This window comes from Hyposmocoma kahamanoa, unplaced genomic scaffold (genome assembly GCF_003589595.1).
Source record: "Hyposmocoma kahamanoa isolate Upper Pololo Valley unplaced genomic scaffold, ASM358959v1 87, whole genome shotgun sequence".
Classification (NCBI taxonomy): domain Eukaryota; kingdom Metazoa; phylum Arthropoda; class Insecta; order Lepidoptera; family Cosmopterigidae; genus Hyposmocoma; species Hyposmocoma kahamanoa.
Window position 1 is genome coordinate 11,702,239 of NW_020654422.1, and position 72,089 is coordinate 11,774,327.

General features: G+C 34.7%; 2 protein-coding genes and 4 non-coding genes across 8 annotated transcripts in view; 3 read left to right on the forward strand and 3 right to left on the reverse strand.

Annotated features, from left to right (window-relative positions):
• Positions 1 to 8,169: 8,169 nt before the first annotated feature.
• Trnay-gua lies at positions 8,170 to 8,257 on the forward strand. Its single transcript is given in 2 exon segments — positions 8,170 to 8,206; positions 8,222 to 8,257. It is a non-coding gene; the product is annotated as a tRNA-Tyr (tRNA).
• Positions 8,258 to 9,148: 891 nt separating this feature from the next.
• On the reverse strand, positions 9,149 to 9,236 carry Trnay-gua. The gene is given in 2 exon segments: positions 9,149 to 9,184; positions 9,200 to 9,236. It is a non-coding gene; the product is annotated as a tRNA-Tyr (tRNA).
• Positions 9,237 to 12,922: 3,686 nt separating this feature from the next.
• On the forward strand, positions 12,923 to 13,010 carry Trnay-gua. Its single transcript is given in 2 exon segments — positions 12,923 to 12,959; positions 12,975 to 13,010. It is a non-coding gene; the product is annotated as a tRNA-Tyr (tRNA).
• Positions 13,011 to 13,951: 941 nt separating this feature from the next.
• Positions 13,952 to 14,039, reverse strand: Trnay-gua. The gene is given in 2 exon segments: positions 13,952 to 13,987; positions 14,003 to 14,039. It is a non-coding gene; the product is annotated as a tRNA-Tyr (tRNA).
• Positions 14,040 to 44,318: 30,279 nt separating this feature from the next.
• Positions 44,319 to 60,518, reverse strand: LOC113235480 (histidine--tRNA ligase, cytoplasmic). Of its 3 annotated transcripts, XM_026471180.1 has the most exons (9): positions 60,397 to 60,518; positions 59,836 to 60,126; positions 58,680 to 58,892; positions 57,000 to 57,221; positions 55,405 to 55,611; positions 52,627 to 52,921; positions 52,092 to 52,192; positions 48,124 to 48,306; positions 44,319 to 46,832 (listed from the first exon to the last, which is right to left on the reverse strand). In XM_026471180.1, the coding sequence occupies exons 1-9, from the start codon at positions 60,487 to 60,489 to the stop codon at positions 46,599 to 46,601; spliced, it is 1,839 nt and encodes a 612-aa protein (XP_026326965.1). In that variant the 5' UTR covers positions 60,490 to 60,518; the 3' UTR covers positions 44,319 to 46,598. The 3 variants fall into 3 exon arrangements, with proteins under 3 accessions (XP_026326965.1, XP_026326967.1, XP_026326966.1); XM_026471182.1 differs by lacking the exon at positions 59,836 to 60,126; XM_026471181.1 differs by lacking the exons at positions 59,836 to 60,126; positions 60,397 to 60,518 and adding an exon at positions 59,332 to 59,415.
• An 8,705-nt stretch (positions 60,519 to 69,223) lies between these two features.
• LOC113235481 (vacuolar protein-sorting-associated protein 36) overlaps positions 69,224 to 72,089 on the forward strand; it is a 4,767-nt gene continuing 1,901 nt past the window's right edge. The window contains exons 1-5 of the mRNA XM_026471183.1: positions 69,224 to 69,343; positions 69,499 to 69,694; positions 70,377 to 70,738; positions 70,960 to 71,124; positions 71,785 to 71,885. Coding sequence (XP_026326968.1) covers positions 69,248 to 69,343; positions 69,499 to 69,694; positions 70,377 to 70,738; positions 70,960 to 71,124; positions 71,785 to 71,885 — 920 coding nt within the window. The 5' untranslated portion in view covers positions 69,224 to 69,247. The remainder of the gene's footprint in view (positions 69,344 to 69,498; positions 69,695 to 70,376; positions 70,739 to 70,959; positions 71,125 to 71,784; positions 71,886 to 72,089) is intronic.

The window sequence follows — 72,089 nt, forward strand, 5'->3', positions numbered from 1 at the left end:
AAAAAAATCACTTAAGATTATAATTATAGTATAGTATATTGGCATAATAATAATTAAGGTCAAAAAAAGTAAAAGAGAAAACAATACAAGTATAAGAATACAAACAAGACGACATTGTGCGTAGTGTGTAATTTAATTTGTTGTGTGTGTATACGTGTGCGTGAGTGTTAAGTCTTTTATTATTTCAATTGAATAGTTAATTATCTTAGGGATTTGTGTCAAAAAATATTTTACTATTTTCAAGATTTTACAGTAAGCATGCTTCAAGATTACATTTATTAGTAACTTGCTAACCTAAAGATACATACATAAATAAGTACTAGAAAGAAGCGTGCTGCGTCATACACCACACAAGTTATACATATATGACTTTATTATACCAAGGGTACAATTTATATTTAGATCTACCCATAAGAATTGCCGTATATTTAAAAAAATCCTTACTAAGCCTAAAAAGCCTTTTCCGCGTACGCATTACCAGGAAGTGGCAGAGCGCGTATTCGCTATTTAAACAATATTTATTCAAAATATTCACTATTAAACGCGTAATAACTTGTCCGGTTGCATCTCAAACAATCAGCGTGAGGTAAGCCGGCGGATCGGCGAGCTCTATTTCATTCTAGGAATCTACGCGCACACATTCGCAAAAATCCGCTTTGTAACATCTAAAGAATGACGGTTGAGAAGCCGAAATAATTCGAGTTATTGTCGAATACCGTTCATTTACATTTGAACCTTATTCCGACAAATTACAATTTAATTTGTTTTAATGTCAAACTCGTTGCCAGATGTAAAACTTTTCATAAAATAATGTAACAAAATTATTATATAGCAAATTAATAAAAAATATGGTTAATTTATATTTTATAAATCTTAACGATAAATAGTGTTACATAATATATCTACATATAATTGGGTGTTTCGTTTTAAGAAGACTATGTAAAGAATGTATGTAGAAGGTCAAGGTAATTCGTAGGTAATTAAAATAGCAAGGTCAAAATAATTCGTAGGTAATTAAAATAGCAACACTAATGAGTTTGTTTACAAATTCTCGTATCGCGACGGGCAGCTTAAAATGTAAAATTACTTTAAAAGCTATGGTTACCCATTTTATGTGAAGAATACGTGAACCTGTGAGATGAAGTGAACTTGTGCGCTAATAAGTGTTGAGTTTAAATGACGCCAAGGCGTTTTTTGTTTAGTCAAAAAGTTAAAGTTTCGGCTTTACACAGGAAATTTTTCACGCCTCGCCATTGATGTCTACTTCAAGTACTAAAAAATTATATAACTATCTTCTTTACCATAACTAACGTAATCAACATTTTTAGCCAAAATTGAGCTATTAACATATTTGGGATCAGCGAAACAAGATCTAGAACACCCTCAATTTTTTTTGTTTCTCTTATTTAGTTTCAATTTTATCATTTAACATCAGGGTAATCGTCATTTTTTTAGCAATAAATACTTTAGGTGCCAATATCTCGAAAGTTATAGAAATGCAAATGCGCTATTTCTGACAAAGACGGCAGACAAACATTTAATAGTTCTGAACTTATATATAAAATAATTTCAGAACTATTAAAATGTTTATTTGCCCTGACTAATAACTTCCACCAAACCTCGACATTAAAATTTGCATTTCCAAACTGGATTTAGTATAGACGTAATACAATAGGGGATAGCCTTGTATCCCGTTTGGTAACTGGATATATGAGGTTAGGATTAAAGTAGATGCCAAACGGCAAATCAATGAAGCCTGTCTAGCTGACTAGTAACCTGAGTTAATCAAATGTATCTACTGGGGTTTGCGAATATGAACTAGATACAGACATGCACGAAAAGCTTAACAACTAGGCAAGTATAGCAATAGTATTGTAATAGTTTAAATAGTAAACATAGGTAATAGTAACAATCAAGAAAGAACCTTATTCAAACTAGAAAATTACCTATAATTCATTCCGGGACACTACCCAGAACATCCACACTAGAACCAATGTACGTAAGATCTTTTTCCAAATTGAACCAACCGGTAATCGAACCAGGGACCTCTTCATTTATCGTCCACAGCACAAATAAAAAAAGAGTTTGTGAAACATGCCACGAGTAACAAAAACGCAACTAAATTTACTCCAGGGATCAGTACCAACTTCAAAAATTTCGCTTGCCATATCAGTCCTACTGGGAATCAAATCCGAAATATCTTCTGGCGCCCACATTGTTAGCCGCTGGGCCAACGAGGTCGTTAATAGGTAAGTATTATACATTAGTATTACACGAGTATCAGTAGCGCTCTTTATGAAAGAGTTCGTCCAGGAAAGTACTTCTACCTCACCTACTTCTGCCGCCAAGCAGTAATATGATCATTAATTGCGTCCCGGCCTGGAAGGGTAAGGGTGCTGGTGAAATTACAGGCACATGGAACTTGTGAACTTATGTCTCAGGGTGGCGGGCGCAGTGGCAGTGCCCCTCAGATCTTTGCGATTCAAAGCTCTGCGTAGCACTGCAACTGTCATGGATAGGTGTGTTGCTTACCACCAGGCGCTGGACTTGGTCATCCCGTCACTTGGTATTATAAAACTAATAACAATAAGTTATAATTGCATTAACTGCAATATTGGCCAGTTAACTCAAAATAATTAAATCTAATTCTTTGGCCGGTGGATTAAGTTAATGTAAACCATTCTGTAGGCGACTCTACATGGTGATACTTGCTCTTTATGAACACATTCCATGCATAGCGGCCCACGTTTCGGCGGGATAACGTTCAGGCTTAGTGAAACGAGCTTAATACGCCTACCATCAAACCAATGCTAACTATCTAGTAGTGTTTGGCATATTCGTAAAAAATATATACCCTAACCTAAACCCAACTTGAAAGCGCAAAAAAAAACGTTTTTCATGGTAACAATTTTGTTGATTAAATTAAATATGAGCATTTCCTCTTACTATGAAAAAAAAAGGGAACACTTTTGTACCCCAGGATCTCTGCGTTAAAAATTTTAAAGGTGTTTTCAAATAAAGAGAAAAACGCCGTCTTTTGTCATTCAAACACAATTACCCTATCTAAGCGCATTTCAACGACAGTGAAAAATGACAGTCATCATTTCAACACCTTTTTTAAGGGCACAATTTCTTTCGCATAAAAATAAAAATCGACGCGTCTTTATAAAAACATCTCTTCAATTGTCATTCATGGCAGCGAAGCGCGTATTTGTCACCCGCCATCGCCATGTCGGTCGCGGATCGCGTTCCAAATATAAAAATGCAATTTTAAACAAAAATCCCGCCACTGGATTCGAGTTTCGAACCCTCACAATAAAAAGTAAATGTGTGGAATACGCAGGGCCTTACAGCCATATTTTTATGCGGCCTAATATTTCCGATATTGCAATTTTGTGAAATGAATTTACACTTTACCACCTCAGTCAACCGTGACCGTGGGACCTGTAAAAAGACTGAAATGTTGGTTTATTTGAAAAAAACGAATATATAATTTAGATCCCAATAAAAATAGTTTCATTTTGAATGAATTTATAAATGCCAGGCACCCCACTTTTGTGACGTCAAGTAGCAGCTATAATACATAGCTAATAATTCGCGACTCAACGAAAATTCCAACAAACCTAACTTCAGACGTAGCCGTTCCAATTCTTACATGTATAAATAAACAACAGCAGACGTTAAATAGATTCTATGAACAAACAAAATTCGAAGATCCTAAATAGGCTCTATAAACAAAGAATCTAAGTCACGCCATCAAATAAAATTTTCCGATCGCACCAAGCGCCTGAATATCAAAAACAAATGCAATCCTCAATAAATATCCCAATGGGAATCGTCTCTGGGGTCTGCGTTTTGGTATTCACTGCGTCGTCGTCAAGAAAACATCAGGGTTGCGAAAGCCAAGTATTATAATAGCATAATGGTGTCAGGTGCCGTTGTTTTTGGCTCCCTACCTTTAGAGCACTAGAACTAAATAAAACCACATATCGATATCGATAGTTTAAAATGACAGGTACTAATGTTATCTTGAGTATTAACAAATAAAATATAAATTTTTGAACAATTTATTTAAGTAGCTTAACAAATATTTAAAATAATATTATAATATTTTATTTTATATACTTAGTCTGGTATATTGACCCATTCAATTACTTTACTGGGTATAGGCCTGCAGTAGTTTGTCTCATCTACCACAATCTTGGGCTCGCCTCCCTTCCGCAACTTAGACGATGTCGTCTACCCATCTAATCGCAGGATATCGCAATGTATTTACATGTAATATATTTATATCATTTATTAAAATTATTTTATTTTGATATATATGCATGCATCAAATGGTGATCCTCTACAATTTATCGATACGTCCATAGAGTCACCTCTACAATTATAAAACATGGCCTCCGGCGTCTCTTTGTCCGCCTACACTGAGCTTAAACTCGTGACGTGAAAGAAAAGTGACGTCACTTCTACTGAACCACTTTTATGACGCGGATTGTTGTGTGCTTAGTTTTATTACCGCTCGGTGCTTAGATACAGCCACGACGTGAATTTCAAACAAGGAATATTCATGTATGAAAATCAGTGCGACCGAAACTAACCCCGTTTTTATAACTGTATGCGGAACTACTAAACTTCTGGCTTTATATGATTTTCAAATATAGAACATAATAATATTGCCATTTCTCAAATTATAAATAAAGTTCGTTTTTAATTCACAACCGTATAACAAAATTGTACATTCACAAAAATACAACAGCAAACATGTCAACCGAATCCCGACAGAGAAAAGTGTTCTCTAATATAATGGTGATTAGCTAAAACGTATACCTGCCCGGGAATGACAATTAGGGATGAAAAATGATCATTACCATCGTTATAATTAAAAAACCCCACATATTCTGAGTCCTTCATTATACAAACGACTTTGATTAATATTTGCGTATGACAGTCCTGCTCAGTCAGGGCTCAACGATGTCCTCATTAATTTTTAGATAAGATTATTTTTACTTTTTTACTACATCATTTCACTGTAATTTTAAAAACTTAAAAGTAGTTTTAAAAACTTAAAATTGTATTTGCTTTAGAAAATCACTGCACCTACATTTATTTTATATATGACATGTACCTGTGGAACCTAATGAAAGTTTTACTTATCTATTTTTATTTATTTTTTTGTTTTATTTATCATCACCATCGTTAAATTTCTCCCTTTCAAATTTTAGTCTGTTTGGCAGTCACACATTATTGCCATACACTTCACAATATAATCTTGTTTAGCCGGCGCGGCGGCGGCGGCGTCGGCGCGAGCGGCATTTTGTAAACCTACCCTGACATTCACTTAATTACACAGATTACAAGTTGACATTTTCGTTTGCTGCCATTCTGGCTTGACTGATATGGATTAGTCATCATAAATGTTCTGTGAGAATTATGTATATGACATTGTTTTTGATAATCTTATTCGTTACTAATATTTTTGGTTTAAACTTATTCTATAACCGTAAAGTAAACGTAACGTATGCTTCTCTTAAACACAAACGTGGCGTAAACGTTGAACCTAATGCAAAGTTTCAAGAGGTATTAAACTGACAAAAACGTAGGTAGACTTTAAGAATTTAAATAAACAAAATGCGTCTTTTACTGCATTTTATTACATTTTGATAACGAATATGAAATGAACAACGACATTTTTTTACTTTTTTAAGGAATAAAGTGTCTCTGAAGTAAACGCGAGCATCGACACGCTAAAGAGAGCATCAGCGAAACACCCACAAGACACAGACTTCGCGAGTTAATTCGTACTAAATGAATTATTCCTTCCCTAGGTGCCGCTCCCTATTGACGGAGTAAACTCCGCTAAATAGTTTCGTTCCCGCTGCCATTATTGTTCAGAACTGTCGCCGAAGTTCACGTGAAGGTAGCAGTTTGATCAAATTGTTAAACGCTGAAAGGACAATATGTACAAAACCGTATTGTATAATTTGTACATATACAAACCGGATGCTATTTATACAAAATAGATGTTATAAGATTTCATGAGACAGGAGAATACTTCATGTAGCACAAACACTTTTTTATTTATCTATCTAGGTGTAAAGTTAGTAATAGCTTTCTACAAATACTATTTACACATACGCCCTTTGCCAACTATATATTATTTTTAATTTTTTCATCCATTTTATCATCCCAAGGTTACTTGGAAGAAATTGTTATATAACATTGTGACCGTCTGTGTACCCTTCCATTAGTTTTCATTGTTATTGTGAGCAATTAAAAGTGTTTTAATTTTTTCCGGAAAATTGTAACTCAAAGTCAAAGTATGTCTCTGAAAAGAGTTTTATTTAATTTTATTTTATTTTATTGCTACAGATACATGATACACAACATAAAAAAGAACTAACAAAATATTAAACTATGCCTAAAGACGATTCAACATCAAAAATAAATAGTAATTAGTAATTAATTAAAGTAATTAACTACAATCTTAGAATATGATACAATTATAAAACAGATTTTTTTGTCAACAGTCATACAAATGATTATAACTGTTTTTGTTAATTAATCGAAAGTTATAATTATATAAACACATTTTGACAATAACCTAAATCAAGACTATTGTAATTATAACCGGGGAACTTTCATATCTATACAACAAAGTGTTATTCATTTTGTATAAAAAAAGGTTTTTATTAAATTTGACCTACTTCTGCTGTCCCGATTTTTTTCGTTACATACAATGAAATGATCCCTTAACAAAATCCCTCTGTATATAGATGGACACAACTACGCAAATATTTCTAGCACTTTAGCAGTTACACATTTTTGATAGCTACACTTCTTCGTCTTTCTACATATACGTCTTTTTTTCTTATTCTATCGATGGCATATACCGTAATGCTTGTCGTTGTGGTGAAAGGATATGTCAATCGATAGCACAGGGTGCGAAAAACTTACATTTCGTTCACCCTAAATTTTGAAAAATTAAAAGGTAGATTTGCTATACCGCAATTATTAAATGTAATAGTAAAATAGGCCCTAAATTCTAAAAAAAGTTGTACATTAACAGCAGTTTACTTTAAAATAATAAAGAAATTTAAAGCAATGTGATTACATTTTTCTACCGCATTGTTAACACGATTAACTGTAATCAAATATAAAATAGGACAATAAAATTGTTCCTCGAAAACTAAATTAAAATATTACGCCCGTCTAAATTCAAAATACAAGTGAACCAAAGCTGCTTATGTGCGTCTACGGTGTCTCCTTAAATCCGTACTCAATTAATATGTTAATGTATATGAGGGTATGACAGTGCACGGTGCAGTGGAACCCGGCGGGTTAGAATTTGCTCGTGGCGTAATACTACAGAATCGGTGTGTGCATACACGAAAATCTTGGACGTTTTGAATTTTTACGCGCGTATTTGAAATTTATTACTACGTGGCGTTAGGACTTAACATAAACATTTGTACATAAAACCTATGCGGATATTAATTCGCAATAAACTTGTCCAGTAGCAATATATGCAGTAGAGTTCCTCGTAAAAGAGTTTATCCAAGGAAGTACTGCCACCTTACCTATTTCTGCCGCCAAACAGTAATGTCAGCATTACTGCGTTCGTTTGAAGGGTAAGGGTGCTGGTGAAATTACAGGCACATGGGGCTTGTCAACTTAAGTCTCAGGGTAACGGGCGCAGTCGGAGTGCCCCTAAGATTTTTGCGATTTAAAGCTCTGATTCACAATGCTACGGTTATAGATAGGTGTATCGCTTATCACTAGGCGTACGACTTGTTCGTCTATGGTTCGTCCTTCATCATAAAAAAATACATGTTCCCACATTTTTGGGACTCTATAGTGTGGTTACATTTGCTAATAAATGTGAATGTTATCTATCTGTAGTGTCTCTTTCCAACAGGCGCACGACTTATTCGTCCCGTAACTAGTTATCATTAAAGAAGTCCATAGTAAGTCCACTTAATATGTATGGCATCTCTATCACTTCAAACCAAGTTCATAAATTATCAATACGGCAAAAACGTAATAACATGACGTAATGGTGGAGGGGACGGTTGCTCAAGACTCGTGCCAGATTCGCCAACGCACCTTTCACCGAGACCTTGCACGTAATACACAAATACATACGCAAATATAATCAGTCTGAACAAGCCTTCGATAGCTCAGTTGGTAGAGCGGTGGACTGTAGCTGGTCTCAATTGACATCCATAGGTCGCTGGTTCAAATCCGGCTCGAAGGACTTTTTTTTTAACTTCTCGCCTGGAAATTCCATAAGTATTTGAAATACTTCTGATTTTATTGTTTTATCTCCTTCTACGTAATTTAAAGCAACCCAAAAATTAGATGCATTTTTTCATAAATAACTTTATTTTTATGTAGGTCTATTATACTCAGCACTAAAAATATGATGCATGGCAAATAAGTAATGAGTACGTATCAAATTTAATTGCAAAACTTCAAAAATCGCAGATATTATACTCAATTCAGTACATTAAAACGTTCCCCTAAAAGTTGTTAATTTGGGCTTACGATTCTTCACGTAAAAGGGATCCTGTCATTGAAATACTGTAAACTCTCCAGTCTAAGAGGCCATCCACAAAAATACGTCACCCGTCTATTCTGGACTAGAGAATCACGTGGCCTGTGACGAAATGAAGTGTTACAGATAAGTGCGGATGGTGTAGAAAACATGATATTTGAATACAGAACGAATATGATTATGCATTTAAGTTTTTAGGTTTTCGCCATTAACTTGTTTTCGCGATTGTTATGTATAGGAAGTGAAACTATTTTTAACTGACTTCAAAAAAAGGAGGAGGTTCTCAATTCGTCTGTATGTTTTTTTTTTGTATGTATGTTATGCAATAACTCCGCCGTTTGTGAACCAATTTTGATGATTCTTTTTCTGTTCGAAAGAAGGTACCTCAGATGTAGTGCCATTTAAATTTCAAGAAAATATTCCACCTCTAAGGGTGGCAAACTAGGGGATGAATGACTTTTGAGGTCGGTTTCAAATATAAATTGGCACCTATATTTTATCAATGATAACAGATTTGTTGCTCTGTCGTTCGACTATCTTTTGTACAGTGTTTTGTTTCTTAAGTTTGTAATTAGATACAAAAAAAAGGTCTCCTTCGAGCGGGATTTGAACCAGCGACCTATGGATTTCAATCAAATACAACTACAGTCCACCTCTCTACCAACTGAGCTATCGAAGGCATATAAGCGAACTTACAAAAATACAATCACTATCTTTGTTTGTTACATGACGTAATGAATTACATGTTTAATTTACTGTAATGATGTATGTAGAAATGAACTATTAAGACTTGATTATGTAAACATTCGTTAAGACGTTATTGTAGCAATCGAGTTTTGAATCGTAATTGGTAACAAAATCATGTTGATAAAGACATTCATAACACACTTTGTAAAGTCTATACTTCTTTAATTTACTCAAGACAATTATGTTTAACCGACTTCAAAAAGGCGGAGGTTCTCAATTCGACTGTGTTTATTTTAATATCTACATTACACGATTACTCCGGCTCCATCTTTGAACAGATTTTGATGATTCTTTTTTTATTGGAAAGAGGATACCACAGTATCGCACCCTTTTAACCTTAAATCCGGTTTCACGCACTTTCCGGTAGCCGATTTCAATAAAATTTGGCAAATATATGTAATTCCACGAACTTTTGAGGTCATTTTTTTTATAAAAACGTTGTAATTTATATTTATTCTTATTTGAATTAATGATTTTGTAAGTTAATCCAGTCGTGTAGTTAATCATTTTATTATTGCGCAAAGAATCGATATTTAAAACACATATTACAAGGACATATTTAGCTATGGACTTATCTCTAGATCTCTTCCAGCCAACCCTAGCCGTGATGAATAAAGAATATTGTAAACTCATTAATGTTTGAATGAGAATATAAATGATTATAAATAATATACATATGACTTGATATATACACTTACATTAACTTGTTATACATAAAAATACATATATAAACAGAAAATATCTTATAATGTGAAGAAATTACTAGTTTATATTTATGTTACTGATTAACTATTGTTTAATACTGTTTTAAAGATTTTTACGTTGTCTTAACACCGTTACAAGTTTAGTAACAGTAGAGCTCCTTGTAAAAGAGTTCGTCCAGGGAAGTACTGCCTTACCTATTTCTGTCGACAAGTAGTAATGTGAGCATTACTACGTTCCGTTTTTGAACGGTAAGGTGCTGATGAAATTACAGGCACATGAGGTCAACTTATATCTCAGGGTGACGGGTGGAGTGGCAGTGTCCGTCAGATCTTTGTGATTAAAATCTTGCCACCAGACGTATCGCTTACTACCAGGCGCTCGACTTCTTCGTCCCATCACATGGTATCATAAAAAAAACTATGGAAATAGTGGTACCAACACAGTCATAAGTAACAAACTCAAGAACTAAAAACTAATATTATTGATGTATTTATTTATTTATTTATACATTTTAGGAAAATTCACGGACAAATAATACTAAAATTATAGTATACTTAAATATGAGTAATCCAATGCCATTTCCGAATTTCCACCAACATGATACAATATAAAATGCTTAGCAAGCCAAAAAGAGATTATAGGATAATACAAAAAACACAGTCAATAAAATAAAAAGTAAAAAATACTATAAATATACAATTAAACCTTAGAGGATGGAAAAAAGTCTAAGAATTAAACGAACAAACCAGTGTATTCATCGCCAATCACGTAATGTGTCAAAGTGACTTTCGGTCATTTCTCGCCTGACTGTATCTATGCTTGAACAAAACAAATCAAACTCAGAATGATTTACTGTCGCATTGTTATAAAGTCACAAAGCACGGACCATGTACGTATTTTGCCTATAATTAGTGCTCGCAAACGGCACTTGCAGAGGTGGTCAACATCTGTAATGCAACAAGTTTGTGTGACAACAATTCTGGACAATCAATATTACCGTTGGCGATCCTCATCAGAAAACTGACGTCACTAATGTCTCGATGTACACAAAGCGGCAAAAAACTCTGCTGAATTGCCTCCAACCGCGACTTACAGGTTTCATAGCATGGATTCCAGACCTGTGAAGCGTACTCAAGGTGACTCCGTACAAAAGAGCAATAAAGAATCTTAATGCAATTGATATTTTTAAACGTCGCCGATGCCCGAATAATGAATCCAAGTGCCTTTGATGCCTTACTTATTACACAGTCAATTTAAGTCAAATTATCAAAAAGTAGTTTGTCGTCATGGAGTATCTTTAACACCTTCTTATCGCGAGGTCGCTCATTTCCAACATAAACACATTTTAAAACACAAGCAATTTTATATACACAGCTCTTTATTTTTATACAACCGACTTGGATACTGAACTTACCTTTGCACGCATTCAAACGGCCGACCGGAAGTAGTCTGACGTGTCGTCTAGTGCTTAGACAGTCCTTTTACTATTTACATCTGCATAAAACCTCAGAATTGCATTAAGCTTTATACATTACGTACTTTGCTTAAATTGCTTAAGACCATATTAAAGAAAAGCAGCAATGGAAGAAGTGCTGAGGAAAGTAAAATGTTTGAAATTTGTAATTTTAAATTTTGAATCGCGGTCGCTACGTTCCTAATTTGAATAGAAACTGTCGCGGCGGGCAGCGATAGTGGCGCCGTTTCCGACCCGTCCCGTATCTGACCCTCTTGTGCGGAACCCCTAACGACTTTCCAAAGAATTTAAATGGTGAGTTACATCGTTTGCTCACGTAAATGGCTACGTCGCGTACTTATAAAGTACTTACCACCGGGACCATAAAATTAGTAAGTTAACTTTGTCGGGTTTACCCGAATTTCCGTTTAAACAATGTTAACTTTAAAGAAAGTGTCCATTGTGTAAGTATTTATTTTCTTCGGAGATTTATTTTCACATGCAACACGTAACTTCAACGTGTAGTTAGACAGTTTTATATTGATCGGTAAAGGGAACGTTACCACCTATGATATTATTGTAATTAGTTATATATCGCACACGAAACAAAATATAGTCGTAACTGAAAGTTGTTGAATTGAGAAAACACGATGTGAAAATTATAAAAAATACTCAATGAAACCTATACAGTATATATTCTCGTTTATAAATGGATAATTAAGTATAATATATGAATAAAAATAATCAAATTATTGGCAATAAGATTCATTTAGTAATCTTTTTAATTTTCAAATTGCGTTTTCTCAATTCCACTTGTAACATGTGTTTCAAGTAGACACTTAAAACATAATTATTTTGCAATAAGACTATTGCAAAATAAAGAATGTCTTTACTATGTGAATAGATTAACTTACAAAATTATCAATTCAAATCATAAATATAAATTACAATATTTTATAAAAAAAACCGACCTCAAAAGCTCGTGGAAATATATGTATTTGCCAAGTTTTATTGGAATCAATTCCCGGAAAGTGCGTGAAACCTAATTTATCTCCGAATTTTTCTTCAAATTTATAATATCTATCTATCTATCTATCTATATTTATAATATCAAAATCGGTTCAAAAATCTAGCCGGAGTAATCGCGTAACATATATATAAAAAAATACAGTCGAAATGAGAACCGCCTCCTTTTTTGAATTCGGTTAAAAAGAATTGGCTTTAGTAAATTAAAGAAGTATAGACTTTAGAAAGTGTGTTAGGAATATATTTATTAGCATGTTTTTATTATCAATTACGTTTCAAAACTCGATTACTAGAATAACTTCTAACGAATGTTTACATAATCAAGTCTTAATAGTTCATTTCTACATACATCTTTACAGTCAATTAAATATGTAATTCATTACGTCATGCAGTCACGAAGATAGTGATTGTATTTTTGTAAGTTCGTTTATATACCTTCGATAGCTCAGTTGGTAGAGCGGTGGACTGTAGTTGTATTTGATTGAAATCCATAGGTCGCTGGTTCAAATCCGGCTCGCAGGACACTTTTTTATTTCTAATTGCGAATTTAAAAAACAAAACACTGTACAAAAGATAGTCGATCAACGGAGTAACAAATCTCTTATCATTGATTAAATGGGTGCCAATTCTTATTTGTATGTGTATTCTTGAATTGAGAAAACACGATGTGAAAATTATAAAAAATACTGAATGAAACCAATACAGTATAATACAGTATATTTTCTCGTTTATAAATGAATACTTCATTAAGTATAATGTATGATTAAAAATAATCAAACTGTTCGTAATAAGGTCCATTTAGTATTTCTAAAATTTTGAAATTGTTTACAATTTTGAGTTACGACAGTATTTGATTTCATATGCGATATATTGTACAAAGAAATCAAGCATTCAAATCACAAATTGACAGCAATCACACGAAAGGGCGGCTTTCAAAGATCAAACAGAGGTTCATGGAATAATTCAGGGGCGGCCCGACACTTAGCATAAGGTCAAACTGGCATTTCGTACAACATTTACGCCGACTACAATTCATAATGTCATAAGGAAGCAGACGTCACGCAACATAAGATATAGGGATGTACCGATTTAATACAGGTATACTGTCGACAAATTCCAAACCTGTAGGTATGTTTTAAAGATACATACATATTTACGCATTGAGTTTTTGTTTTACAACATAAAATACTGGGGTACGGCTAGTTGGATGTGAGACCCCTATCGATAAAATGCAAGCCTACCACATACCTACTTACAACGACAAATAATGCAACGAACCAGATAAAGTCGCTGTTTGTCCATAAACAATAGTAAGCTATCGAAAAATCGACGGTTTATGTAGTTACGATAAGAAGTACAAACATAAATTATAAATATTGTTTGACCTTTTCGAATTGCAAATCATCTATACCAACGTGGAGTATGAAACAAAAAAGCTTTCACTATATTCTCAAAAAGAAGTCTCCTTCGAGCCGGATTTGAACCAGCGACCTATGGATTTCGATCAAATACAACTACAGTCCACCGCTCTACCAACTGAGCTATCGAAGGTATGCACAATTGAGATATATTTACGATTGCAAACTCAACTAAAACCATTGCGTAACGTCTCATTGAATCGTGTCATTAGAGTAAATATATCAACAATACTTATCAATTAGTGTAACACTATAAAAACAGAATTTTAATTGTACATCTTGATTATATAACCCTATGAATTATTACACTACATTTCATTTTGCTTTAATTATATATTGTATTGTCCTCTTTTACATATGAACAATGTCTCATAATTGTTTGTTGCTTTACGTCATTTACATAACTTTCAAATTCGCAGATTCACAAAGTGAGTTTGAATAACGGTATCTGTAACTAAGCGAACAATCATTAAAATAGAACAACCCAGAGCACCACATTATTTTTTCCATTACTTTTATTATTATGTTCCTTTCGTAAATGTCGACATAAATTCAGTATAACGCGACTATCAGAGAGTTACTAGTGTTTAAAACAGGTAGCAATGCTATAATAAGGTCCGCTATGTTACACTGTCTGGCACTCTTCTAAAAATAGCCACCTAATTGAAGTACCTACGGCTCCGGGTCTCTGAGTCCTTAAAATATGATTTAGAGGTAGAGAGAGTGCGGAGGGCGCTGGCGGCGACAGGCAACATGTTGGTCCGGCTTCCCTGATGCGCAAATTTTTTTTTGTCACCAAGTGACGGGACGCCTAAGTCGTGGGCCTGGTGGTAAGCGACACGCCTGTCCATAACAGTTGCAGTGCCACCTAATGCTTTCATCCTGAGACATAATTTGACAAATCCCATGTGTCTGTAATTAGTGGCAGCGATAACCAGCAGTCTCCTGAGTGCTATATAGCATTCAGGATCCAGGGTTCTATTCATGAACACTAGATCCGAACGCTTATTAACGTACATAAAAAAGAATGATTTGTAATAGTAACTCTATTTTAATTTTGTGTTACTAACTGTTATGGATGAATGCCCGAAACATTTTTTAAAATATTATATCCTTATCGATATGGTTGTGTTAAATCACTATGATTTTCCCACCTTATAAAGGCACACGGGACGGAATCAGCGTGTCAAAGCCTCAACAAAATATTAATGCCAAACTCAAAAAGAACGCCTGATTTAATTATTACAGTAATTTTAACTACGACGTTACACGAAACTTGTTTCCACGAATTTTACGGAATTTTACGACTTAAGAAGTTATTACGAGTATATACTTATGTTAGTTATTGTGATTATCTTTTTAGGTTCTTGTTTATGTAACCACAGTACTATTTTCTGAAATCCAAGCTTCGGTTTCGGTGTTGTTCCAAACGGAAACAACCAAATATTCTTCATACAGGTAAAACATCATTTAATTTATTATTCTTGTTTTAAGTATTTAAGGTATGTACACAATTGATTCGTTAATGCTTATAAGAACATACAATAATTCAAATATAGAATGTCAAGGCGTACCTATAAATGAATATTAATGTTATGTTTTAAATAAGTACCTACGGTAAACTTTTATTTGCAGAAACGACTGACTAGAAAGTAATATTAACAAACGTAAAAAATTAAAATGGAATGTTAACAACGCAATGTTAATTCCCGTAACACTCGAATGTCTCCAACGATGTTTTAAATTTCGTAAATAGTTGTTGTATGACGATAGGTACGTACTGTCAACTGTGTAGATAAATATTTTTGAGGGAACTATAAGATTACATTATACGTTATTATTATTTAAGAACATTATTCTTAATATTAACGGCAGAAAAGATTCCTTTGCTACTTCTTTGACGTCTTGTGAGAAGAAATTACTACGTCACAATAAGGCGCATGTTGCGTATTCTAAACCACTTACAATACTTAATAAATGAAAGTATTTTTCTGGATTGTAGTCGCGTATATTTATTTTTTTCAAACAAAAAAAATCACGTTTGAAAAAACAAATATTCGCGATTTTAATCCGGAAAAATAGTTTCATTTCCTATGTGTAACAATCGCGAAAACCTAAAAACGATATTTACATTACTCTTGTTCATGTACATGTTCTGTGTTATAATTGTATGTTTTTATGCGGATGAAAGTTTTAAATCATTTATCCATTCATTATTCATTAAAAAAAATCTTACATGAGTGTCATGGAGACCCAAGCAATTGTTAATAACCTGCGTTTGTAAAACAAAATTAATCCTCAGATAAACGTCGAACAAATCTTTCAAACTCGTATCAATCAAAATACTTGCGCTAATTTACGAGTTTTACTAATTATCTCAATCTCCCGTTAAATCCTCTTTCTTAGGGACTCATCTCATTACAATAGTGACTAAATTAATAAACTAGGATATGACAATATATTATAACATATATTTCAACGAATAGATCGGTTAACGAGGTCAGCAAAGCTAAAAATACACGGACTATAAATCCAAAGCTATTCGCATAAACAGATTTGAATGAATGAAATGAAAGAAAAAGCATTTTCTGTTATTTGTCTTAGATTTTCTACCATAGATAAATTTTTTTATTTATTCCAAATTCAAACATTACACGTATCTAGTAATTTAATATAAAATCAAACACGTAGCCTATTTTGCATTATCTATAAACGTGCAACAACTTCTCGTCAATACATAAAATGCGCGAAAACCTAATGCCATTTCACGGCGGAGTAAACCTTTCTCTCGGAGTTAACGTCTATTTAAACTCGGCTTTAGTTAATCGATCGCGAAGGCCCTTAATTATGGCTTTATCTTAGCGCAACGAGGATCGAAGGAGGATTCGAGTTGACTCGAATGAGCACAGCCGCGTTTCTCGAAATTGAGTTATCCGGAATATCCGGAATCAGCGAATGACATTTACAACCATCTACAAGCGGTTTTTTTATACCTTATTTATTTTCTGTGTTATTTCCAATCAAAATCAGCAAATATTAACATTTTTCAAAGAAAAAAGCTTTAAGTGCCAATATTTCGAAAGTTACTAAAATGCAAGTGGGTTAGTTATAACAAGGAGGGCAGTACGTGTCATACTGAAAGTGATACTATGTCCATATTGTATCTCTGGTGTGATAAGACCACAAAAAAGACAAGAAAAAAACGTTAAAATTGCCTAATATCACATGAATAATAATACGAACAATAATTATGACAATAATAATACGAACTACATGAAACGAATTAAATATTAATATAAAAAAATATATAGAAAATAGTTTATTTTCTACCATCATAAACTACAAAAATCTTGTTACATACATTAATAAGCACTAGTTGTAGTAGTTGATTATAATTTGAGATGGAGCTGGAATTTAAACTAGGATAAAATCTGTGCTATAGCTTCCAGGCTCCCCACCACAGATATAATTATGACTATACATGAACTGTTATAATTTCGTTAGTAGAATCTTTAAACTTCTCTCTATAAAAGTTCTCATTTTGAAGATGTGTCCTTATTACGCCAAGGGTGTAATATGTAGGGTGTAGAAGTAGATAACCTGACTTAAAGTAGAAGGCAAAATATTAAAATATGAATAACTCCCTGCAATGAATTACCATTATATTAATGTCTATGTAATCGTTTCAATCACAGTCAGTTCACGTCTTGCTTTGTAGTTTTTGTTACATACATTACCGGGTCTCATTGGTCATTTCGTACACTTTGAAAATGAAGCTATTTTATCCGAATCTAAATGTTACATTTTTTTTACAAACTAACAATTCGGATTTGACTCGAACTTTTTTAAGCTTAAATAGGATAGATATATATATATATATATATATATATATATATATTTGAAATATATTTTTTTTTGTAGTTTTTTTTATTATACAAAGTGACAGGACGAACGAACGAACGTGCGCCTTGTGCTGGTGGTAAGCGACAAGGCTGTCCATAGCAGGTGCAATGCCACTCAGAGCTTTAAATGGCAAAAGTATCAAAGGCACTGCCAGTGCGCCCGTGACCCTGCGACATAAGTTGAAATGTCCCTTGTGCCTATAATTTCACCAAATTCTTATGACTCATCCTTTTCATGTGACAAACGCACTTTTGACGTATTACCACGTCGATACCTCCAATGAACACTATGCCAACTTTATTTTTTGGTTATTTTCTGTTATTTTTGTAAGCAGCCATATTTATTTACTAATATTTATGTTCCACGAATTTTGTGAAGAAAAAATAAAGAAAGAAATAAATAAAAAAGAAACAAAAAAGTATAGTACAAACTAATTCTAACTGTAAATGTGGTATTTTGTTTATAACTTGTATTACAGGGACAACAACTTGTAAGTATAAACAAAAGTATCATTCAGCATAGCTCTTAATAGAGTCCTCCTCTTTCTCTTCTCTTGTGAAAGAGTTCGTCCAGAAAAGTACTGCCACTTTACCTATTTCTGCCGCCAAGCAGTATTGTGAGCAGTAGTGTATTTCGGTTTTGAAGGGTTCCTTACCCATCTGGTGAAATTATAGGCACATAACACTTTTCAACTTTTGTCTCAGGATGATGGGCGCAGGGGTAGTAACCCACAGATCGTTGTGTTTTAAAGCTCTGAGTAGCACTGTTACGAACAGGCGTGTCGCTTACCATAGCATGATGCACGACTTCTACGTCCGGTCACTTGGTACCATAAAAAAAGCTTTATAGACTCAATTTTTGAATGAAACCTTCATTCATATTTAGGTAGACCAAAAGAGAGATGGGCAGATGAAATAAACAAAGCAGCTGGCAAAGACTGGATGAGCAAGGCGAAAGACAGAAAACAGTGGAGTGAAATGGAGGAGGCTAATACTCGAAGAGAGGTCCCTAATAGTGTGTTATAATTATTACTAATCGTAAAATTCAATTCGTTCAATTATTTTTTATTATTATTGTTATTATTATTATTTTATTTTGAATTATTATATTAGTTAATTTATGCGTAATATGAATCTATGTATTAAGGGCATAAATGAGGCTTAATTACTATTATTAAGGCTTAAATTAAAAGGTTTAACTTTAAATGCTTAACTTTAGACTTACTTTTAAAGTTAGGTAAATAACTAACATAAATACCTGTCAGAATTACTTGGCTAATAAGACTCGTCGCATAACTGCGGCGGCATTTACCCCTGAGAAGGTTTGTCTATGCAAGTTAGTGTTAAACCGCCAACCAGCCATCTTATTCTATACTATAATCGCACATAATTCCTTAGTCGATATTTAAAATGTTTCAACTACATTGCTGTTTTACTATAAAGGTTCGTATTCAAACGACTTTAAGATCCCGCAGTGTATGTTATATACAAAGGTTAAATATACCAGTCGTCGGTAATATCGCTTGGTGGAATAACTACGTGCGCTGTCTCCAACATATTAATATTCATAATCGACGCCACCTCGAGGACGTTATTATGGAACGTGGAACTGTAGACGTTAATTTAATTTCACAAATTATTAGCAAAAGATAATTTAGTACTATTCCTTGTAGTTATTGAGAACTTAAAACTGGATTAATATTTCTATTTTTGCATTCTGCCTGGTTTTACAAAATGTCAGATACCAATAATGTGCCAGACTATCACAACCATATCGTCTCAAACTAGAGAATTCCTCTTCCTACTAGAACTAAGATGTTATCTCTGGGTCTTTATTCTCTCTATTATAGAACCAATTTAGAAAAGCCAGTTCCCCGAATTAGTCCTATAGGAAATTGAACTCGGAATTCATCGCCCTCAGTGCTAATCGCTGAGCTACCGTCATTAACTGTGGCGAGGAGCAAATTCTATTTATTATTTATTTCAAGGACTTAGTTGCATAGCAAGAAAATTAATCAGTGTCGTACACGAAGGCGACCAAATATTTAACTTTTGTCACCTCACTATTGTCAGCGCAGAACCGCCTTAAGGCAATCATGATGTCGCATTTAAGCCATCATCGGCGACGCGGCCGTTTATGCAAGCGTCAACGTGGCGGTTCGGCCGTACACGTAGCCGTTTCGGTATTTTGATGTGACCGGTCGGGCGTCAAAGTAGCCGTTCAGGTATCGACGCCGATCGGCCGGTATCGGCTGCGTATGGAATTGATCGGCTTAATGCGATTCTGTGTGGATATGTGTGGTGACTCCCTTAGATATACTCGACAGGGCGAATCAATATGTTTGTTGTAAAAATGTGGATCGATTTGAAATAAAAACAATACAAGTAAACCCTTCCTAGTTTAGTTCAATAAGGCTAGTATGACTTGCTCTTCTTATTCCCGGTGGGACCACAAACCCTAATTATGTCTGAAACAAGACCCACCTCATTTTTATCCATTTTGCGCTCAATCATAATTACCCACCACCTCGGGGAGCATTGTTACGGAAAATCATCGCCTTCCACTCCGTTTGTGATACGGGAAATATTTACCGTTGAGGTTTTGCGGAATTAGATAAAAGATTATGGGAGGCTTTTGTTTTTGTTTAATATTCCGGTGTTATAATTTTTTTGTACCGCCACTGGCACAGTGTTATTGCCACATTGAAACATCCGAGACAGATTTAAATAAATACTTCGGCCGAAAATCTAAATATTTCAATCAATATTAATAAATACCACACTCCGACACAACCTCAGAAATCTCTGAAACAACCAGCCAATAAAGCACACAATTACCTGCGTCTCGCTTATTTATCTTTTTCCCCAATATAAATGCTTTGTGCGAGAACAATGGATGGAACAGTGATTCGGGGGGAGAGGAAGCTTTATAATTTTTTAATTAATGCTGCTGAAAATATCAAAGTCATTGGGCGTGCCACCTACTAGTGGGGAATGCTATTAAATTTTGATAGACCTTTTTTCATAAAGCGTTCCATGTTTTGAGGGCCCTCTGGGTATTAACGATAGGGTTGCCTATTAACTTTTTTGATTATTTCCACTGACCATTTTACCAATTTTACTGGACGAACTGCGGAAATTATATTTTCGAGCATAGAGCACACTTTTGGGAAAATGTTCCATTTCAATGTGTAGACATTCACTCATTGCGAAATGAAAACTGTTTAATTAAAAATTAAATACTTTCATATAATGATTAATTCCTGTTTGTGCTAAAGAGATCGTTTGAGTCGTGGGTAAAATTACAATAGAGTCGTTGAATTGGAAATTCGTGTCACATCACAGGGGTGCCTTTGAAATTGTGTAAAGTGGAAAATGATTAGGAAAACCCGAAACCCTTAGGAAAACACTGCAAAGGATTTACCACTCGACGTGTTCTGTTAATTGTTACATATTTTTCAAATGAGTAGACGTGTCGTTGTTTTATCAGAAATAATCATGCGGGTGTAAAATTTTGAGTCATGAAAACCTAGCTATTTATAGTATAGGCGTGTTATTATTTGTGAATTTTATAGCGCTGATGTCAAATTTTGGGATATTTCATTACTAAAGTCTATCTTTACTTCACATAATTAAAAAAACATTACGACTCCAATTATTGCTTGATTTTTGTATACAATATTTACAAAAACGTTCAAATGAGTCACGATTAGGCAATAAGAACGAACCGGACGTTGCGCGTATCGTTTCCTTTCGTACCGCCGCCCGACGCGAAACGCATGTCTTTTTCGCGCTTATTACAAAGACATAAAGATTTTTTGACCTGCTTATTACGATTCCGTGTCATAAATGTGTTGACTCCCCGAAGTGTATTGCTTCTACGTTCATTTTCTTTCTGTGGAACTCTTTGCAGTGTTCTGCATTTCAGAATGAACAGGTATCATCTAAGCGAGTATGCGCTATTCTCTTCTACATCTTCACTTACTTCAAATAAGATTGTGGACAAAATGTAAATACATATTTTTAAATCCATGCTATTTTTCAATATAAATACGCTAATTTCAAAGCCTTTTACTACAAACCCTATATAACCCTAATGGTATCCATAATCACGGTTCCTACAGATTCATTTGCACAATCAAAGGGGAAATCGGCGACCAGACAATGTTTGATAAAATTTTATTACGCGGCCGATGCCCGATGGAAATTAGCGTTATTAGCCTTTCAAACAATGCCTCTATGGAACCTTTATTCATTATAGCCAATTGATTTAATGCCCTTCTTTGTTTGGACACAAGTGGGTTGGATTTAGTGACGTTAAGTGCTTTTCGATTGACGTTCGAATTGAAATATAAACGGCGTTTTAGAGAATTAAACCTCAAAATAAGTTAGAATATAAAAAGACATTAATATTGTCATAAATATATTAGACGATATAACATAAAACTACAGAAAAACATATATTAATACCTGATCGACTTTATAACAGACTTTTGTGCTATAAACTGATAAATAAGCAACCGTTTTTTGTAGACCAATACTTAATTTAATATAGTTGGTATGCCCATGTGCGTGTTTCTGAAATACATTTTTTAAATATTTTGTAAATTATAAAGAAAAATTGAGTATAATTTCCGGTTAGCTCAAGAAATTACGGAAGGTGCAAGTCACCGTGTAATTACGGGTTTCCGTTGCCTGCCTCATTATTACCGGTCATGTGCTATGAAACTTTTGTCACACGATGTTTTACCAAAGATGTCGTGTCAAAAACTAGCTTCCATTGACTCTCTAACGTAAATTCCGACTAATTCAAAACTGAAATCTTTGAAAGTCATTATTTTTTTATTTAGTAAACTTATATTGCATTAGCTTTTGGTGAATAGCTAAACGTTATCGCTCACCTTTTAAGAAGCGAGGAGTCTATGTACTTACAACAAATTGTATACCCAGGTGCAAGTATTACGCGGACAATATGTGGCTACCTTTTTTTATGATGCCAAGTGACAGGACAAACAAGTCGGACGTCTGGTGATAAGCGACACACCTGTCCATAGCAGTTCCAGTGCCACTCAGAGCTTGAAATCACAAAGATCTGCGCCGTCACCGTGACGCATAAGTTGACAAGTCCCGTGTGTCTGTAACTTCATCAGCACTCTTAACCTTTAAAACTGGAACACAGTAATGCTCACGTTACTGCTTGGTGGCAAAAATACGTTGCAATATTTCCCTGGACGAACTCTTTCACGATGAGCTCTACTGCTGAACCTTTGAATTCCGAATAAATTTTTTGCACAGAATCTACATAGCAAAGTCAACGCTTGTATATATTTTCCGCAATCATTAACTTTTATATTACTTTATATAAATGTAACTATGCATTCGACCTCTATCTCCTCTCGTCCATTGTTATTAGTACATTGAATCCTTCTTCAATATAAAAGATTCTACCTGGTGTTGTGCTTTCTAATCTTTTGTTTCCTCTGTCTTCCAATATACATGGCGTAAGCCTATTTACCTAAAACTGACAAAAGAAAATATTGCCATGCCTTGGCTGTATGGCATAAGACTTTTGCCTTTTCCTTTAACGGTAACAATACAAAAAACGAATAACATCAACAAAAATGTGGACAGTAATTCTGTTTGGTTGACAGATAAATTACCTACACCACCTACTAGGATGTCTTTGGTTTTCGAAACAACATCTCAATTTGCAAAAACTTAAATAGCACACAAAGCGAAAGGAAGAGAATTTCTCTTTATCTTTACCCTTTAATTGTTGGCAGGAGTGCTATCTGGCGGTAGCGATTGCGGCCCATAAAATGTTACAGCCCTTTTGTTCTGTGAACGTCTCTTGTCGCCTTAGGGAAGCTATTTACTTGTTTGTGATGAGAATTTTCGTATTCGCGCGTCGTTGGCTTTATGTAGCTAAAGTTAATGTTTTTAGTTTATACTAATAACCTACCTAGCTTAGTGCAAGTTATTGAACATGAGAAGAACATTGCCGCCAAGCAGTAATGTGAGCATTACTGCGTAATGGGCGCAGAGGCGTGCACCTCAGATCGTTGCGATTGAAAGCTCTGAGTGGCACTGCAATTGTTATGGACAGGCGAGTCGCTTATTACCAGACGCACGACTTGTTCGTCCCATCACTGTATCATAAAAAAAAGATAATGACAGTGCTATTATTATAGTAGACAATTGCTAGAAAATATATATTAAAAACCTGTTTTTAATTGTTTGTGTGTGAAATTTACAGTATACCTAATGTTAGCCAAACCGCCACAAACGTTTATACTTAGAAATTTAGAAAATTCCATCTCGTAATAGAATTGTATTTTTGGTTGTAACTCTAGATGAACTTCGCTTTTCACGAAGCTTAAAAGCCTATTTGGATGATAAGAGTCCGTGAAAGTGATCCAATTAGTTTTTCCAGGCTGTTTCTGCGATATTTATAATGATAAATCTGAATAAATATGTATTTACACAGATTAACCATTAGAGTTTTTTACTGATATATATAAAGGGACTTTAGTTCACAAATGCGTAATTTGACTTTTATTTATGATAAAAAGAGACGGGAGGAATAAGTCGTGCGTCTGGTAATAAACGACACGTCATTTCATGACAGTCACAATGCTACTCAAGAGGCTTAAAGCGCAGAGATTTGAATGGTACTGCTGTTGCACCCTGAGACATAAGTTAAAAAGTCACATGTGCCAGTAATTTCAAGCACTCTCACCCTTCAATACCGAAACGTAGTCATGCTCACATTACTGCTTGGTGGCAGAAAAGATAAGGTGACCGTACTTCCCTGAACGAACTCTTTCACAAGGAACTCTACTGCTTTTAAGACTTTTGATGTGTAATTTGTTTGCCTAATTTAGGTGAAAATGATGTGGTGAAAAGTTTATGTACTAATCGTAACGTTTACTAGACATGGGGAATAGCGTTACATTTCTATCGCCGTGACTGTCGTTCCGGTTCCAAAAAAATCACAGTGATAAATCATCGTGATTTTGTCACGACTGTTACTTTCGTGACCTTGTCACGCCTATAACTCACATCGCGATATACGGTTTTAGCCAGCGGCTTCTTTCTAATACTTATAGTCGTTTTTTATAGAATGATTTAAGTTTTTACTCCCTTTGTAATGAGTTTCAATTCCATTCAAAAAATAGATTTTGTATTTAATGTAATTTTATTTGTTACTTATGTGCGTATCTTTGGATTGTTAAAAATAGCAATAAAGTGTAATGTAATTATATTTCTAGTAGAATACACAAAGTAGATTACATACATAAATATAATACGAATACATAAATACGAACGAAATACGAATACATAAATATAAAATACCAACTCTTCCTATAATAAAACAAATATACAAAAATATTTTACTTTGTTCATAAATAGGTTTAGAATAACTGCTGCTGGTGATTTTTTCATCCGCCCTTTCTAGTAGTAATAAGCACCTACGACCCTTTTGAGTGAGTAAAGAAAGTCATCCTATTTCATTCACGCCCATCGCCGAAATGGCCCGATTTGAAGAGAACTACAACGAGTAGCGCGCTCAGTTACCACGGAACGGAGATCGCGCATTGTTTCTAATACGTATGTCGTGATGTGAGTGACGGGGATAGCTATTGGAACGGAGGAACACCTATGTGACTTTGGAACGTGATGAACGAGTCACGGTGATGCTGTTTGACGGCGGATCATCGTGATTTTTTCATCGTGACGTTATTTATCACCCACCTCTAACGTTTACTACAAACTATGATACTTACAATTACTGTTTACTATAGAATTAACATGTCGTGGTATGAGTCCTCTATATTGTTAAATACAGCCATTACACTACATTAAACTAGCCATTTCAATAATATTGTACAATCTGTCTGTACAAATTTTAGGTCACGAGTCGTCTGCTCTTGTCACAGTTTTAATAAGGAGTGCCTTCATCATTTTTTACCCATAAGGAAGTTAGCTTAATTTTGGATTCCTGTCAGTCTAGTGGATCTGTCTTTGTGGCCAGTCAGTCCGCTGGTCATCTATGGAGGCTGAACGCGGCAAATATATTTTTTCGAAAATTTCTCACTATGAAATAGTTTTGCAATTAAATTTTTCATTTAGTCTTTTTTACCTGACTATCTTGATCAATGTTTATTTACCTATTCAATTTCTATCAGCAGGGAACTATTCGCTTACTATCGTTATTTTAATTTCCATAATGTAATATAAGCTATTTATACCCTGTAAGATAAAATAAATTAAATAATAGTTCTCGAGCCTCTATTTTCTTACCGTAATAGATGTAATAATATTTTTATGGAATTGAGGCATTTTTGTAGACTGATATATAACTAAGGGTGCAATATTTTTTACTCCATTCCATTACTTTTACTTCCCCTTTCATGCGTCCTCGCAACAATGCTCATAGTATAGTCATCATAAACACGTACACAGCCTACTTTGAATAATTTAGTTTGCCGCGAATCTCGTTTTATTTGCCAAATCCCAATGCAGTAAGGGTAAACTTTGATATGTGATTGAAACGTGATCTCACGGTTCATATTGCATGGAAACAACAATGATCTTAATAAATCGATATAATATTTCTTACAAGCGTTTGTACTGAAAATATTGTTCTGTATTGTATACCTTTCTGTTCAAAATTCATTTATTTATCCAAAATTATTGTATGTGCGACATAACATTATGTTCGTGTTACAATTCTAAAAATTGCTAACCTAAAATATAATTAACAACATACTAATATGACTTATCTCTAATATTCTCTTTCATTCGGTCATCAGAGTCGCTTCGAACATACCACACTGCGGCAGGTAATGCGGGTACAATATCGTGGGTAAGGACGCAATTGCTATGAGGGGCACATCAAAATATAATGTGTCACACCTTATTACCTGGTATTAAACTTGTACCCTGTATTATTATTACCGAAAATAACTCCGGGAGCTCTACCCATAACACTCAAAGCAAAACCAATTTAACAAAAAACAATCCTAAATTTTCGAAGAATCGAACCTGGGACACGTCAGTAATCGAGAGCAAACCGCTGGGTCACCGAGGTCGATAATGCTGGACTTCTGGTGTACCAAAGTTTACAGATCAGAACAGAACCGTTCTAATTACAAGCAAGTACAAGCCAAGATAAGACAAGTCACACATTTTAGTAAATTCTACATACTCGTAATGTTGTATCCTTATTCGCAGGGAACAGAAACCCAAAAATGTAATGGGAGCTTTAAATTTTCAACGTAACTATATTCTTAAATGCATTAGTAATCTACGTCACGTGAAAAATTCTCGCATGGGTGTCGGATTTGAAAGGTCTTTGTGAAAAATTCTCGCGCTCTATATATGAAACACACGCGCTAGCTGATCCGACGCGTGCCAACCGCGCAACACGACTAGTGATGTCATCGATGTCGATAAAATTTAATAATAAATAATTTTTTTTTCTAAAATTTTATTCAAGCACTTATTACGTTATGTAAATAATGTGCCAGACAACTACACCAATTATCTGGTATCAAACTAGGGAATCCCCTGTAGGTACTATAAATTCCAGATCAACGGAATTCGCTCTGGGGCACTTTCGAGACCACCTAGACCAGAACCAATTTAAAAAGTTCACTTTTCAAATTTCCCTACCGGAATCAAACCCGGGACCTCCGTATTCAGCGCCCACAGTGTAAACAGCCACCGAAATCGTCACATATAATATTAAAGTAGACAAATAAATAATCCTATATCATATAAACAAGTTGTAAAGCTATAAAGCAAATTAGGACTTTGTGTTTTGTGTACCATACTACCATACTACACTTGGAAATGAATAACACAGAATGAGTGTATATTCGTATCTTCCCAAAAAAGGTTATTTTTAATAATTGCCTCAATTGCAGGCGGATTGGCACTTATTTTGACTTTAGATACCTAACGGTCGAACTTGTAATCTTCCTTAGCAGATGAGAAGTGAAAATGTACACGAACGCCTGAGCTTGACGATATCTATGATAGGAAATACACACCCCGCAGAAAGCTCCATTCCTGCGCTTGGCTTAATGTACATAGAAGCACTCGTCGAAATTACCGATAACGGAAAGGAACGTGTGGAATGAAATCATATAGTGTCTTAAAATAGTTGCAAAAAATCTAAGTGCTAGATCCTGAGTCATCGCAAGAAATCACAGCAACACCACACGAAAGTTTGTGTGTAAGACGTATCAGTATTGTAACATAAAAAACATATCAATGATGTGTTGGAGCATGACAACACTAGTATAAAACCGAATAAAATCCGTCAATAGTACGGAATTTGCGGCAAACACGTCGCTTCTGGGCGAGCAACCCGCAGTGCCGACCGTGTCAACACGCTACATTTCGCAGTTTGCTGTTTCATACGTGAGCTAGATAGAAAATTCCGCTGCAGAGCGAAATTTTACCCAAGGATTTTATAGAATTATATCCATAAAATTTGTTGCCTACTTAGTAATGAAGATTTTGGAAAATTTAAACATAATTGAGGCACGAAAGTCATGTAACTCAAATTTTTTTTGTACAATATTACTTTAAACGATACTAAAGCTCATAATTATTTTATATTTGGATGCTACGGTCATGTATACAAAAATAATACATGGAAATATAGAAAATAATAATTTACAGAAATGATTTTTTTTATAGAATTTATAGAAATATTTACAGAAATTATTATCAAAAAATAAAATAAAATAAAATAAGAGAGTGTGTGACGGACACGATCTACGGGAAATAGTGAAATCAGTTTGCATTGATTTTAACCTATATTTTCTGCCCGACTATGCCGTAGCAGATCTACATGGTCGATCACACACACAAATCGTAAACAAACAACAAGTGAAGATAAAATTATTGACGAAAATCTAACACGTTGACGGTAACTCTAAACGTAGCTAATTCGTAACAAACCAGCCGCTATTTTTATTATTTGTGTTCAATTGAAACTCCTTTACTGTTTCATGGAAATTATAAATTCATGACAGCGAAACAAAGGCATGAAAGCAATCAGTTACACCTGCTGTGCCATACAGGCAATTACATAGCACATTAGTCTCACCGCGAAAACACCCACATTTCAGCAAAAACATACTTGAGGATTGCTCTGAGCGGTGATAATTTGTTAGAAACTGTTGATCAAAGATCATTCTGTTTCATTAAATACACAGATAGGGAACTTGGAACTGATCGAGTTGGTGTATTTAGTGAAGTTACTTTTCAGTTCTCTCCTGTTCTTTGTAATAAATATATTTAAAATAGATTTCTTTTTTGTCTCAAGTAGGTATTGTCCATTAATGCGACTGCAATGCTTACAGCATAATTAAAACTTTGTCAATTAATTCATTGCCTATACTTTGCCTCAGAGAGGAAACTGACGAAATAATACAGTAAGAACAAAAAATTATATATTTTTCTTTGTTCAAACCCGTGGGAACAATCGACACCGGTGCCTTCCCATTTGCCCCCGCTAACGTCTTCTTCAAGGGGGATGAAATATATAAACGCGAGTCTCTTAATGGCTCTCATTTATTTCTCCCGAATCTCACAGTGAGCACTCGTAATTATTGCGTTTCCAGTAGGGTTATTAAGTTTTGCTTCGGTTAAAATGAGAAATGGCCGCATTTATTCGATGTTCAACTTGATATCTTTGCGGAAACCCGAAAATTTAATTTTGGATGACGGTATTATGATGTTATTAATTTAATTGCGGAGTGCTCTGCATTTAAAACAATCGTTATATTAGTTGAATTTCAGAAATTTTACATTAATTACTTCGTTTCGTGCAGTCTTACAACATGTAAATAGAATGCCATGTTTTTCTATCTCTATAGAAATATAAGTTGCTCACGACTAGCTGGCCACGCTTTACAGGCTACTCCTGTAGCTTACTACCAAGTTGTGGTAGTGCATCATAGTACGTATACAAAATATAGTCTACAAAAATTCACAAATGCCATTGTGTCCCAACCATTACTGTCTAAATCATAGCTAAACCTTTCCCGGATACTTCTACGGTTCTACTTAATCTAACTGTATATTTTGTAAAGACAAAACTTCGCTAACTGAAAACAAGTTGAAAACTCCTAGATAAGCTGTCCAATCAATTATTGAACAAACTTACTATAGATTAGATCAGATAAATGGCGCATCTAATTGTCTGCCCTAATCCATACCGATAGAGATCTATCTATCAGTCATTCCCTTTCTTTGTTAAGTTGCTACTTATCCGATCGGGGGGAAAGACGTGGTGAATAATTAGTGTTGTTTGTTTTAGTCGAAAAGTTGTATTTCCGTTTCACGGATTTTTGGAATGGGTTGCGTTGATTTGTTTTAATAGAATATTTTCTACTCCAGTTTAATTGAATAGTTTTTGAAAATAAATGAGTCATCAGTGACCGCGTTCTCAATTTTTAAAACTATCTAAAATGAAATGTTTTATTTGTTCATTTTACATAAACTTGATTTAGGGGCAGACGTATGATTTTAGTATTGACACCCTCTTCTATTATATACATAGTTACAATTTGCTCTTATTTTGAATATTGCTTCTACTAGAACTAGTGTTAAAACTAACATAACATTAACTTATTATATTATATATTTTTCACAAACTAAATATAGATTGAAATAATGTTAGTGTATGTGAGATTTATGTATGTGTGATGATTTTGGTAGTACACATTTTAATAATCATGACCTACTGCTGTGTAATATTTTTTATTATGCTTTTTAAATTCCACATTATCTATTACATTAGGAAAACCATGTGTCGCGGGTGCCATGGACACGTACATAGACAACCACAAATTACACCCAAACTCACGAGAGATATAAATGTAGGCGATACAAATGTTTCTCCCGGCCCAGGAATCGAACCTGAGACCTCTGCGTGCCAGTCCGACATGGTAACCATTCGGCCACAGAGGCAGTTATCTACTATCTACTATAATCAATGATTTTTTTAAATTTGTTAAAAGTTGCTTGGTGTTTGGAAGTGGATCACAATACTAAAATGATTCATATACAGCACAAATATTCTAAAATAATAAGTAATAAACGCATACAACTTTTTTAAACAAAGTGTAACTATTATACTATGAATAATAAAGACGCTGTAATTTTTAAAATAAATTTCAAATTTATTCGTGTACGCAAAGATTCCACCATATCGCCTTTTCATATATTTAGTATCTTTCCTTGTTTTGATGGAAAAGGCGACAAGCGCTTGTTCTTTTAAAGATTTGACATACGCAATGTAAAACATTTTGGGTAGAGGCCTAAGACTATGGAAACTAAAGGACATGTTATGTTGACATATATAAATCAGACGTTATATGTATATGATGCATTTCGACATTGAAAACATAAACATGTTATTGTCCTTATTTAACTATTGCGTGCTTTTTACATTTTTTGCTAATTACATTGGTCTGTATCTAACACGGGAATCGAAAATACGTAACGTCATCTTAAATGCCAACCGTGTCCATTTCGCAGTACATGAGGTACATGATACGGTTGTCAAAGGAAGTATATGAAATGTCAAAAAAAAATGTTTTTCCAAGTGTTTTATTGAATTATTCGCATGTATTGTAATAAAATGGACAAAAATATTGACAGTGACAACAATTAAGTATTAATAAAAATTCCTCGCTGCAGCATTACGGGATGTGGCATTTGAAAAAGCGAAGATCGACCGAATGTAACATTGTACAGACACGTGTTATTTTTCTGTCTATAAATCACACAAAAGCCCAAATATCTCATTTAATTAGACATATTTAAGTAGAATATTCATAAATCTTGCCAAATTTTGCTTCGGTTTCTTCAGATTGCCTGTTTGTTTGTATATTTTGATGATTGTTGTTAACGATTATTTGGAGATAGTGTTGTTCTTGGAAGCATACATATTATCGATATTCTGTTGTTAAAATAATTCACTACGAGGTTTTTATTATTTTATTATTTTTACTATTTCAAGTTTACCTACAAATCAAAAAAGAAAAAAGAATGGTTGGAAATCATACCGCCGTATAATAGTGCCGAATATAAACATTGAATCAATGACCATCTTCATTTATTTTATTCGCTTCATATTGAAGAGTCAAATTTTAACATAACTTTGAATGTAACTAGATAGTGCAATGCAATAATGATAATGATAATGCAATTCCATCATTAGGTTTATTGGTAAATAATTTTATATTTAATTTAGATTAAACAAGACTCATTTACTAGGTATTTTCAGTTCCTGAAAACAAAATTATCCGATTTTTTCTCACTGACACTACTAAAAATTCTTATTTTATAAAGCCAGATATACAAAGACCATGTTGGTCTAACGTTCCCGGGTGAAGGCCAATAGCAACGTATAGACAGCCTATTTGCTTTGCCTTGCCTTGCCATCGTTCAATGTCTCTCGCCTAGCTGACCGAGTGAAGGCGAGCGCTAACGTGTATAGAGCTCGTTTGACGTGTCTTGTCACAACTCTCAGTCGCTCGTGACTACTTGTCTCACTTCGGAGAAGTGTCGATTTTTCTACACAAATCAAAGGTGCTCGGCCAATAGTAGTCAATTGACATTGTATAATCAGACATTTGCATGCTATTTAATATATGCGAATCATGTTTATACAACACTGTCTCTTGTTACATCTCCTGTTATACCATGTTTTAAGCAAATAAACGTATGATAATAATATTATTATTGATAATATTACTACTTTCATTTATTTCCAAAATTAAATGGAAGTATTAAAGATTCACTTAAATCAGTCACTGGTATTAATTCTGTACCAATACATAAATACAAAAAAGCTTACACTATTTCTCTGTCTATATTTAAAATCTAGTAATCTGTTTAAAAATTTCTTTTTATATTTCAAAGTTTTCTCTTTTTTATATACTCTCAAATTACAAATCTTATATTTTTCTGTGCAAATACTATATACACTTTTCGTAATATTTGAGTATTTGTAAACGCAAAACAATAAATTCAAAACTTCATGTGACATTCCCGGACAATTCCGGGAAGATATTCCCAAATGGAATATTGATCTACTTTAATTAAATGTTTGCATGTCGATAATGACTTATAGATAGATTATGGTACGACATTAAAGAAATCCGCCATTTGTTCGTTAAATTTTTGTTTAGGTATGCACGTTCATTTCGTAGTTAGGGCAGCTCCTTTCTTTTATTTTTTCCATTCTCTAAGTAAAGATCTAATAATTTCCCGCTAAAAAATTTTATGAAGAAAAAGTACTTTCTAAGATCTGGCAGTATGGCCAATTAGATACTTAGCCTGTCCAAAGACGAAAAAATGTTACTACTATACTTAATAGGATGGAATTCCATAGTCTAAGCTACTGCAACCAGAACTTGACGGTATTTTTTTTTATGTAAAGAAGGAGGCAAACGAGCAGACGAGCCCCTTGATGGCAGGTGGTCATCGTCGCCCATGGACATTTGCAACATCAAATGAGCTGCCAATGTATATTATTATTAAACAGAAAACAATTATTGAAGTTGGTAGTTATTAAGAAACTAAATTTGTGTTGTACCATTTAAATTAACCACAGTTTCTCTTATAAAGAAATAATTATTTCGTATGAGTATATATATAGCACAGCATTATTAAGGAATCCTATACAATTCTCCTTAGAGGGATCCCGTCTCATATTTAGCCTGAGGCGCTTTCAAAGTTTAAGAGATAACAACTTTAAGCCTACCAAGTTAGGAAGGCGGTTGTTTGTGTTACTAAGCACGTTATTTGTTGCGGTGTTAAGCTGTTGGGTAAAATTTATGTGCTTTGTCACGATTGTGTATTTTACTTTATGTTAATCAAATGTTTATAAAAAATGTCTATATAAAATAACACGGAATGAATTAATCCATTAATGCACATGGTGGAAGCGAAATAAGTTTGACAGGGTAGGGATCTCAATTATGCCAACGCCATTGGGATACAAGAGAAAAAAATGTACTTATGTATAAAAGGTATAATTTTTCTATCACTCAATATTTTAGGAGACGATTCTACCCATCAGTACGGACTACTTTTATAATGAGGGCCCTCGTTATATTACGAGAAAATGCTAAAAAAAAAGGTAGTATACCTATATCTTGTAAACGCTTATACCTACGTACTTGAACAAAACATGTTACAAGCCTAATTTATTACGCGATTTGAATTCTCAAAGATGTTCTTGTTGATAAAGAGCTGCTAGAATTTTGTTACAAGACCTCCTTGTGAAAAAGTTCGTCCAGGGAAGTACTGCCACCGTACCAATTTCTGCCGCCAAGCAGTAATGTGAACATTACTGAGTTTCGGTTTCGAAGGGTGCTGGTGAAATTACTGGCACATGGGACTTGTCATGTCTCAGTCAAGCGCAGTGGCAGTCCCCCTCAGATCTTTGTGATTTAAAGCTCTGAGTGGGACTGCAACTGTTATGGATAGGCACACGCGTGTCCATAACAGGTGCAGCAGCGACACCGCTTGCCACCAGACACACGACTTGGGGCGAAAGCACTAAAGAGCCATTTTTATCTATTGGAGGTTAGTAATTTCGCCTTTCCAATGACAATATGTACAGGAATTGACACTGGATTCCAAACTTAAAATAGTGGCTTTTAGCTACCTATTAATTAAGTAAATAGATTTTAGGTTACTCTTTACAAGCTCCAACTATTACCTATATAAACATTTATAGACCTTAGGCAGAATTTAGAAATACTACGACAAAATATTTGTCCCTTGAAAAAGTGGTGACTATTTAAACTTCTTTGCAACGTTTGCTTTGCTTTCTATTTAAAAGTGTAGAGTTTAGTTTTTACCTATATCCATAATAAGAAAAGATGTCGTAAAGCTTCCTAATAAACCACAAATTCAATTTAACCTGTTATTTCTCGTCTTAGTAAGAGTGCACACGTCGTACTTCATCTTAACAGTTCGCCCAGCGTACCAGTGGCCTTAATAGGAAATGCCTTCAGGGCGTCTCAAGGCACGAATAGCTGCCAAAACAAACTGAAACGTTATCAACAGCAACGGCGGCCATGTTGGTCTCGTTAATAAGCAAAACTACACACAAGGGCCGTAACTTACCTGAAGCTTGATGACAAAGTATAAACAATTAAGAGGATAGTCCTACCAGATCGCGCGATCACTTTACACATATAATTGTGTATTGAAATATAAGGAATTTATTTATTTATCAATAAATAAATATATAGTGCCCTTTTGGTTGAGAATTATACATTTTTGAGCCCGTGGAATAATATAATTTAATGGAAAATTGACAATCTTATATATTATTATACGTTGTAACGTTCTATATTGTGTCTACATATATGGTATTGAATTTGATTAATTAATATCCAAAAGAGGATCAAAGTTCGTTTATAAGAAGTGTGTCGCAGAACTGTCCTCTTCAAGACTTCCTCTTAACATCAACAAAGTTTGGAGAACAGTTGTCTCCCGTGTTGAGGTCTTGGTTCCTATACGTAAGGAACTGGCAGCAACCTGATCCATATCGAATCATGAACAGTTAAGTCACTAAATATCTTAGACGATGAAGTAAAAAATTATATGAAAAGGTACAGAAATTTTCGCTACTGATACATTTTTCGCAAACATTTGAGGTCTCCAACCCGCATTGAGCTAGGGTGGTAGACTACAGCCAACTTCCTAGGAGAAGATTTATAAAACAGGAGAACTAAAGAAACATACATATCAATTTATGTATGTTTCTTTAGTTCTCTTGCTGTGGGTTGATCATGATGACAAAAAAAAACATAAACGAAATTTGCATCAACAAAATAGGTATATCGGGGGAGCTAAATCCTCTAATTAGAAGTAACAATAGTACGCGATTAAAATCCGGAAAAATAGTTTCATTTTCTATGTGTAACAATCGCGAAAACCTAAGAACTCGATATAGAAGTAACAATTTATTGTACCCACAAATACGATCATTAGGTTTTGAAATTGTACGCCGAAATTGTGTTTACCAAAAAATGACATCAAGGTAACTAATACAATATGTACATATCTCACCTAATTCCATCACATGGTACACTTACCGGTTTTCCTCTTCTACGTTGAGTTACTACTTATAATCTTGATACTAAGATACCCGAAGGCTGTTTGTGGAACGTATTGCGCCGCACCATAAGCAAACAGAGTACACAAAGCTCCAATAACTTATGGGCGTCTTGGACGTTTACGGTTCTTATGATAAATGCCATAACTGTTATTGATTAAAGTGTATTTAGTTACAAGTGCGTTTAAAGGGAATACGTAGCACCAATGGCGAAAGGGTGTAAATAACATGATTCATATCGTTTGGCCTTAGAAATTATTCTTAAACTTAGTCCTGCCTTTGCTAGATATTTTCCATATTGGCTTACCTTTTTACTGACTTACCTTACTATTCCACTCAGAATTATTTAAATAAAATAAAAAATACTATACTCTAAACGGTCTGCCGTCCGTAATTTTCTAAAAAGCCCATATTAAAATATAATCGTTGAAGAAAAAATGTAATCACTTTAATTTTTTAGGTTTCCTTTTGAAAACCTTTCTTTGTTCCTTAAAATAGCAAAGAGCTCATTAAACAAATACAAATTATCTTACTTGTATTGAAAAAGTAATTACCTTACTCAGAAGGTAAGCGAAGATTTTTCTTTCAATGGTTTTTGGTTCCAACTTAATTGTGATCGAGACAATAAACTCCCGAATGCAATTCTAAAACAAAATCAGAGCCGATTCCCTCGGGAGCGGTTCATTTCATAGCAATTAGTTGCTACAAGCGTAGATTCGTCACGACTCAACGACTACCCCTTTAGGATCACGCTTTACACGTTTCGGGAATGATACGATACCGCTACGATCCTACGGTATCTAATAAAAGCCAAAGTAAATGAAACCTTGTATATACTGGATCGGACGTTATATTGACCATATCTTTATTGCGGGATTTAAAAAAAACTAGTATCTTCTACTGATAACACGGACAGTGACGTAAAAACTTGGAAACACAATTTTAAGACACAAAAGAATTTGTACGTACTTATTATTAAAAATCTTACAACTTTTTAGTATTCTAGAACTTTTTTCTCTGAATATTTACTGCAGCTGAAATTTTAAATAGGTATTCTCTATTGTATTTGATTTCTATTCGGTTAATAAACAGGAAATATTTATTTATATTTAAAGGATAATAAGCAAGCAAGACTCGTATTTAAATAATCGAATTCTTACTTGAAACCATCTTGAAACTCTATCACTCAAATTGCACAATTTTCGGGTTGAATTTTTTGAGTGGTCGTTCCTCAACCGATGTAGGTAAAATTTAAACTAGCATAGAAATACAATTCTATATGTGGTGACGACAATTTTGAATTTGGACCTGTGGTCTAACATAATTGAAATCAATGGTTACTATGTTAAATTTATAGGAAAAATCTTCAATTGTAAAATTTTACGCCAGTAAACGTGCAGAACTGTGAAAAAAAAATCCGCATTGTTCTGTTGATTAAGAATTAAATAATATAACAAAACGAACAATGAAATACAATTAAGTACAAAAATTATGTATCTACTTACAAATAAATTGAAAAGAACAGAAAGGCTCCCTTGGCTTGTCGGCTTAAAGAGATAATCACAGCGTTTGACACAAAGACTTGCAATACATAGATATCGTTGGTATGACACAAAAAAAGTGTAACTCTCAGTTGTATTCTGCGCCATTTGACAATTTGCAGTCTTTGTTAACTGAAATAAAATAGTAGAACGCCTTGAGAAAGAGTTCGTCTGAGGAAGTACTGCCACCTTACTTATTTCTGCCGTCCAGCAGTAATAGGAGCATTATACTGCGTTCCGGTTTTGAAAGAGGGTGCTGGTGAAATTACAGGCACATGGGACTTGTTTACTTGTGTCTTAGGGTGTCAGGCGCAGTGGCAGTGCCCCTCAGATCTAAGATTTAAAGCTCTAAGTCGCCAATGCAACTGTCATGGGCAGGCGTATCGCTTACCACCAGGCTCACGACTTGTTCGCCTTATCGTTTGAAATTTATTTTGAAAAATCACATCCAAAATCGTACAGTGTAAACAACAGCTGTCGAGAAACAAACGACAAACTTGCTCATCTAAACCGACTTGTTGGGGAATCAGCGACAAAACGAGCATCGCCATTTCACCAACTGCACACAATAACGGACGAGATAAGAGTTTGAGCGACTTCATTGTTACAACAACCTGAGGCGGACTTTACTAGGCTTTATGAGTTGATTAGATAGTATATTATATTGTGGTATAGCAAGGGAATGTGTTAAGTTTAACGTAACAAAATGTGCGTACATGCACAACACAATTTTGCTATTATACTTTTTGCGTATTTAATTGCAACAGGCATTATATTACGCGTAAATCAGTACCATTTTCAGTATATAACAATATATTCTTAGCAAGTCAATGGCATATTATTATAAATAATTAATAAAAGAAAAGTGGAAAAATGTGGAGTTTATATATCATAATTAGACGTAGTTAGGCAAAAAGAATCCACAAAACTATTAAATAATGATTTATGTACCAAACGGTTCCTAAAGTCTAACCTCTTAGATCAGCAAAAAAATCCTACATATAAACATAAATAAATATCTCTGGAGTTGCATGACATTATAAGTTTTAAAAATAAAACCATAGTGAGAAACACTTTTAAACTTCAAACTGCCATATCTCGAAAGTGACTGGATGTGCATTGGATCCTTTTTGTTTAACTACGTCCAATTATGACTGAGAATCCATTGCGTACATTAACGTAACTAGTAGGTCAATGTACCTAAATACCTATCTGCTTATCTATGAAATAGAACTTAAATTTAGTTTCACTTAGACTTTCTGCCTACTAATGATTTTTTACACGTGGTTAGTATATTTTAGTTTTTCATCCAAATTACTTGTCTTCTACATTGATTACGATTAAAGAGCACACATGATTCAGCATTACATATAAAACAGCAATATAAACTTCAAACTAAGCCGCTAATATAACAAAAAGTTCACAAAGCAAAAGAATCGCAATCCCATCAGAAAGTCCTTGGAACCCCATCCCATCGACACGGACCATCGAAAGTTCGTTAAAGTAATGTCACTCTATCTTTACCATTCCCTCTCGAGACAAAAGAGACAACCGTACAACTTACTATTAGTTAGAAAGAGGCAGATTGTTGACGATAATACCCTATAATCACAGTTTTGTTTTCCAATCGCTGCTAACGATTATTGGCGTGTTATTCGGGGCCATTTTGAAATTGCTTTAGTGCAAGACAAGTCGTTAGTAAGTACAATAAAAACAGGGCACGGTGATTAACACGAATGTAAGATAATTGAGAATTTTATTTTCTTTGATTTTATGAGCGTTCTTACTAGATACATACAAACGAAATCTTTTGTTCGGAAAAGATACAATCATGGTCTTGTAAACAAATATTAATAATTTAATACGCTCGCGCAATGTTTTCAAATTAGTACGAAATATAAATATTGTAAGAGTTGCAAGTGAGAATTCACAGATTTATAAATTTATGCAAACTACTTACCTTTTCATTTATTCATCGCCCTGTAAACACAGCAGACTATTTACACCTCAAAGTAAGTGGATACAAGTATTTTAAAATTGCAGATTGGCTGGCAATATGAATGTCTTTAAATAAACTTTTGTCTGACTTCACTCATGCATATTCAAAAGTTCACAAAAATAACTGCCCACAAAATATATAACAACAATATTTCCGTAAAGAATTTGTCGAAAAAAGTGAATTAAAAAAGCTCCAGAATTTAAATGTTTCAAAAAAACATCTTTTTAAATGGACGTTAGCCTAATCCAATTTTAAAATGTTGCCCAGACCATACATATTATAAAACGAGACATTGTCGGAAGCTTAGCGTTTAAATTAGTTTATCCCCCTAAAGCGGCACCGCAACGAAGGGTTGCAAAATTTAAATTACAAATAAAACCACTGAAAAATATCTACGAGTGGGTAGTGCCTCAATAACGATGTCTTTTAATTAAAACGGAAGGGGTAATAAAGCGAGTTAATTCGGAAACTCGTCAGGAATTATCGTGAAAGACACCCAAGAGTTTTGTGAATTTTGCAGGAAGGCTGCACGCCTTAGTGAGCAAATTACGATACCGTCAATATTTAGGGAACTGCTCAAATAGGTAAGTAAAATGTGAATTAAACGGATAAATATCCGCGAAATTATATTTTCCTACTTGCTCAGTTACCAAACAAATTATAGCACAGGAAAAGATATCTCTTGACAAGCGAAAAAGCTCCAAAATGGATTGGAATCTTTAGAAGTAACATCCCGGACCAATGACACCGATTTAGTACGCTCCCATCCGTCACGGTCGAGAGCGCAACTCGCTCGAGTGTGACAGATGTAGCATATTGAAACATGCCGCCCGACTGACCGTCTGTCCGTCACGTAGCAACTGCCCCTGGCATCTTCCCTTTAAAGCACCTATATTTGACTTGCGTGCCTCACTGAATACTGGCAAATATGAAATTGAAACTACGCATCAATATCTGCATACCAGGAATTTGTAACGGAAATGGAGCTAAATAAAATTCACTTGTATGATTTGGAACATTATGTACAGTCCACATGATTTCATTCTTAAACAGATAACAATCCTAGAGTCAAACTCTAATCTATTATAAATAAGTTAGTACCCGACACCAACCCCAAGTCTTCGTTGATGACTCAATTAATCTGACTTTTAAAATAACACTTCAATATTTAATGAGTATCTCTAGAAAGCATTAATTTATGCAAACAACTCAATAGTCTTTATATTTTTCACTGTCGTCTATAGTTGTAAACTAATCTGTTGACTTTACTAGCCTCCATACCTCGGGCTTCGGAAGATTCCGCTGGGACGTTGTAGTAGGTGTCATCTCGTGTGTCATAACTGGCGTACCTATGATCGCTAGGTTTGAATTCTAATTGAAGGTAATCACCTTCCTCCTTTCTCAGATTTCCCTTATTTGTGCCATCGTACCTTGGATCTTCGTAAATAGTTATCGTCTGTTTTCTATGAGCCACTATTGGGGCGTTCTTCGGAATATCTCTTGGAATTTCGGCGACTACCGCAGGCCGTGATTCTCCGTAACCATAGCCATAACCGTGATGAGGTCCAAGGCCATATCCACCATCGTGACGGAAACCACGGTCATCGTAATAGCCAGGACCGCCGTAGTCTCTCTCCCATCCTATACCTCTATCCCACCCTGATGGTTCCCAACCTTTTCTACTATCATCCCATCTCTGCCAATCCCAACCCGGAGCAGGATGATGATGATGAATAGGCGGAGCTGGGGGTGGTAGCGGCGGTGGTGGAGCTCTAAATTCATGACGATCATGTGCTCTATTTCTATCATACCTGTTACGATCATCATGGAATTTATTATAGTTGTAACGATCGTCCGCATAATAATTCTTCCCATGATCTTGATGGCCAGAGTGTCTGTTTCCATTCTCACCGTTCCGAGTATACCCTCCACCTTGGTAGTTATCTCGTACATACTCTTGTCCGTTATTATGAGATCCGTGGTACGATCTTCCTCCTTGATTGTCATGGTTATTCAATCTGCTATTGTACTGCGCTTGGTCACCTTCATCATTGAAGTCATCGAAGAAAGTACTTTTATTAGAGGATTCGTCTTTGTGATAAGAGTTCTGAAAACCTTGCTTATGGTGCCCTTTTTTGTGTCCTCTTTTAAAACCACTGGCTTCAGAGTTTTCAGCTTTGTCTTTTTTTGAGTTATATCCTTCATAAGAGTCTCCTTCCGCAGATGACTTCGTATCATGATCCTTACTTAAATATTTGCCTTCATCGTTTGCTTTGGAATAATGATTTTTGTTGCTATCGCTTGTAACACTTTCAATCTGATGAACTTTTTCACCCTTAGTCTTGTCATGTTTAATAGATTCCGCTCCTTCATTGTGAGCTGCATCTTTCAGATGTTCTTCTAACGCTTCCTTGTAAACAGGAGCAGGCGCACTTAACGCCGACGCACGGGCTCCAGGCGTCAACAAAACCACACAAATCGTTAGACTAAAGTAAAATTTGAGTCGTGGAATCATCTCATCACAATTTGGTCACAACGGCACTTAGGTCTTGCTGCTGCAGCGTCCTCACGGGTAATAAGTGGGAGGCGTATTGCATAAACAGTTTTATATTGTTAAAAATCGATTGGACTTCATGGTGATTTAGGGTACAATGACAGGAACCGCGGCGGTGGTGGGAACAATGAGTGGATACCGGCGACATCGTAGCGGGCAGTCCATGACATGACATTATTGATTTGGAAGCACTCGAACGTGCTGTAGGACAAGCTGATCGAGGTCAATAAAACTATCGGGGGCGTTGACTATGAGCCTATTGTCTGCATCAAGGAAATTTCAACGTTTTGGTTAGACACCAGTGAACTGAGTTAGTAGTTTAAAATAAAACATACATACATACGCGTTTGGAGAACTATGTGACTATAATGTGTAAGTTATAAGTTATTCTTTAGGTGTGCATGTTCCATCGTCGACCTCATCGTCATTCCATCAGGTGAGATGGAGGTCAAATACGCACTTGTTTGTTAATAAAGAAAAGACTAGATGCCGACTTCTTTTATCTCGGCAGTTGACGCTTGGCAAACCTGAAATTTTCAACATTCAAACTCAAAATATACTTATTTTCTTTAATAACATTACAATAAGTTCTGTCTCGTCGACTCATAGAGGACTAAAACCCTACAAAACTAATAAACAGTGGAGTGTATGAAGCATGAAATACCGTTCTAAATTTGGAGTACCAAAGTAGACCACTTCCTGATCACTTTGAAACAAAGGTCATGACATTGCAATTGTTGATTTACTGGACAACGTAGCAATTGTCCTGGTTTGTTTCCTATGATTGTCTCTATTTGTTTGTTTGAACTTTATATCAAGGTCTTACGTACTCGGTTGTTCCAAAACAAAATACTTATACAAGGTTATTTCTAATTTACTCAAACTTAGTTACAAAAACATTTCAATTATATAAAACAAACAAAATAAGTACCAAAAAAATCAAACAAAAAATTTTCAACCTCGCCTCCAAAGGTAAGTGAAAGAAAAAATCAAAAACAAATGAAGTGTATGTTATGATTATGAATACAAAGATAGAACACAGAAAAACCTCGTAGACCTGGTGGGACTTGAACCCACGTCCATGCTGCACCGTATGTCCATGCTGCACCGTAGCATTGCTCTTTCTTCAGTACAAAGATCTACAAAAACACATAGGAAAATTTCGAGCTCGGTAACTGGATCTGTAGCTCTGTTGGTTATATATTTATTTAATGTTTTTTTTAAACTGAGACAGTAGTATGGAAAAACCCGAAACCATGGGAGACACGGGGAAACTGTCATACAAACGATAGGGTCTTGTTTTATAAAAACAATATTTGGAAATCAATCAATCAAATCAAGCGTGAGTTGTTCATAAAAACAAAACATATTTTAAATTTTTTGAATGCTGATCGACTCGGATTCTTGTAAGAATCATAATAATATCTTTGTGTCGGAAGGAAAAATCGGGACAGTAGAAGTTGGTCAAAATGTTTTTGAAAAGTTAGGGCTGCGATCTGTGCCTTATATTGTCGACATAGGCTTACAAACGTTTCGCTTCTTCTTTCTTAGCGCGGACAACTAGAATGTGGGATTCTCTTCCTGCTGATCTATTCGACGACAGTATCCTATGGCGACAATACCCTCACCTACACTTTACACTTTCATGGCAACCACATCGGTCATACACAGTCAAATGACTAGCCTAGACACCACAAGTATGAAAAGGTGTGTTAAAATTACGTTTAGGGAATTAAAACCAAAATAACAATATTAAAGAGGTAAAACAAATTTATTGCAAACACTGATACGAATATGTACAAGTAGTAAAACTAACCCATAGTTTAAACGAAAACTTGAACGTAGCCTTCAATAAATTAAGACATTTTAACCTTTTTAACTAAAAATCTTTTTAACTACGCCTATAATGAAAAATCACATAATACCTCAAAAGTTTGGACATTATTATTTTAATACAAAATTATGACAACTGTCTTATATAACACTGTTATTGAAATTGGTTATGCGTCACATAGTATAGATAAATGCGTTGCTATTTGAAGAAACATTATTTTGCGTATGAAACCAAATACTGTCGTAACTCAAAATGGTGGAATTGAGAAGAGCACCTGCAGTAGAGCTCCTTGTGAAAGTGTTTGTCCAGGGAAGTACTGCCACCTTACCTATTCCTGCCGCCAAGCAGTAATGTAAACATTACTGCGTTCCAGTTTTGAAGGGTAAGGGTGCTGGTGAAGTTACAGGCACATAGGACTTATGTCTCAGGGTGACAAGCGCAGTGGCATTGCCCCTCAGAACTTTAGGATTTAAAAATCTTAGTGGCACTGCATCTGTTGTGAACAGGCGTATCGCTTTGTATCAGGCACACGACTTATTCTTCACTTTGAAGTGAAAAGACAAAAATTACTGAATGGAACAAAATATTTATATTCTTGTTTATACGATTAAATGCTATGCAAAAACAAAGGTAATGATATTCGCAATAAGATTCATTCAGTATTTTTTTCAAACTTATTTCCTCAATTCCACCATTTTTTAGTTACCGACAGTTTTAGTTTACATGGTAATATTTAAATCTAAGCAAACTTCATCACTTTTCAAAGTTCTTATTTGGTCGAGCTCGAAATTAACAAACTAAGTAAATATTGATGTAAATGAAGCATAACCTATACATTTTACTTTACTATTTTAGATAAATTTTACACTAACAATACTAGTAATATTTCAATGAAAAACTCTGAAAAACAAACGAAAAAAGCATAAAATAAAGTGACCATATAAGTCTACTAGGATCTCTTACCAAAGGGGGAAATTGAAAATTTTTAATAGAGAGTACCTAATAGGAAATAAAACTATTTCAGCAATAAATCGCGTATATTTACTTTTTCAAACAAACCAACGTTTCGGACCCTTTACAGGTAGTACGCTGCATATTGAGATAAATTATATATTTTTGCTTCATTCTTCAAAATATTTTAAAATTTTCCCACTAAAATATCTGAAAAAAATGCTTTATTATTATTGATGTAAGAACCGTGAACTCGAACCAGTGCCTGTTGCCATGCCGGGTTCACCGCTCTAAACCATCTGAGTATAAAAAATAAATAATAATAAGTGGAGTAATTTCACAAAAAAATATATGGAAGTAAAAAATCGTGGCATGCGATAAATAAATATTGTAATAGTTTTATTTCGAAAAATATAAGTACTCGATATTAAAAAAATCATGAGTGTTTCTTATTTTCAGACCTTCTTACATAAATATCTTAATTATTTTCGTACAACAAACATGAAACATTTGCTTAAATTTGAAGTAACAAATCGATGCCTTACTTTCTCAAACTCATATCTTATAAAGAATGATTATTCAGGAGATGGCAAAACTTTCTATTTATTTTAAATTTCTTATCAAGGGTGTTAATTTGGATGCATTACTTTAAGAATAGGTAAAACCCAGTGTGTGAATGTGAAGGAAATGTGATGTGAAATTAACCTGTAAAATTTGTATATACAATCCATTTTTTGCATTTCAGTAACTATGTGCTTTAAGATATCTCAAACTTGAGAAAGTACGGCGACGAAATTGAGATTGCCATACGAAATTCATTCATACTTTTTATCATCGTGTAGTAAGGTACTGGTAGACTTATACTTACCACACAAAAACTAGTGATAAAAGCTTTGTACACACATTTTAAAAGGAACTTCCAAACATCATCACGAATCAATATAATCGAACAAAATCTCAAAAAACCCTTCTAAAACTAACTGGTAGTTCAACTTGGAGCCACGTCATTTTGCTAAATATTAATGTACGCTATGGGTGCACCCGATAACAAGTGAAGTGATGAATACAGTACAGTGTTCAATCGTTTTGTTAACATATATAATGTGTAAATAAAGTGACACGATATTTTACATTACAATTGTTACTTAAGGTTTTTCTGCATATTTTGTGTACATAAAGAATGAGCGGGGTGAGGTGGGTGGAGACGGCGGGAGGGGGCGCTCGCTCACTAAAGAAAGTGGTACTTGGGCGCGCCGCACGCGCTTACAATGTGGTGCTTCTCACCACTATAGAATGTAGTCCAAGCTAATACTTTATCAAGACAACTCTCAAACAAAAGCAAGCCCTTCACCCCCGACTCCACTTCCGTCGTAGAAAATTGGTATTTCTCTCATCTTCAACCAGTCATTAGCGCGTTTACATTTACATAACTTATTTATTACGCTGACAATACTGGAAAAAAGGCCCAGTGCTATTTCCTGCTCCAGTAGTACATTATCAGTCAGTAGCAGCGTTTCCATGAAATTCTGATCGATTAAAACAAATCTTACAATTCAACAACTCAATTGGGAAGAAGTTTTGGACTGCAAAAACAAAAATTTTTGTCGTGTCCAGTTTTACTGTTATGATGTGCGACCGCAATGGTTGTTTCGGTCACACTTAAAATCATTTATATGCATATGAGCGAGATCGAGATAAATAGCTTTATGTTGATGTATATGGGACTCGTAATCATCTCACTTACACTACGCGGCATGACCATTCACGTTAACATTCAAGGCGGCTAATCTAGTTCGCAATTCATCTACTAATTTGTCCCTCGATACTTCGTCCTCTTTTCTAGTTGAGATATTCCTAACTTTAACCATACCCCGTTTAAGTTCAGATTCGCCTAACACGACCGCAAGAGGAATGCCATTCTCCTCGCAGTGCTGGAGTTGGGTGAGCATTTTTGGGTTCTTCTTGTAGGAATGTTCTGTCTGTAAACCAAACCAAAGCATTATTGACAAAATATGAAATTAAATATCAATAAAAATTAACAGCCATGGCAGTCTAATGGTTTCACCTATCGCCTCTCAAGCAGAGGCCGTGGGATGGAATCCCAACTCGCACTCTCACTTACACACTCTGACTTTTTCGGAATTTATATGCGAAATTTAATTTAAAATTTACCATGAGCTTTTTTCGGTGAAGGAAAACACCGTGATGAGACCTGCACGTCGAAAAAGGTTCAACCCTCAGAAAACGTGTAAAGTTCCCAACCCGCATTGGGCCAGCGTGACGGACTATGACCTAAACTAAACCCTCGCCTGAGAAAGACCCGTGCCCAGTAGTTGGACGCGTAAATAGGTTGATGATAATGAATGAAAATGACGATTAATAAAAAACACAAGTTATTTCAATTGGGAAAGTAAGATTTAGAGGTGAGAACCAAACAAATGTTTTTTGCAAATGGAGTTAAATGAAAAATTCTTTTTAGCCGACTTCAAAAAAGGAGGAAGTTCTCAATTCGACTATTTTTTCGTATGTATGTTACGCGATAACTCTGTGTGATATGTGATGCGATTTTGATAATTTATTTTTTGTTGGAAATTCCCATTTAAATTTAAAGAAAATATTCCACCTCTAAGGGTGGCTAACTAGGGGATGAATGATTACTGTGTACACAACAATTTTATTTACGAATGCTAAAAAAATAAGGTATAAGCTCAACGTCAACAAAAATTCTGCTCTTTAAAGTCTGTTTCTTGGCCCGTTGAACTCATTGAACATGTTTTCTGTAAAATGTATAAATGTTTTGGGCCTCTTATACAAGGGAGAGCCTACGCTCTAACTCTACAGTTACTAATAACAACTAAGGTACACGTAGTAGTACTTGCTGGTAGCTTTTGCTGCAGCTTGGAATGGAAAGTTCAGTTAGTGCATGGCTTCGGCTTAGACAAGGCCTTAGTATAACGAATGAATGTATAAGACCACACATTAAGCCCTTTGAAGGAAAAAAAAATTGCCAATTGGTAAGTTAAATTTTAGTTTTATTCGTTTACTTGTAAAAATCTTCTGTCGCTCTCAAAATTAAGCCAAGGTCATTTCGTGATTATTAGTGAAACTTTAGACGACTGTACCCGTCACTTTGAACAACTATTACTTTAGTAACCTCCCAGTAATTGAGAAAAAACATTCATAATAATTTATTCATTCATTATAACATATATATGCATTAAAATGTCACTATGTATGTTCTTATAATAAATATATAAACGAACAACTTACCTTAATCCCAGCGTTCCACAGTTCGGTACAGATCTTCATCCGTTCCTCGAGGAAGTTCTTCTGCGCAGACGCAACGTACACTTCCACCTCGTTCGTGCGGACTTTCATCTCACCGGCTTCTAGCTTAGCTTCGAGTACGGAGAATATGCGTTCCACACCGACACTGACGCCGACACAGGGGACCTGAAATTATGAGGGTAGATTTATTATACTCATTATGTTGTATAATGCGTAAAGTATACCATCAAGCCTATCTCGCAGTGACGTGGACAAACGGATCATGTGGAGGTACAGTTCCAGCGCCACTTGGAGCTTTAAACCGCAAAGTTCTATAGGGTACTCCCACTGCGCCCGTCATCCTGAGACATAAGTTGACAAGTCGCATTTGCCTGTAATTTAATCAGCACCCTTACCCTTCAAAACCGGAACGCAATAATTCTCACGTTACTGACTGGCGGCAGAAATAGGTAAGATGGCAGTACTTCCTTGGACGAACTCTTTCACAAGAAGCTCTAGTACTAATAAAATAAAAATAAATTAAAAATTTATATTCTTATTTATATTCTTATTTATATTTATATTCTACTTGAATTCGCCCCGTCAGGCGGAAATAAATTCAGCATTTCTAAACGGCAGACATGCAGACATTGCTTGGATAGTACCTTGGAAGCAAATACTTGTACACCGACACGTCACGCAGCCGTGACGGATGCGACGAAGTTTTAGTGCTTTTAAAGTGTAATTACTTACTTTCCACTTCAATAAAATACGAAAAATAAATAAAGTAGTATTTAATAACTGCCTTAGTGGCAGAACGGTGACCATGCCAGACTGCCACGCAGAGGTCCCAAGTTCGATTTCCGGGCCGGGAGGAATATTTGCATGGCCTACATTTATTTCTCTCGTAAGTTTGGGTGTAATTTGTGGTTGTCTGTGTGGGTGTCCATGGCACCCGCGACAAAGGGTTTCCCTAGTGCGTGGCTATGTTGAGTGTGTGTGTGCGTTATTTACATCAACAATAACATTTTATTTTAAAATCAAATTTATCCATCTGTACCTTAGACTATGGAAACTTAAGGACATGTTATGTTGACATATATAAATTAGACGTTATATGTATATGATGCATTTCGACGTTGAAAACATAAACATGTTTTTGTCTTTGTTTAACTATTGCGTGCCGTTTTAATCCAAAAGAAATAGTATTACATTGGTCTGTGTCAAACACGGGAATCGAAAATACGTAACGTCATCTTAAATACCAACTATGTCCATTTCGCAGTACATGAGGTACATGATACGGTTGTCAAAGAGAACTACATTAAATGTCAAAACAAATGCTTTACCAAGTGTTTTATTGAATTAACGCATGTATTGTAATAAAATGGACAACAATATTGACAGTGAGAACAATTGAGTATTAATAATAATTAGTCGCTGTACCATTACGGGATGTGGCGTTAAAAAAAGCGAAAATCGACCGAAGTAACATTGTACAGGCACGTGTTATTTTTCTGTCTATAACTCGCACAAAAGCCCAAATATCTCATGTAATTAGATATATTTAAGTAGTTTATTCATAAATCTTGCCAAATTTTGTTTTGGTTTCTTCAGATTGCTTGTTTGTTTCATTTTGATGATTATTGTTAACGATTATTTTGAGATAGTGTTGTTCTAGGAAGCGTACGTATTATCGATATTCTGTTATTAAAATAATTCATTACGAGGTTGTTATTATTTAATTATTATTATTTTTACGAATTCAAGTTTACCTACAAATCAAAAAAGAAAGGTTGGAAATCATAAGAGTGCCGAATATAAACATTGAATCAAAGACCATCTTCATTTATTTGCTTCATTTTGAAGAGTCAAATTTTAACATAACTTTTAATGTAACTAGATTACATGATAATGCAATTCCATCACTAGGTTTATTGGCAAATAATTTTATATTTAATTTAGATTAAACAAGACACATTTACTAGGCATTCACAGTTCCTGAAAACAAAATAATCCACTCGTTTCTGATTTTTTTCCCACTGACAACTCTAACTACTAAAAATTCTTATTTTATAAGGCCAGCAATACAATGACAACGTTGCCGGGTGAAGGCCAATACCAACTTATAGACAGTCTATTTGCCTTGCCATCGTTCGGTGTCACTCGCCTAGCTGACTGAGTTAAGGAGAGCACTAACGTGTATAGAGCTCGTTTGACGTGGCTTGTCACAACTCGCAGTCGCTCGTGACTATTTGTCTCACTTCTGAGAAGTGTCGATTTTTCCGCACAAATCAAAGGGGCTCGCGCTCAGCCAATAGTAGTCAATTGACATTGTATAATCAGACATTTGCATACTATTTAATTTATGTTAATGTGTATTTATGTGTGTATTATGTGTATAATTGCATAATATATGCGAAATATGAAATACTAACTATATGTTTATACTAACACTGTCTCTTGTTACATCTCCTGTTATACCATGTTTTAAGCAAAGAAACGTATGATAATAATATTATTATTGATAATATTACTACTTTCATTTATTTCCAAAATTAAATGGAAGTATTAAATATTCATTTAAATCAGTAACTGATATTAACTCTATACCAATGCATAAATACAAAAAAGCTTACACTATTTGGAAACTGTTTAAAAATTTCTCTATGAAAATATGAACCTTGAGGTTGGAAATGTATAGATCTCCAGATTTATATTTCAAAGTTTTCTCTTTTTTTATATACTCTCAAATTACATTTTTTCTGTGCAAATTCACTCTTCGTAATATTCTAGTATTTTTTAACGCAAAACAATAAATTCAAAATTTCGTGTGACATTTCCGGATATTCCCATATAACCTAAAATATTCCCAAATGGAATATTTATCTACTTTAATTAAATGTTTGCATGTCGACAATGACTTATCGATAGATTATGGGCACTAAAGAAATCCGCCATTTGTTCGTTCAATTTTTGTTTAGCTATGCACGTTCATTCCGTAGCTAGGGCAGCTCCTTTCTATTATTTTTTTTCCATCCTCTAAGATCTGTGCGAATAAATTGGTGACGCTATTGTATTGTTTACAGTATGCCACTCGGTATTCATTACCAGTTACGCATTCTGTTTTTGTTATAATTATTATCAATCAATACTTGTAGGTTAGTAACTTTGAACTGTAATTATTGTACCTGTGCTCAGTTTTATGCATATAATTATATTTGAGTAAAAAAAAGATATGCCAGATTAGGAGTACGTATACTAATCATATCAGTACAGAGTACTAAAAAAACTGACCTCAAAAGATCATGGAATTGCATCTATTTGCCAAGTTTTATTGAAATCAGTTACCCGATTCATCCCCTTAGAGCTGGAATATTTTCTTCAAATTGAAATGGGACCACTACTGAGGTATCCTCTTTCCAACAAAAAAAAATTTAAATCGGTTCACAAAGAGTTATCGCGTAACATACAAAAAAAACATACAGTCGAACTGAGAACCTCCTCCTTTATTGAAGTCGGTTAAAAAGTAGTAGTTTCGCATACCGCCGTGGACAGGGAGAGCCGCTTAAAAGCTAACTTACATCGGAAACTATGTTGGTGCAGTTCTGTGAAGCGGAGATTCGTGACAGGCGTCTGATTGATTATTCTTAAAAGTCTCCGACTTTACAGTGCTAATTTGGCAGTATTTAATGTAATTTTCAAATCTTAATTCCTTGATTGTATTTTAATTATATTTTACGATTTTATATATTTCTTATTATATCTTATTTTATTTTTATTTTAATATTTCAATTGTAGTATACTAACCTTACTCCTAAGTTCTGTACTAACAAACTATGGATAATTGTTTTTATCCGAAATAAAGTAATTATTATTAAAAAGGAAATACAGGAGAAAATTAAATGATGTCTAAGCGCAAAGCCCTATTGTACAGCTTGTTACATATTAGGTCTTAAAAAAATACATACCTGCTTGTTCTTAGAGTCGAACATGCCGACAAGGTTATCGTATCTACCACCGCCAGCTATCGAGCCGACTGTCTGGAATTCGTTGCCAATTTTAATAGGTTCTGAAAGGAAGTGTTCATCATCTATCACATTAAGTATTAGAAATCCGATACTTACAGAATGTTGTCGATTTTTATCATAGATAAAAAATATTGTGTAGCTATATACTCAGAGGTATAATTGAAAGTTGTGTAATTAATTTCATAAAATATATTCTTTAGGAGGAATAACATAGAAAAGTTATTGTAAAAATATCGTAAATGTATCGAGTTCTTAGGTTTTCGCGATTGTTACACATAGGAAATGAAACTATTTTTCCGGAAACTGTCAACCGTGACCATGCGACCTGTAAAGGGCCCGAAACGTCGGTTTGTTTGAAAAAACAAATATACGCGATTGAAATCCGGAAAAATAGTTACTTTTCTTATCATAAATGTCTCATAAAATCTATAACTTTTTATAATATTAGGTAGGAAAAGAATAAGGTTTTGCTCACCACTTAAAACAGCCTCATAAATAACTCCTGTATAGTAGTCCAGTCCTCTCGCTAAGCTTAAATCGAAAAGTATTTTATCTTCAATGCCAAACAATTCGCAATAATTGAGGAGCAACTTGATTCCTTCAAGGCCTTCAATTGCAGCCTTGATTTTTGATAGCTGTTCGTCTTTCAACAGTTTGTCAGCGAGTTCAGAACCACCGTTGAGGCGTACGTATTTCCCGATACGGTCTGCCGCTTCTGGTGATATGCCTTTCTCGTTAATCATTTCTGTCCGCACTTCTTCCCAGGTTAACTGCAATATTACGTTTAAGTTGTTTGTTTTATTACTTCACATTTGATTTTTTCCTCCGATAGTAATAAAAAAAAATTTAAATAAAACATTTTGCGTACAATTTGTGGCTATTTAAGGCTAGAGTGAATAGGCATTTTTTAGACAAACGCGTCCCATCGTCGCTTGACGCTGACAATCGTCGATGACCTTGAGCTTGATAACGCGCCTACTATAATTTCTCCAATAAGGTGGCGCCATACGCCCCGATGCGGTAAGAGTGTGGTAGTTGGACCTTCCGCTTGATTTAACATAATATTGATTGTCGCTAACAGATGGCGTTGTACTTAAAATACACACATGCTATTAAACCAAAAAATATCAAAGCATATAAGAACTGGACATGTTATGCAAACAAGAAACCCGCTCCGCTACCTGCTACCCGCTCACAAAAGATCCTGGCAACATACCAAGCCAAAACGGAGAAAATAAAAGTCCTTCAGGGTCCCAACCCTAAATAAGTAACTTTTTAATAGCTAAAAAAAACCTTGCTGCTTAACTTCATACAATATCTTTTTTTAAATATGCTAAACGGATCCATGTCACATGTACTGAAGTACTGTAGATCTTTGGCGTTTTCATTACGAAAACTAGAACATGGTTCTCGTTAACTAAATAAAAAGATACATAATGTTTTCTATTTATTGCTACATAATATAATAGTTTCTCAATATCGTTCTCACTGCTACAGTACATCGTTTGTCTCAAATAGCGATGCGCCGAGTACAAGTTTTACCGAGTAACCGAGTACCGAATATTACTCGATTTAACATTTGGCGAACCGAGTACTCGGCGGAGTTACTCGGTTCATTACAACCGGAACGCGATGATCCTAAAAGCCCCCGTTGCTCTAGAATTAGGCCGATATGTCAATGAAAGTTTATTGTCGCGAGAGCAGAATCCTTTCCAATGGTGGGCAGAGCATAAAACAAAATATCCAAAACTGGCACAGGTAGCACGAGTGTTTTTAAGTGCACCTGCAAGCACTGTGTATAGCGAGCGGTTAATTGCCGAAGCGAGTAATGTGTATGAAGAAAAAAGGAACAGACTTATTACCTGAACGCGCAGAAATCCTTGTAAATATTCCTACATCATAACTTGCCTTTGTTAAATTTTAAATATTAATAATGGAAACTTTCTTTTTAAATTACTAAATTGGTAGAAATTGTTACAATTGTCTACAATTTCTAGTAATAAATGTCTTTTGAATATTTTAAATATATTGTGGATTTTACTTTATTATGTCTAAGCTGTGATGCTTTATTTTAACCGAGTACTCTTCTCATGAACTGAGTTATTCGGCCGAGTAGACCGAGTACCGAGTAGCAAACGAGTACTCGGCGCATCTCTAGTCTCAAATAACTTGCCTATACATTTCTTCACACTGTTTTCACAAAAATCTAATTATCTCGAAAGTGACATTTTGTGGGTTGGTTATAGTTTGCATAACTATGTCCAACTACATATCTCGTAAGTATCGTGCTCGACGGCGAAATAGACAGCCGATTACAATACAATATAAATTAATTTGTCAAAACTATGTCAAAACAGAGGTCTGGCAAAGTATCCCACGAACGCAAGCTAAGCAGCAGAAGTTTTCAACGTTGAAATTTTACTAAATAATCAAGGACGCAAACAATCATTTCATTTTTATTTTGAATACTTTGTGTTTTAGGTTCTAATCCAACCAAAAATATATTTCTTTTATTCTCACCTAATGGTTTAATTTAACTTTTTTTAAATATTTTGTTTTGATTTCAAGGAATTGGTGCATTATATTTGCTTTATTTACGGATTTTATGTGTATGACATTTTTTTACACTGTTAAGTCCCTGTCCATAATTTGCAAGCAAATATTTAGCTCGTACTTTAGTAGGCGAAAGTTACTTTTTACTCCTAAATTTGTTATTTGTCTTTTATTTAAAACAAATAAAGTGTTAGGTTCAAGATAAGTACCATTTAAATAACCACACCAAATTTGGTAGTAAGCAAGTTTGGTTTGCCCGAGAAAATCAAATCAGGTGAGATTGTGGCCAAGCGTGTGTCTATTATATGTATATTTAAAAAAATTATACTAAGTTTATAATTATTATACATATCAATACTATTTACATGTAAAAAAATGTAATATATTTTTATACATGCAAAATAGCATCCATAATAATTATTGTACTATAATTTAATTTGAAGTAATATAGTAGAAAAAATTAAATGTTGTTTTCACAAACACCATTATTGCGTCCATAGCTTAAATTTCCTCATTCCTTTTACAATTACTTTGTTATATATTTCGACAATGTACCGTCATGATGGATGATTGAGACAACAAAATTACTTATATCATAATGATTATTTATCCTTGTACAAATTTTTTGGTCTGATAACATTATGGTGACACAGGAAACGTCACCCTAGTTGAAGAACGAAGTCGTGTAGTAACTACTCACTTTATCCAGCTTATCAACTGTGGAGCATGTAGCTCTAAAATTCGCAGCCGATACGCCGCATGCCTCAAACATGCCATCTAGAAGTCTCCTATGGTTCACTTTTAACACATAAGGGCCAATTTCAATAGCGTCCAATATCTCCGTGACTACTTTCAGGCACTCTGCATCAGGCACCATTAGGTCGTATTGGCCTGCGATGTCGAAATCCTGGAAAGTATAAATTACAATAACAATAATATAACTCTTGGGAACTAATTTTCATTATCTACATGTTCCTATTTCTTAATGACAACTTGGTTGATAAACTTTTACAAATACTAGCGCAAGGAATGGTGTAACTAATGAAAACTGAAGTGTGAGTTCTACTTACAATATCAAATTAAAAACTTGGATTTTCTTGCACAGAAATATATACAATTCTCAGTCATTAATCAAATCTACTGTCTTAATGATACACCTGTTTGTGCCATTACGCAAATGAAAAATGTTCTGTATAACCAGTCAGCTATTATTGTTTTAAAACACTATGACATGGTAAACACATATTCATAAAATATCAAGGTCATCAAGCAAAATATAAGGCCAGTCCCATATCTTTCTACGTAAGTTTTATTATACGTAATATTTATTACGTAGTTTTGTTTATAGTGTCCCTCCCTATCAACCTCTTGATTATGCGGGAAGGTCACTATGACCTGAGCGAGCGAGCCCACACAGGGACCATCTAAGTCAGGTCCAAACCCTAGTTCAGCCCGTTTGGACGGACTCCATCCGGTTCTCTGTAAGGTGCCTTAGGTGAGCCGCACCCGGGTGCGCGTACAGCACCGTCCCTATTTTCCAGATAGGTACCGGAGCTGTAGGCACGCTCACTTCCCGTCGCGCTCTGCGCAACTAACGGATGCCACCGCTGAGCAGCGTCGACTACCAAATCTCCACATTGGTGGCGGAGCAGTAGTGCACGCTGACTTCCGGACGCCGAATGAACGGCGTCTCTACAGTTTCCAAATTCCTACGCGGCCGTAGAGACCGGAGGATGTCTAGCTCATCCTCTACTAACTCTCCAGGCTAGTGCTGGAGATGCCAGGTAGCAATGCCCTGCAACAATATCCGGACATAGCTATCGGTTTAAAGGGCAAGTCACGTGTCCCGCGCGTCTTTTCGCCTCCGGCCCTTAACTAGACCGCTACTAAGACGCGCTAGATGCGCGCGGGACGAACGCTCCGGCCACATGTTACTGAGGCAGATGAACGTGTTCATCCCTGCAGCTGACCACAAACGCCGGCGAATCTATACCCGAGTCCGGGTCTGCCAGAGACGCCCGTGAAGACGTATCCAGGTGGCCCGGACGCCCACCGTCCTAGTCTTACCGGGGGGCCAGTAGTCTCCCCGGAAAACCCTATCTTTCGGGTCAGTAGATAGGGACACATACAAGACCATAAGGTGTAATTATTATGGTAAAATTATACTTATTGGGATGGGATACAATGGGATGATAGTCTTGTGACTAGCACTACTGATTGTTCAATAGAAATGCATAAAGTTTGGGTAATCTGCTACAAAAATTAGTGATGAACAAAATAAAAAAAATTACTTACACACTGATAAAACTCTCTATATCGTCCCCTTGTCATTGCTGGATTGTCTCTTCTATAAACCTTGGCAATATGATAGCGTTTCAATGTGTTTATCTTACTCATTGCCAAATATCGGGCCAAAGGTACTGTCAAGTCATATCGAAGAGAGAGAATTTCGCCACCTTGGTCTTTGAGGTCATAGATTAGCTTGGAATCTTCCCCATATTTTCCAGTTAGTACTTCCTGAAAAAAGATTTTAAAATTTTTTAAAAAGAACAGCATTTATACAACATACAACAAGATTTTAGCTATAAAATTTTCAGAAGGATGACAAGGAGCATGATGAAGGCAGTAGAAATATTTCCATTCTGTGACCACCTCTATTAACAGTTAATGTTAACATATCTGGAATCAGTAAAACAACATCTAAAAACCCCTTGCAATCGGTTTCTTTTACATCTCACTTAGTTTCAATTTTATTTTTAAGCAAAATCAGTAGAGATGAAACGGATAGTGCATTGGCTGGATACCGGATATCCAGCGTGCGCCTAGGCCGGTTAGCTGGATATCCGGCCGCCGGATATCTGACTCAATGCCGTAAACATGTCGCGACCGGTTTACGGTGCGCATCGTCGTGATTGATTAATAAGTGAATGATTTGCACTTGAACTAGTTACTTGGTTTGTGGTTGTCACTTGGTTTTTATTAAAACGATTAATTTATTTGATAATACATAACAGAAAAATGTCAACTGTGAAAAAAAAACGCAATATTTTAATATCAGTGCTGTTTGTTTGTTGTGCCGAATACGAATATCTCACGGTGGAGAAGGAATCATCACTCTTTCGCTGTATTCATATTTCTAGTTGTTATAAGCCTAACACTTGATATGCCCATTATTATTTTGTTTCAATTTGATTGCAGTAACTTGTTTGTGATCTAACTAATTCTAATCCTTGGTACAAGATATGCGAAAATGTTTAATCCACTTACACATTTCATTATTGTAGGTAAATATTGCATATGAAGACAATTCAAATCGATCCTGATCGCGATCCTTACATTTGGTCGTCTGGCAATAAAAAGTAGTACTTAACATTTAACAGTTTGCAAGAGTTTATAGTAAAAACTGTCCTTTGAAGCTGGTCTCGTTTATAACTTTTACCACTTAATGCAGAAAAACTAGTCTCCATCCACCATAATTTGCCTTTATTGAAATTTGAGTACTTATCTAACGTCATAGTTCTTTCAGTTGCAAGTAATAAACATATTGTCATCGATCCTGTAGCTGCTGTTTATCCCATTACTATCATCTTTAATCACTAAATAAATTTATTTGGCATGCTGATTATGAATTTTTCTGTTTTAAACAGCCGGTATCCGGCTGGATATTGTTCTAATATCCGGTATCCGGCCGGATGGTAAAAATACGCCGGATACCGGTTAGTTACTGGATATCCATTTCATCTCTAAAAATCAGTATAATTGACATTTTTATTAATTGATATTTTTACAATTGACAAAGAAAAATAGAATTTTGGTGCCAACATCTCGAAAATTACCAAAATGAAAAAGTGTTGTTTATGATGAGGCCAACCTCAAGTGAACTATCTCATACAACAATATACAATGGCCCCTTGATATGAAATGGAGTGTAAATGCACAATGCAGGCAAAGGTTGAAAAAGCAAACTAATTTTACCTTTAACTCAAAAACTGGTGTATCAATACACTCTGCTCCATGTTTCTTAAAAACTTCAGTAATCTTTTGCAGAACATTATTTCTGATTGTCATCTGTTGTGGATTATAATCCTTGGTCCCTTTTGGAGTTTTAAGTGTAAACTTTTGTGGGGCTGCATCTTCAGGACTAATCTGGTTTTTTAGAGCAAGCAATTTTGCTACTTCTTCTTGTATCTAGAAAGTGCAATTTTATTTACATACATGTGCAATAGGTAAGAGAAGTTTGGATTGAAAAATATGGATGTTGCGCGAAGGAAAATTATACTTTTACTATTTTTCCTATTTTTTTTGTCTTTTTCTCCTTTGTTTTTATTTATATTTTAAATAAATAAATTGTTTATACAATTAAAAGAAAAAACAAAGTTCTAGTTTTATAATATTGCTGTACCATACATTATTCTTTATCATATTTATTTTTGTATTAAGCACATGTGTAAAATTACTCTAAGTTTCTGAAAAGTTAATATTTTCAAATCTGATATAATCAGCTTGTGTACAAGAGGTGGTCCATAGCCTGTCTTATATCTAGATAGAGATAAAAAGTATTGCTTAATGTTGCTAAACTACATATTTTTCACTGCAAATTTTACAGCAATAAGTAGCTTTCCAATACCTTGTAGCAAGAAGTTGTTGAAATAGTTTTTGTGAAACCATTGACAACTACATTGGGTAATTGCAACATTTTGGCATGATTTCTTAAAAACCTTAGCGCTTGATAAGACATGCTTCACTAAGTATGCTTTCTAACATCCAATATGATTCCTCATCACCACTTCTTTGGACCGGAAACAAATAAGAGGTGTTGTTGTAAATCAAAACTATGTTTTGTTTTCTGTATAACGAAGGTGTTATTCTAAAAAAATTTGTCATATACACTCATTTTGTGTTGTATAATATATATGTATACTTTTTGAGTTGTGGTGACGATATAACCATATGTGGAGGTTCAGAATTAATCTGATTAGTTACTTTTTAGAACACTCCTGGAAAATATTCTAATTAATGTCAAGAATGCTCCAAAAAAGTAGCTAGTGCCACACATTAGAGACCCAAACAAAAGTGCTAAATCAAAGAAAAGCTCAAATCTACATTAATGGCAAAGTAATTTTTCACAAACCTGTTCATCAATATTTTTATTACTCTTTTCATCAATATTTTTATAGCCTTCGGACCATTTTTCATTATTTGGAGGAGTCGCAGGGAATAACGATATTTCAGATTCGCTAAAGCTCCGCATATGGTACCACCACCTCTTGATATGTACATATTTATTCATATCAAAATTATTTCCTAATTTACTACTAAGCTCTATGTCAAATTTGGTAGGCATATAGCCGCATATATAGCTGTATTGTGTTAAACGTTTGTCAAGTTCGTCGACATCGTAGGGCAAATCCATTTTCCTTCCCTATAAAATAATTTATTGGTTAGAACGAACGTGATGCAATTTCCTAAGTGCGAAGGCAATATCGCCCTTATGAAAGTATAACTAATCACATACTACGCATATCATGGTTATTTCTGCGTAATATAATAACGTGTCGACATCGCAACACTCGACCTACATCAAGGCGAAATTAGTCACTGACTTATAACCTTCAAAATACAATAGCATTGTAAATTGTAATCCAAATCATTAATACATTAGAATCAGAAATGTATACTTATAACTACACACCTTTTCATTAGATTCCTTAGCAGCCTTCAGTTTTCTCACAAGATCGCCTTGTTCTTTGATTTTTTGAACTAACACTTCTTGATTTTCTGCCATACTTGTAACAATACGGTATCTAATCTGCAATGTCTATCTATGCACACGTCCGTTCACTCAAGGCTGCACTACCAGTAAAAGTTAAGCGTCAGCGAAATAAATCCTCTCGAACTAATGCCTTTCATTTTCATGCAAGTACGAGACGAACTCCACGAACTCGCAATTCGCAATGCTGCGAACGTCAACAAAAAAATAGGTTAGAATAGGATAGAGTTGTAGCAAGGTAGGTAATATTTAAAAAGCGTTATTTAAAAACCGATAAAATATGGTAGTGAAAAAAGTGGCAAATAAGACGCAAAAATGGGCTGTTTATTTGTTTATTTAATGTAGGCTTAAAGATGGCATTAATTATAATAACACAACTATATTCAAATGCAATTATATTACAATATAAATACGGAGTGATTTTTTTAAATGGCTGTCTCCTTAGAATAATAACGAACTTAGAATATATCTTCTCTAAGTAAAGTGAGATTACGAATACCCAAGTGTGCCATCCTTTTATGCCAAAGCTCCGACTCATTGCTTACTCCTGTCATCATTCCGAAGGCCTGTGGAAAGCATTTAAGTTTATAAACGCCTCTAACAAGTACTCCTGTCATATAAGGTTGACCCTGTATCGTACACTCACTCGTATCAAAGATCTCATATTATTTTTTAGAGAACACAACAACTTTATCTTTTGTATTCACATACAGCTTACACTCAATAGAAGCAAGACTTACGTTACTCACACTAATGCTATTCTTTACTGTATCTTCTCCATACACTTTACCTCCATTTGCGCAACACGCTTCTACCTTCCTTCCTACTTTCATAAAATAATCCATCTAATCTCTTCTATATCTCATATGTGTTGATGCTCGGAAATCTAAAATCCGTTCATCTTCATTGTTCTTTTCTTGAACAGAAGTCAGTGCCTTGCCATATGATTCGTCTTGGATTGACATCCATGCTCTGACAGTTTCTTAAAAGAACTCAAGTAACAAGAGTTGAAAAAAATACAACTCGTCCCATCCCTAAGGTGGTTGTTGTTTTTTCCATTCTTTCCATAATACCATCGTTTACGCTTTTATGATGAAGTAAAATGACTGTTCATTGCTTAGAGCATATAGGACGGGAAGCGCTATTAGCGTTATTTCTCGAACAAAACTATCTGTCACTTTTTGAGGGGCGGAGGAGTAGTACTATAAGCAAACAGGTGCACTCTAATGCAAAATTGAATTGTGTCACTATGGTCTCACACAGACAAAAGTCTACAACACTAGCTTATTTTTACAAATACACACATTGAATTTGTAAGTCAATGAATACACAGATATAAAACCCATTCATGTTATGTCCGTACACAGAATAGGCCTATAAAAATAAATCGACTCTCATGAATATACTAGAGATGGAAAGTTATCGGCGTGACGGTGTCGATATGTATTACGTTCTGATTAATCATTTATATGAACTATGAACAATGTAATTCCACCCTTGGCTAAGCTGAATGTAGTGAATTTCTTTTTCCAATTTTGTGTGTAGTGTAACAGTGGTATTGTTTTACTAGTATTAACCAGAGGAAATTGCCCATTGACTTACCAATAAATGGATGACAATAAATACAATCCAAAGTCTAATCTAAAAACCGCGAAAAAATGTCCGGAGTTTTTTTTCTCAGCTTATGGCTTTTCGCGGTCAGCGTTGAAGCCAATGACAAGCATGGCCGAAGTAAACCTTTACAAACGTAGTGACATGTATAGAAATATTAAAAAAACTAAAACATTTAATTTAAACTGCAATTAAAATTTAAAAAAAATTTAAAAACTGTAATAGTCATTGCAGTATTGCTTAATTTTGTTTGCCACAATTTAAAGGCCCAAAAATTATCAATATTCAGCTTCTACTGGAAATAACAAAATGCTCCGTATTTAGCTTGTAGTGAAAACTACTTGAATACAACAGTCATAGAGTAGTCTTCATGTCAATATTAATTAATTTTATAGTATTATATTAAATTTTATACGAATTCACTTCAAGTACTAAGAGTTGTGTAGATATATAGGTACATACAAATATTGTAAATGTGAAAATAGCTGTGTGTCTCTGTTGGTAGTTATAACGTGCTGTAAGAAATGTATCGATGATTCGAATTTCTAGATTCCAAGTAGAAGTAAACTCAAAGTTTCATAATCTCGAAAACCGATTTATAACAAAACCGTTATGCTTTCAGGGGATTTCGGTTGCATATTACTAAGAAAAGATTAAGTTAGTTTGTTTTGTAATATTCCTAAAATAACCTAAAAAAGTACATTTGGGATTACAAAAATTCGAACAAACATTACTTCGGGTAAATGTGTTTTCGGACTTCTTATTGGTAACTCCAAACCAAAAGTAAAACGAATACAACAATATTTTGTTAGTTATTTATTAAAAAGTCATTTAAAAGATAATATTAACATTAAATCAGCTCTATAGTTTCTTTGTTCGAAATCTAAATATTTCAATGGCTTGTGGTTCGAAAATTGAAATTGACATAACGGGTCTCTTTCAGTCTTTTGCGCATGTCTTGTGTAGGATAAGGACAGTTAGCTATTTGATTATTTTTATTGTTTTTGTAAGTTATGTATATTGTATGTACTCGTATATGTACTTTTTATTTTTTTCTTACAGCACGGCTTGATTTATGATGATTTATATTAAACAATTACAATTTAATTTCAGTATATATAATTTATTACATTGTTATTTAATATCCAATACGACGGAGACATCAATTTGCATAAACTTCGTTATATAATCTGTCGATAAAAATAGGAGCTAAAAGAGTGCGTCGTTTCTCTATAACGAAAAAACAGCGTCCATGAAGTACTACGTTTTTTGTCTATAGTCTGTTAGTGAATAGAAAACTTCATAGGCATGCTTATGTCAAATGTTCGAACGTTTTCAAATATTTTCTAAGTAATCGATAAATTGAATCAATGTGATCATTGTGAAAAAAATGTCATAAAATAGAAAATTAGCAATTAATGTAAAAAATAGGCTTATGTATGGAATGTAATTCCACCCTTGGTTAGACTGTATGCAGCAGAGATTTTTTGCAAGTTTGTATAGCGCAAGACGACATGTTTCGTGGAGTACTTGACGCGGTGAATTGGATAATGGAAATGAAAAAACATCGATTTAAAAGTAGTGTTTATTGTGCGATAGTTGTTTTGTGCTTGTACCTTGACAGAGGAAATTGCCTATCGATGACGCCTCCGGTCCTATAAGCTCTAGGTTCATTGCGCAAAAGTGTTGCTTAGAGGTGGGTGATAAATAACGTCACGATGAAAAAATCACGATGATCCGCCGTCAAACAGTATCACTGTGACTCGTTCCGAAGGAACGACGTTCCAAAGTCACATAGGTGTTCCTCCGTTCCAATAGCTATCCCCGTCACTCACATCACGACATACGTATTTGATACAATGCGCGATCTCCGTTCCGTGGTGACTGAGCGCGCCACTCGTTGTAGTTCTCTCCAAATCGGGCCATTTCGGCGATGCGAGTGAATGAAATAGGATGATTTTCTTTGCTCACTCACAAGGGTAAGTAGTAATAAGCATCTACGTGCTTATTACTACTAGAAAAGGCCGATGAAAAATATCTGCAGCAGTTATTATAAACCTATTTATGAACAAAGTAAAATATTTTTGTATATTTGTTTTATTATAGAAAGAGTTGGTATTTTATATTTATGTATAATCTACTTTGTGTATTCTACTAGAAGTATAATTACATTACACTTTATTGCTATTTTTAACAATCCAAAGATTCGCATTAAATAAGTAACAAACAAAATTACATTAAATACAAAATCAACTTTTTGAATGGAATTGAAACTTATTACAAAGGGAGTAAAAACTTAAATCATTCTATAAAAAAAACGGCTATAAGTATTAGAAAGAAGCCGCTGGCTAAAACCGTATATCGTGATGTAAGTTATAGGCGTGACAAGGTCACGGAAATAACAGTCGTGATAAAATCACGATGATTTATCACTGTAATTTTTTTGGAACCGGAACGACAGTCACGGCGATAGAAATGTAACGCTATTCCCCATGTCTAGTGTTGCTCGCTTACAAGCAGCAAGTGATTGCAGTCGATAAATATTTTATCGACTACCAAGGGAATGTAATTTTATGCTTATAAAATAAATAGCCGAACTTGTTTCATTTTAATCGTCATCGGCCAATTATTTGTTTAACTGCCTGGGCACAGGTTCATTTGAATTGTTAATTTCTGAAAATTCATACATACGCTAATTTAGGAGTATGTGTATTATAAAAAATACAAATAGGAGACATATTTTAAAGTTTTTAATTAGATTTTTTAATATACATGCTCAAATGCGCCAGTTGTTATTAAAATGTGTATAATTAAAAATTTGTTTCCATACTAGCAGACTAATAGTCAAAATAAGAATAAATAATACATAAACGCAATTAGTAATCATTAGAACGTAACATTCACAATTCAGACATTTTGGCAAAATTTTAACTACCTTTATAATAAATCGATAAAATGGTCAGAACAACAAAAACTGGCAACCCTGAAAAATGTCATCTTTACTGGGGATTCGCTCTGGGCCTTTTCGAGGGAAAAGTGTCGTTTTTATTTTGACCTTCAATTATTTTGTGAAATCTAGTTTAAAGTGGAATAGGAATTTATGGATACTAATAATTTTATTAGTAAATATTTTTATTTGACTAAAGATAGGTATCTTTCTAGTTATTTTAGGAGACAGATAGCAGAGTTGCTATCATATTATATTAATAATTCAGCCAAATCATTGGCTACCAGACCGGCTGCTTCTATTGAGCAGTCCGTTGACATAGGTCAGTTTACTGACAATAATCATTCTGTTGAAAATAATTCAACTTCTAATTATTTAAATTAATTAATAAGACAACGGAAAGATACTCTTGCAACACAATGACAATAAAAAACCAACCTAAAACACACAGAAATAAAATAAATTGTATATTAAACCTGGTGCATCAAAATATTCAAGGCATGAAAGGCAAAGAGTTAGAAATAGAATTATTTATTAACTGTAATAATATTGATATTCTGTGTATTACTGAACACCACTTTCTATCAAAACATCAGTTCATGTTTAGCTTCAACAATCACCAGGTGGCTAGTTCGTTCAGCAGAGAAAAAGCTATTCATGGCGGCTCTTTAATTCTTATTAAAAATAATTTAAAATTTAAAGAACGTACAGATATTGTGAGCCTATCTATTGAGCGGACTATAGAGATATCCTGCATAGAGCTTGAACGGCTTGTTATATTAAGCGTGTACAGACCCCCTCATTCATCTTACGAACTATTTGAAAAAAGATTAGATGAAGTTTTAGGCAAATTAAATAATCCAAATAAATATATTGCTGTTTGTGGTGACTTCAATGTTAACTTATTAGAAGATTCCAGTGCTAGCAGTAGGCTCATATCATTTTTCCAATGTTATAATCTTGTGAATCTTTTCTTGGTGCCTACTAGAATAACTTCTACTACTGCCACTTGTTTAGACAATATTTATTTATACTAACGCCGTACCTAGTAATAAATCTATTATAAATAAATTAACTTCTGATCACTGCGGTCAATTGGCCACTTTTAATATAACTGTTGACAAAATGCCAAAAAAGGATATCACATGTGTTCCGATAAATAATGGTCGACTTAAAGCTTATAGAAATAATGTAATGCTTAAACTAACTGAACTTCCGTACGTTAACGATCCCAATAAATTGTATTGATTGGGCGACTGTGGGAATTCACAAAAGTAGACAAAGACTATATGATCTTTACGATGAAAGGACTTATAACACTAGTAACAGTTTTAATGATTTTGTTAGGAAATATTCGAAAATGTTTAAACGTGTTTGTGTTGCAGCCAAAGCAATGTTTATAAATAATAAAATAAAAAGCAGCGCGAATGTAATAAAAACGACTTGGAATATTATAAACAGCGAAACTGGAAGGGTCAAACCTCGTAACTTAGATTTTCAACTAAGATTTAATGACAAAATTGTAAACACAGACGCAGAAGTTGCTAAAATATTTGAAATTTTTTTTACTGACATTCCAATTTTGACTACTAAGTCGTTAAATTCATCTCCCACCGCCGCTGAATCCTTACTAAAAGAAAATAATGCAGTTAGTATCACTAATTTAAGGTTCCGTCATGTATTTCCAAACGATATTGTTAAAGCCTTTAAGTCTATAAACATAAAAAATACTGCTGATCTTGATGGTCTTTCAGTCAGAGTAATTAGTTCTATAGTTGATTGTATTGCGCCTTATTTAGCCTGTGTCTTTAATGAATTTGTTGATGATGGTGTCTTTCCTGACCTCATGAAGCAAAGTAAAGTTATTCCACTTTTCAAATCTGGTAGTATTTCTGACCCCACCAATTTCAGACCTATATCAATACTACCAACTCTCAGTAAAATATTTGAAAAAAATATTCTAAATCAGATGTGTGCACATTTTTATATTAATAACTTAATGTCTCCTAAACAATTTGGTTTCACTCGGGGTCGCTCTACAACCGATGCTGGTGTCGAGTTGATTAATCATATATTTGATGCATGGGAAGTCTCACATGACGCTATTGTGTGCATCATGATACACTGGTCAGGAAACTTCGCCATTATGGTGTGGCGGGACGTGATCTCGACCTTCTAAAATCGTATTTGCGTGGTAGGGTACAGAGGGTCGATGTTAACGATACGAGATCGTCAGGATCTGCAATTAGCATGGGTGTCCCTCAAGGTTCAATTCTAGGCCCATTTTTATTTTTAGTTTATATTAATGACTTACCTAGCCTTATGGAGGGTATAAAACATGAGATAGTATTGTTTGCTGATGATACTTCCTTATTATTTAAAGTTAAAAGGCACCAATGTTCCTACGACGATGTGAACAATGCTATATCTAAAGTAGTTGATTGGTTTGCTGTTAAAAACCTACTTCTTAATGAGAAAAAAACAAATTGTGTGAAATTTACATTACCCAATGTTAGAGAGACGGTTACAAACATTGTAGTTAGAAACGAAAAATTGAATCTTGTGGATACAGTTGTATTTCTAGGTATAACGTTAGATGCTAAATTGCAATGGGGTCCCCATATAAGTAAGTTATCAAAACGGCTCGGCTCTGCAGTGTACGCGATTAAAAAAATAAGGAAACTTTCAGACGTCGAAACCGCTAGATTGGTTTACTTCAGCTACTTTCACAGTCTAATGACATACGGCATTTTGCTTTGGGGTAATGCCGCCGATATCAATAGAATCTTTGTCCTGCAGAACCGTGCAGTTAGGGCAATTTACAATCTGGGCCCCAAAGTATCTTTGAGAGATAAGTTTAAGGAAATTAACATTCTTACACTAGCCTCACAGTACATTTATGAAAATGTAATTTATGTTAAAAGGAATAGTAATATATTTATGAAAAATAGTGACATAACATTAATACGAGGAATAGAAATAAACTAACTTTTCTTGATAGTCGTCTTCACAAAGTCAAAAAATCATTTAAGGGGCAATGTATACGCTTCTATAATAAGATTCCGGTTGATATACAAAATTTGCCTTTCACGAGGTTTAAAACTATAGTGAAACAAAAACTTTATACTAAATGTTATTTATTATACAACTTCTGCGTACTTGGATGACAAAAATCCGTGGTAGTAAGCCGTTTAGCTCATGGAGGTAGTCTCGATCTCTGATGTTTCAAATAAAAAAAATATTGTAAATGTTATTTACAAAGAGCAACCCCTAGAGTTTCTTGCTCATTCTTCTCAGGGGAATCTGCCTTTCGAATGAGCGGTAGAGTTTAACTATTGTGACGATTTCAAGTGTAATAATGCTTACCTATGAAATAAAGATTATTTTGAATTTGAATTTGAATTTGAATAGGATAGAGCTATTGTGCCTTAATCGAAGATTAAAACGCGAAATTATACGAATCTCGAACTAAAATACCCGTATGAAAACTGGCAACCCTGAAAAATGTCATCTTTACTGGGGATTCGCTCTGGGCCTTTTGGAGGGAAAAGTGTCGTTTTTATTTTGACTTTCAATTATGTTGTGAAATCTAGTTTAAAGTGGAATAGTAATAATAATAATAATAATAATAATAACGCACACACTCAACATAGCCCCGCACTAGGGAAACCCTGTGTCGCGGGTGCCATGGACACACACATAGACAACCACAAATTACACCCAAACTCACGAGAGAAATAAATATAGGCCATACAAATATATCTCCCGGCCCGGGAATCAAACCCGGGGACCTCTGCATGGCAGTCCGGTATGGTAACCGTTCGGCCACGGAGGCAGTTAATAGGATAGTGCTATTGTGCTTTAATCGAAGATTAAAACGCGAAATTATACGAATCTCGAACTAAAATACCCGTATCGGCCCGTTCTAAGGAATCCCGAGTCAATCCAAGCACGCCGCCTCAAATTGCCTATCCTCTTTGTGGCGGCCATATTTACAGAAAAACTTATTTTTATGTTTTCGGCTGAAGGTCTTTGTTGCCATGGCCAGAAATAAATTAATAAAAAAAAACATCTTTACTGAAGTGATTTTACTCCGACCTAATAAATTAATTTTATTTAAATTTACATTTTTTTAAATAATAATTATTTTTTTCCACCTATATGGTTTCTCGGTATTAACGGTATGTCTTACAGTCGTCAGTCGTCACGTCCGTAATGGATCGATTTGAATACATAGAAGCTCGTCTATTCGAAGGCGAAAATTACATCAAAAGGGAAAAAAATGTAAAAATTTACGATGGAGATGATAAGGTTTGATTCATTTATGAATTCCTAACGTTCTACAGCTGTAAATAGTCCACAGAACGCTGAAGTCAGAATCATGGTTGAGTCGATAGGGTTATATGTCTTAAAACTCCTATTTATTTGCTCGTGGTATGTATCAAATTAATGGTTGTCTATTTTAGACTCAATTTACAGATGGTGAAGTGGTTCTAACAACTCACAGGATTCTCTGGGGAAAACCAGGGGACATACCGAAAGGTCTAGTCTGCTTGTCTCTGCACTTGTACTATGTATTTTGTCTTGAAGAGGAAAGTGGTGGAGTATTTGGACTTGGAGGGCCTAAGAGAATAATATTGCATCTTGGGCCATCGTTACCAGGTGTGTTAAGCTTTTGATCAGATATTATATTGATACCTCTCTTGTAAGTTGTTGCACGCCTTAAAAATAGCATTTTTTTGACTTTTTAAGTTAAAGATATCCCTTTTTGTAATACCAAGTGACGAAATGAACAGTTCATGCACCTGGTGGTAAGCAACACTCCTATTCATTCAATTGCATTCCACTAAGATCTCACACATAATGATCTGAGTGGCACTACCATTGCGCCTGTCACCCTGAGAAATAAGTTGACAAGTCCCATGTGCCTGTAATTTCACCAGCACCCTTCCAAACTGGAATGAAGTAAAGCTCACATCCTGCTTGGCAGCAAAAAGAGATAAGGGGGCAGTACTGAAAGAGTTTGTTCAGCAAACTCTTTCACAAGGAGCTCTACTCCTACTTTTATGTAAATTATAGGTTTCATTTTTAAAAGTAAAGAAAACATTGTTTTTTGTTTACTCTTTATGGAATCTATAATATAATATGTGTGTGTGTATATAAAGGTTATATTTAATATTTTTGTGACTTACAACTTATGTGGGAGGTATTGATATGTACATACTTGGCTTTAGAAGTGTTGTTATTCTCTGGCATATAATAACATAACCATAGCACTACGGAGCATGGTAGCAGGCTTACTGGTCTAAAACTGTGACTAATGATATGGCAAAATTTGTTCTAGGAAAAAGACCAGGTCCTGCTGTAGTGAGTCCTTTCCATTTTGTCAAATTCTCCTTCAAAGATGGAATTGATCCAGCCTTTTACAAAGCACTGGGTGAGGCTGTGGCTGCAAAGGCTTGGGAACAACCAACACCAGTATCATCTCCTATTAGTCCTACAAACTCTAGCAGTTCTGGAAGACCTTCAGTAGCACCAACCTCTTCTAGAATCAGATCGGGCATAGTTGGCATTGAAAGATCAATTGAAGAACAACACCGTGCCACAGATGAGAGTATTAGTGTAGCTTTCAAGGATCTTACAAAACTTATGGAGAAGGCCAAGGATATGGTTGCAATTTCTAAGAATATTTCTAATAAAATTAGGGTAAAGTTTTTTTTGTCCTGTTTTTAGTCATGTCTTTAATTTTTGTGTGTTGTTTGTACTACTATAAAACAAAGGTTTGTACAGTCAAGAGCACGTCAAGCTTGACACTTTGTACTTTGGACCGTTCTTATTGTAAGCGGCATAGAGTTGGATTTCAGTCTTAAGTGTCAAGCTTGACGTGCTCTTGACCCTGTACAATAATATGGTTCATCTATCAACAGGAAAAACAAGGTGATATTTCTGAAGATGACACAGTGAGATTTAAGTCGTACTTAATGAGCCTTGGAATAGATGATCCAGTAACAAGGGATGCCTTTAGATCAGATTCTGATTACTACATGGGATTAGCTCAGCAAATATCTGACATGATGGTTGCTGTGTTAATGGTAAGATTCCTATTTTAGTTGTAATATTGTAACTGTCAATGCCACCACATAGATAATGTCATAATGGTAAGGGTGCTGGTGAAATTACAGGCATATGGGACTTGTCAACTTGTTTCAGAGTGACAAGTGTACAATTTGGTCATCCCATCACTAAGTATGATAAAAAATCGTGTGGAGCTAGAAAATAGGTTCTTGGAAAAATTCTATGAAATCAAATACTTTGTGTATGTAATCAAATACGTTGTTAACAGAAGGGCGAGCATGTCGCCACGACTAACTCGAAAGCGACATAAAGCTCGAGATACTGGTATTCTGGCATCTCTATGCAAGAATAAAAATATCGCGCTTCTATGTCTCGCACAAGTCACGCCCTGTAATGCCAGCCTTCCGAATGTAGTTTTGTTGATGAGCAGATGGGCGCATAATTTAGTACCTACCTTTGTGCACAATGTCCCTAAGTCTTGTAGAGACTTAAGCCTGATAATTTTAGATCCCAAATTGGTGCTACTTTTTGGTCTATTTTTAAATTCTGCCACAGTGTGTCAGCCTGCAAAAGTTGTACTGTATGGCAATAAGGGATTTATTCTAGGATTCCATTTAGCACACAAGTGGCTTTGTGTGTGCTGTTAATTATCTTAAGTAATGCTTCTGTGGTTGCAGGATTGTGGTGGTATAATGTCATTGGCTGATGTATGGTGTAGAGTGAACAGAGCCAGAGGTCTGGAACTGATATCTCCTGAAGATCTGCTAAATGCCTGCAAGTGAGTCCAGCGGTTGATATTGTCAACTTGTAAATATGGCGAAATAATTATTTAAGAAAATTTTTATACATTTGGGGGCAATAATTTGTGACCTAATTAACTTGGGCAATATTTTAAATTTCATGCAAATTTAAGTAACTGCTGTAGCTAATAACTAAAGTTATTTTTGTTGGTCTGAGTTTTCTGTTTAGGGTTTAGTTATTT

Excerpts from the sequence above, each read along its gene's own strand:
- LOC113235480 (XM_026471180.1), bottom strand. The coding sequence starts at position 60,489 with ATGGCAGAAAATCAAGAAGTGTTAGTTCAAAAAATCAAAGAACAAGGC. Across the intron at positions 60,127-60,396 it reads CTAAGGAATCTAATGAAAAG|GGAAGGAAAATGGATTTGCC; the intron begins GTGTGTAGTTAT and ends ATTATTTTATAG. Across the intron at positions 52,922-55,404 it reads CAGTTGATAAGCTGGATAAA|TTAACCTGGGAAGAAGTGCG; the intron begins GTGAGTAGTTAC and ends GTAATATTGCAG.